At 35.2% G+C, this 72089-nt stretch overlaps 1 protein-coding gene and 1 long non-coding RNA gene across 3 annotated transcripts; both read left to right on the top strand.

Moving 5' to 3' along the window:
• The first annotated feature begins 35768 nt into the window (after nt 1-35768).
• Nucleotides 35769-49376, top strand: LOC116662636. The gene is made up of 3 exons (XR_004318615.1): nt 35769-35779; nt 44987-44991; nt 48995-49376. It is a non-coding gene; the product is annotated as an uncharacterized LOC116662636 (long non-coding RNA).
• A 4515-nt stretch (nt 49377-53891) lies between these two features.
• On the top strand, nt 53892-67678 carry NUDT12 (nudix hydrolase 12). 2 transcript variants are annotated; one of them, XM_006186703.3, is made up of 7 exons: nt 53892-54014; nt 56532-56742; nt 57292-57881; nt 60745-60912; nt 62036-62149; nt 64387-64586; nt 65540-67678. In XM_006186703.3, exons 2-7 carry the CDS (start codon nt 56537-56539, stop codon nt 65648-65650), a joined length of 1389 nt encoding a protein of 462 aa, XP_006186765.1. In that variant the 5' UTR covers nt 53892-54014; nt 56532-56536; the 3' UTR covers nt 65651-67678. The 2 variants fall into 2 exon arrangements, with proteins under 2 accessions (XP_006186765.1, XP_032332350.1); XM_032476459.1 differs by lacking the exon at nt 53892-54014 and adding an exon at nt 54029-54255.
• Nucleotides 67679-72089: the final 4411 nt, after the last annotated feature.

Here is a 72089-nt window from a genome sequence, read left to right as displayed (position 1 = left end):
TCTTACTATAAACATTACTATCGGAAGCTAATCTGTACAAAGCATGAGTGTCAGGGGTGAAAACAGTACTGTTTTCTTTTTATTTCTAGAGAGGTCTATCCAAGTCTCCACTTGAACCATTTGATTGTTTTCCCTAGTGTTAAACAAGGGAAGTTCTGCATCCCTTCCCAGTGTACAGAGTTCTGACCTCCAATGATGTAGAAGTACACAGGAAAGCTCTGGCTTATGCTGCTTGGTGAAACATCTCCAGAATCTCTCATAAATGAAACAGGGCCAGAAGCATCTCTCTACACTAATGTTGGCCAAATTACCCTCATTTGCATGCTGCAGTCCTGTCTTGTATCTTACCTCCATAACACCGAGACTCTTACATACTTAATATTTTAGTTTAAATGGTATCATTATTTTCACTTAATATACATTAAAAAACCTTTCTACCTCTGTTGTAAATAAAAAGTCAACAGCATTTGCCACTAAAAAAATGTCATAAACATCTAGCTATATGCAGCTGCTTGCCAAAGCCTGTTTTCCAGTTATTAAATAGGGAGACCAGCAAGTGTTAGTGAGCTATTTAAGACACATTAATGCCACGTTGAGGTTTTATCTTTTATTCCTTATTCTAATTAGGAAAAATATTGCAAAGAGCGCTTCTCTTTCTATGCGGCTCAGTGTTTTATAATGCTGTGTCCATGTACCTTCTAAAATCATCTCAAGTACCTCTAGGCAGCCAAGTGGCACTCTGAGAACACTGCTGTAAATTACCCAGAATCTCATAGGCCCAAACCTTGCCCCTTCTAATTGATCCATAATTCAGCGTCACTACCATCATTACAATCTAATCTGAGCTCTCCTTCCCCTCTCCCCACACGCACTGCCTCTCCTGAGTTTTCCTCAGAGCATGACTAGCGTGGGTTTTTCGGACACTTTCCCATGGTATTCCACCACCAGTTAGTAGTCACCACTTCCTAGCAACTCTCTGGCTCAATCCTCATATCAAAAATATAAAATGGTGAGACTCATATCTATCTACATATACCACCTCCTGATTTAATTTTTCACTTCAATGTTTTACTTTCAAGGTTTAGCTATTCCTCACAGATAATGAGATGCCTTAAAAGCCTGTCTTCCTTGAATTTCTGCTGCCCTGAACTTTCACTGTCATTGTAACATCAATTATTTTCCTTCATTCTCCATGTTAATACCTCTACATTCCACCTGGAAACAAAAGTCATTTTCTCAGCTCTGGAATAACCAGATGACTCATTCTAATTTTTACAAACTCTAACTTTGGATATGGTATCTATCGTATCTGTAATATTCTTAAACTATAAATTTCCCACATGGTGTACTTTCTACTAGAAAATAGTTAAACTATGCTGGTACAATACACACATTCTTTTTGAAACTAGTAGAGCTGTGTGACCCGGTAAAGAAAAGTTAGCAGACAAATGAAGACGTTGTGTACTATCCTTATTGTAATCCCCTTCTCAATTATCCCAGCTTTCAAAAAATCAAATTTAGCATTGCTGAAAACAAGAAATACTCAGCATCAATACTGAACATGAGTCAGTAGCCAAGACTGTAGTATGTGCACTTGTCATTTTTCACACAACCCAACTTCTGCCAGGGTATTTCCTAAACATTACATGTGATCAACTGGCTTTTCACCCATTTTATGGGCTTTTAAAGGCTCACCATGATTTCACTTATAGCTATTATTTCTAATACAGTTGGGCACTAACCCGATGACCCATCAGATCATCCAGAATATAAAACAAAGGACACATACTGGTCAACTGCTGGGTGGCAAGTCTCTGAGTGACCAGGTCATGAGTGACCTATAAGCCTTCACACAGGGAAAGATTAATGGGAAGAGGAAGAAAATCTTTAGCAAATGCCACAGTAAAAAACTAGCTGTTCTATAGAGACATTAAATATAGAATTCAGCCATACTGGCACAGAACTCTCCACTGGGGCATTAACCAGTTTCAGGTAACTTAAACATTATTTTTCTAATTAACAAATGGTGCTGACATTTGACAGAGCCAACAATTTGAGTTGAAAATGAAATACACACTGTATTGAGATGGCCCAAAGATCAATAATTCATTACAATGATCTCAAACTGAGGTTTTCTTTTTACATAGGATAAAAATTATAAGAAAGAGGCACTTAGATGATAGACACGGTATTCCTGCGGTGAGCCACTGCAGCAGCTCATCATATTTACCTAGGTATCTCTTTAAGGTCTTATTTGTGAAAGGTTGTGATGAAACAGAATAGAACTTTAAATTCATTTGGCTTTTGAGATTATCACTCTATTTAACCTTGAAAGCTTTTTGCATTTTCTTATGCCTTTGTTTGCTTTCAGGAATTTATCTTCATTTTAAACTTTAATCCGTTCTATATCTCCTGCCTCATCTTTGATCCACAAGGTTCAACCTTTTTGTTTTTTTTAATCTGCAATGTCTACAGTGTAGGCGGGAGTAGGGAGGGCTTCCATCTCCTTTGTACAAAGGTATATAACATGGTAATGTTAAAAAGGTTATCCATACATATGAGTGTATGTGTGTGCACCTGTGACATTAATCAAGGATCATTTTATACATTATATTGAAAAACTGACATCCAAGTAATACTTATTCTCTATTAAGTATCAGTTTCACCTGGGATTTACAACACTGATTCTGTCAGTTACACTATCCTTAAGGTAACAGCATTTTGTTTCAAGAAGCCCAAGCATTTCAACATTACTTCTTACAAAAGTGGAAGCAAACACTTATTAACTTTGCCATAAGAACCATGAAATTAGCTTTGTACTGGCTGTCCTAGACTCTGTATAGAATTGCAATGGTTGAGACCAGGTTTGCACAATCGGGGGCATTTTTTTTACATTAGGTATCACAAACACAAAACCTAAGATCTGTGACCTTTCCAAGCAAACCCCCACCCAAATTATATACCACTGGCTCTAAAAATTTTTAAATATATATTTAAATAATGTGCACCCAAAAAATTACTTTCTTTTAAATTAAAATTATCTTAAAATTTTATATCAAAAAGTGAGTTTAATGTGATACATTCAAATAAGTGCATGAGAACTATAATTTGATACGATAAGGAATGGGCCTGCCAAAGTAAGCATGCCTAGGACATACGTTGTGATCACTACAGATTTTCAATTACATGTCAGCAAGGCAGTAATTCAGACTGTGAAACACTGAGAATTTTGTAAAGCAACAAAAAAGCTGTATCAGAACTAGTTGTCAGCAAGAAATTGCTCTCTCAGAGACATTAAGTCAGATAAACTGGGATTTCCCCAAATCTTATCCAGTGAAAAGAAAACCCCAGGAGTCTTGGGACTTATTATAATTGGTCTTATTCTCATCTCATTTCTGAAAACAATATGAATAGAACAGCTATATTCCAAGATAATTTAAAATGGTTTATACTGTCCCAAAGTTATCATGGGTATCAATATATCTATGATAGATTTTTTTCTTTTTTGACCAAAAATTTAAATATGCCAAAGATATACCATAGTAGAGATGCTCAGGAAATGTTCACATATAGTTTGTTTCCTATTTATTTTATTTAACAACTCAGAGTGTCTAACAATGGCCCCTACGTATTTCTTACCTGAGAAAAATCAGAGCAGAGAATTCTCAGTAGAATTTCATGGGCTTTTAAGGATTAGACTTATGAACTACCTTATATCAAATCACCACATCCTATTACAGTTCCACACCTTGTTGAAGGCCCAATATACACTTGGACTTAAAATCAAGCACCCCAGTGTTACAAGCTAGCCTGTTTTTTCACAATAACAATTCCACAGAGAGAAACTTCTCTCACTTTCTAACAGGTCTGAGACTCTGAAATGTGACTGCTTCTATTCAGTAATTTTCCATCATATGTGCAAGATATGTATCGACAGTGAAACATAGTTTCCTATTTACCACTTCAACAAGTGATTGAAAGTTGAAATTATTCAATTGAAAATATTTTCCATACAACAGGCACCCATTTTAGTTGAAAATAAAAACAATTTAAAAAAAAACAGGATTGATCTCTATGGCTTCGTTTCTTTTTCAAATATTTTCTCCTAAAAAATCACTGATTTCTTAGCTCATAGGACGTGATGGGAAAATTTCTTTTTAACATGCTACCTGTACCTGAATATGACATGCTGACCTACCACTGCTACAACATGCTGTTGGAGTTATACCACAGCAGTCACATTTAGTGGCTAGCTTTCTTGATGAACACTGATCTACTTGCTGAGAATACAAGTTGCAATAGCGGACACAATTTAAAGCCATGAACTGAGTGTCTGGATTGGCAAATCTACGCACATGAGGCCTGCTGGAGACTGAAAGTTTTTAATTAAAGTAAAACATTTCCAGTAGTAGAAATGAAAATGAATAATTTTGAAAGTTTAACTCATAGTGACAAGTTATGTCACAAAGTTTCAAAACTGTGGCTACCACCATCCCCACCAGAGGATTTACTCTGTTGCATTACAAATGGGAAGCCCTGCAGCTTATAAATCAATCAGAAGTATTAGGGACAAAGTTCATTCTGAACTGCAAGTCCTTGTACAGGAATTTATCTTTGACAAACAACCACTGGTTCTATTTCCCCCAGCTGCTAACGCCTTGCTTCAGTACAATAGCAGGTTGGATGATAAGTAATAAGAAAGGCATTTAATGTTCAAAGTTTCCACATAATACACTTCAGTTAACTATAAATGACAGTAAACCCTGAAATCTTTCAAAATTTCCCAGGAAAAGAGTCAAAAAGGATATATAAGGTTTATCAAAGTTTACATACATAAAAGAAGAATCTAGATTTTATCATACCCAGGATAAATCTCACTACTTAGAACCAGGGAAAAAAAGAATTACCATCCGAAAGAGTGAAAGATCATAATTATTTTGTTTATATATAAAGAAATGTTAATACTTTCAAACCATAAAGGTACTGGAGGTTAGAGTAGTATGACAGGTTGGCGCTTAGGAATCATGAATCCCAGCTCTCCCATTTGCACCAGGTACTTAAATTCACTGTATTTCAGATTCCTTCTGTATAAAATGCGACAAGATTAAAGGAGACAACAATTATAAAGAATTTTGCACAATGTATCCTGAAATATTGTGAGTGCTCATAAACATTCATTAACTTTACAGCCCACAATAATTATACAAGATTAACAAAATATTTCCAGTAATTACTTGGTAATTCTGCTTCAATAATATAAAACATAATTTTATATAACATAAAGTTGTTTTGCTTTGGGGGGGGGTGTCAGTTTTATGTGACCAAATACTTCCAGAAGTCTAGAAAGTTGCTTGTTGTCTAAGTAGGTTAAATAAAAATTTCCCCTGGTAACTTATTTATACCTGTCATCTAGTAGCAGAAACCACAAATAAAACAAATAAACAAAAGTTTTCATTTTAATCAAAATTTCCAAATTTAGCATGACATTGTAAAAAAGTATGGGCTTTGGAATTAGAAACAGCTTTAAATCCTAGTTTTGCATTATAAACATGTTTAATTTATTTAAGAGGTTTTAAGCTTCAGTTTCCTCATCTGTCAAACTGGAGTAATACTGCTTTGCAAAGTGGAAAGAACTAAGTAAAAATCATTTTGGCGTGTAAAATATAGGTGTGTATGAAATTACATATACTTATTAAATCATATCTGCATATAAGTCTGGCAAGGTGTCTCACAGCTAGTAACTCAAGGTTTTTTTAAATTAAGAATTTGTGATTAATTATGACTGGATTAATAAATATTTCTATATAATACTTCAATTCCTTGTCAGTACCTAACTCATCAGTATAAACCACAAGACCTAGATTTGGACTTTTGTACCTTAAAGGCTTCTCATCTATAAGGCTATGCTCAGAATTTGTGTAGGATAAGTTAAAAATGTTTATGCTCCTCACCTAACTGCCAAATAGTGCAAAGGAGGAAGTGTAAATATAACACCTGCTTGTAGAGATTCCTCAAAACACTAGGAATGGACTTGCCATATGACCCAGGAATCCTACTCCTGGGCTTGTATCCAGAAGGAAATCTACTTCAGGATGACACCTGCACCCCAATGTTCATAGCAGCACTATTTACAATAGCCAAAACATGGAAACAGCCTAAATGTCCATCAACAGGTGACTGGATAAAGAAGAGGTGGTATATTTATACAATGGAATACTACTCAGCCATGAAAACCGACAACATAATGCCATTTGCAGCAACATGGATGCTCCTGGAGAATGTCATTCTAAGTGAAGTAAGCCAGAAAGAGAAAGAAAAATACCATATGAGATCGCTCATATGTGGAATCTAAAAAACAAAAACAAACAAACAAACAAAAACAAAGCGTAAATAAAGGACAGAAATAGACTCACAGACAGAGAATACAGACTTGTGGTTGCCAGGGGGGTGGAGGGTGGGAGGGGATAGACTGGGATTTCAAAATTGTAGAAAAGACTACACTGTACAGCACAGGGAAATATACACAAAATGTTATGATAACTCACAGAGAAAAAAATGAGACAATGAGTGTGTATATGTCCATGAATAACTGAAAAATTGTGCTGAACATTGGAATTTGACACAACATTGTAAAATGATTATAAATCAATAAAAAATGTTAAAAAAAAATATATAACACCTGCTACAGGGATTCTGAATTTTCAGGCTGACTACTAGAAAGTGCCGAGTAAGCAGTGGTCTTTATTCCTTCCTTGGATTATTATGTAGATTAGAGCTTTAAAAGATTTTCTAAGCAGTGCCCTCACTTGCCACTGAAGTTTTTTTTTTTTTCTTCTAGCAAATAAAAAGGGTATAAATGTAAAAACTATATTAATCACTTATCTGGCCTTTTACAGCTGAGAAATTGTTTTCAGAATTAAGGGTCACATTTTAGAGAGACAGCTGTAGGACTGTCAAGAAGACTTGTTTAATGGCTCATGGACTTTGTCAAAGACAGCTTACGGGGACATGTCTACAGAGTCAACATACAGAAATGGCCAACAAGTGTCTTTCCACGCACAGCCTTGCCCCTTCTATCCACCTGCTGATTTGCTGTGTTTGGCTCCATATGTTTGGAACATTCAGACCCCTAGATCTTCACAAGCCATTGTCCTTGCCATTCAGTTCTTAAATGTCCCCTCCTCAGAGAGGCTTTCCCTGACCAAACCACCTTAGTTACCACCTAACTCTGACCACATCACTTTTTATCCCATCACTTTGTTTTGTTTTCTTTTCTTTTGGAAACAATCATCACCTTGTTTATGTACAGATTTACTTGTTAATTTGGAATCCTGGCAGCTTCCTCATCACTGTAATGCAAACATCTAAACTGCTACGTGGCCTATAACAAACACTCACTAATTATTAACTAAAAGGATGGATCCTGATGTCTGTTACATGCAGTGGAAAGGCTGGGCATTTTCAAAAGCATATTGCCTATCTAGACATTCTTCATCAAGCTATGATTCTGCCTTCCTTATAAACTGCACTTGCCTCTAAAGAACACAAGTCTAATATGGTCTCTTTGGCCCAGTCCACCTCAGGCCATAAGTGAAAGTAAAGGGAGCCACTTATCCAGAAAGATAATAACAAAAACAGGTTCCTGTTAGGATCAAAAATACATGTAGCTTCATACAGTCAAAGCCTAAGAGAACAATGCCATACAGTAAATCCACGTTTTAGCAAAGGTGACAGAGATTTCTTCACTAGGGAAAAAAAAACAAAAAACAAAAAAACACCTGCATGACAAGCTTCTGTTAGATGGTAAAAGTCAACAATCTCATCATATAATTCTTAGTGATCCACCATGATCCATAGCTGTACAGTAACTACCCCTCCTGAATTAAATGTTAAAAAGAGAGAGAGAACTTTGACAATGAAGTACAGTTTGCATGCCATGAATTTCTTTCTCTACATAGATAAGCAACTTTGCATTTATTATGTATCCCAATAACCACAGCACCCTACAACATTCTGTAGTTATTTCCAAGTTGTCCATCTGCCACAGCCTCTCTATATGCACCTAGAATATTGCCTGCGAATACTTCCTGGGGGTACACAGAAACCTGGGAAAGACCATGCAGTTCTGACATCCAGAATCAATACCCAGTTTTCTCCACTTTTCTACCATTTTGTTCTTCTAGTTTTTTAACCCCCAAATGGCTACTTAAACTTGCTTCAGGCCTCCCCTTTACTTGCAATCTGCACTTTCTTTGGAAGCCCTTTTAATTTTCCATATTTACGTCTGGTTCTCTCCCACAAAAGACAGACCAAACACACTGGAAGAGAGGGAGAGCACATACTTCTTCAAAAGGCACCAAAAGAACATTGAATGGCGGGCATCAGGTGTATTCTACTTCATTCTTTATTCTTTGGCCTCTTTACGGTGACTAGTATCTTGCAGTTAACTCGAGAATTTCTTTTTGTGATGACACTCTGTTTTGTTTTATCCCACTCCACACACTACCGGCTCTTTAAGGACAAAGACCATGCTTTTACTCACCATGAAAGCTTTTGCTTACTTTGTGTATTTAACACATAATACTTTTAAGAGAGTTGTCAAATTAACTGAATGGAATTAAATTCTGGACAAATGGACATTTTTTATAAAATTTTAATGTCAAGTTTTAATTTCTAAGATTCTTATTTTATAGATGTTTTATTTTGATTAGCCTTATAAGCCATTTAATAATTGTTGCCTACCTGAGAAAACCAAACTTGAACACAAATATAAGCAAAACAGCATATAAAATGTTTCATGTTGATCTTGGTGGCACATGTTAGAATCAGGAAACTCAGAAAAGGAGACAGGGCCAAGTCCTGCTTCCTGAATTAGAATCCCAACCATCTTGGACATATATTCCTATAAAGAACCACTGATAGAAGTATAGGCAATTATAAAAGAGTTCAGGAAATGAAGATATTTTATAGAGACATTGTGAAAGTCAAATGAACTTTGCTTTCAGAAAGGGCATCACAGACTGGAAAGTGCTGTAAAATGTTAATGACCATTCTCATCGGCATTATCACTTCCAGTAGAGATTTTCTGGTAGCTACTTGGGGAGAAAGTTTTTGAGCTCAGCTTTCAGAGTTGCACTGTATCGAAGGAAGACCATATTGAAAAAAAAATCCCATGAATCTTCACTTATTCACTCTGATATATTTTCAGTTGTTTAGCAATTTTTTTAACTCAATCCAACTTTTAAAAATCACCACTCTTGACCTAATTTATAAAATTTTCGCCTTTAAATCTTATTCCAATGTTAAATACATCCAATTGCTTCTAAATTGGTAAAATATTTTTGTTAATCATTAAAAACTCATACGAAAGGACATATCGTTTATTAGAATATCCAAACTGTAGAATAATGTGTAGTGCTGGTGTGATTCAAGCCCTCAAAGTACATTAAATAGTATCACTCACAACTTTATCTGAAAATATGAAAATGTTTATTATGTTTAAAACACTTTGATGACTGGTTGTTTTGTTGCAGTATGAAACGTCACCAGATTCTATCTGGCCTTATGCTATAATTCTTAATTAATACTCTCAGGTTCCACAACATGGTTCAAAAACAATGCTAAATTATTACGTTACAGACAGTGATTTCTGAATTAGTTTCTAAGCACCAGCAGCAAATTCTACTATTATGAGCTGAATTTAGATCATAAATTATTCTGTAGGCCTTGTTGCTGGTGCCAAACAAACATGCTACTAATATGTGTGAAGATGGCAATTTGGCAAAATAATATTTAGAGCACAAAGGGCAAAATTATTACTTCCTCTTGGTCAGGTATTCTTGTAGCTAAAAATGATGATGAAAAACTAGCCAAATAGTCCCTGAAACACATTTGTTGAAAACCTGCTTCATCTTCAGCAATGACCTGAGAAGAAACCAGTTAGCAGCTTGACAGATTCAAGACAGGGACAAGCATCTTCCCTTGGCACTATTTTAAATTGCTACATGGGAGGGTGAATCGGTGAAACTGGGGTCAGGGGGAAAAATGGAATAACTGCTTGTTAGAAAAGAAGAGGAGAGCAGTAGAGAATGCTAAAAGAAAATGTTATACTTCTACAACATACAATAAAAATAAACCTTTAGCAAATTCATGTACTTAAGGAAATAACTTCATTTAGGAAAATAATTAAATCTAGGAAACAAAAAATATATGCCTATAAATCAAAGCAAAGCATGATTTTTATAAGTGATATTAAGCCTTAAGAGTATGTTCAAGAATTAGCTTTACCTACAACTCAAGATAATACAAGGGCTTTAATACAGTCGTAGGAAATAGGAAAATATTTTATGAATATCACCTTGATGTAAAAAAGCCATACCTAAAGTAGATATCGTGACAGCAACTCCACAGTACAGGGGGTCAGCAAACACTTTTTGTAAAGGGCCAGATAGCAAATATTTTAAGATCTGTGGGCCATAAAGTCTGTTATAACTACTCAATTCTACCATTGGTAGTGCAAAAGCAGTAGACTATATTTAAACAACTGGGCATGGTAGTCTTCTAATTAAATTTATTTACAAAAAGCAGCAGCTTATCATAATGGCCAATACTCAGAACACTGACATCACCAAATGCTGGTGAGGATGTGGAGCAACAGGAACTTTTATTCAGTGCTGGTGGGAATGTAAAATGATACGGCCACCATGGAGGACAGCTTGGCAGGATCTTACAAAACTAACCATGCTCCTACCATACAATTCAGCAATCACGCTCCTTAGTATTTACTCAAGGGAGTTGAAAACTTATGTCTACATGGAAACTTGCACATAGATGTTTATAGCAGATTTATTCATAATTGCCATAAGTTGGAAGCAATAAGATGTTCCTCAGTAGTGAATGGGATAAATAAGCTATAGTACATCAAGACAATGGAATATTATTCAGCACTAAACAGAAATGAGCTGTCAAGCCATAAAAAGACACTGAAGCATCTTAAATGCATATTACTAAGTGTAACAAGCCAATCTGAAAAAGCTACATACTATATGATTCCAAATATATGACATTCTAGAAAAGGTCAAAGTATAGAGTCAGTAAAAGGATCAGTGGTTGCCAGGGATTAGGTGCTGGAGGCATGAACAGGCAGAGCACAAAGGATTTTTAGGGCATTGCATAACACTGCAATGGTGAATGTCGGTCATTATGCATGTGACAAAACTCACAGAACGTACAACACCAAGGTTGAACCCTAATGTAAATGATGGACTCTGGATGATAATGATGTGTCAGTGTAGGCACTCAATTGTAACTAATGTACCTCTCTGATGGGGGATGCTGATGAAACTGTGCATGTGTCAGGGGAGGGAGTACAAGGAAAATCTCTGTACCTTATGTTCAATATTGTTATGAACCTAAAACTGATTTAGAAAATAAAGTCTGTTAAAAAAAAAAAAAGGCTTCCCACAAGTTCTGTGAGAATCAAAGGAGTTCCCATCTATAAAGTGTTCAGTAAAGTTTCCAACATATAAAAGAGATTCAATAAATTCTAAGCTATTATTTTTATATTTATACTATTCCATAAACCTTATCTGAGCAAAGGAAACACCCAATCTTTTGCGTGTATGAAAGAAAAAGGAAAAAAATACAAGGAAAGAAATATACCAAAAACTCAAAAGATTATCCTGCCACTGAGTTGCCCCAATATGGCACTGACTGGGATAGAAATTACAATGTGATCTCCTTAAGATTCTTGTTTTGACTCACTGTAACATAAAGTCAAAAACACCTCATCTCTCAGTAACTCATGAAAACACTCACAGGGGCCTCTGGACTGAGAGAGAGGGTAATTTTGAGAAACTCGATAATAAGAAAGTAACACCAGCCACAGCATCTTTAGGGAGCAAGCTGAGAGTCAAAACTTTTCAGGTCACCAACAGGAGAACACAGCTGGATACAACAACGCAAAGGCGAATGAATATGACTCTGACCGTCACTCACTCCAGCAAATAAAGAGCCGTACTGCTGGGCACTGAATCCCACCCAAAGAGGCTATGGGCAATGACTCCCTCTGGAAACAAATGTCTATTCCAATACAAAATTAGCAGGTATATAACTCTGACTTTTCCTATTTGATCAATTGAGAAGCAAATTCCAATTCCCTGACCTAGGAAATCAAGTATATGGGGTTGCATATTAAAACCTTTGTTCTCTGCATTTTGAAGAAACTTACTCATCATGTGGACTTTGAAAATATGGACATTCTGGTCACCTTATGCAAACTCAGTGTTAGTTCTGGGCACAAAAGGATAGTACATACTATGTCTCTCAAAATAACGCTACTTTGACTTTTTAAAATTTGTTTATTTTTAAGTTACTATGAATTACATGGCTTGAATTACAAATAATGTATTTACTTTGTATCCCAAGATATCTTCATGTGTACAGTTCATATCCAAAAACTGGACCACATAAATTTAACAGCAAGTAGACATTATGAAAATAAAATTCATGTTCAGATTATTATCAAGATATGACCAAGTGTATTTAAATAAGATTGTTTAAATGCTTGAATTAATCCTATCTGCCTATTCATTTTTTATTTTATTAACAAAGCATTTCGGGGTTACTTACCGGGTAACAATTGTAAAAATATCTGCTCTTACCCTTCCTAGAATCACTCAAATTTTCAGCATTTATAACACTAAATTTTCAACTATAAGTTCAGTTGCAGGAACCAATTTTGCACCATAAACTCATAGGTGCAAAGCTTATCATCAAGGCAGCCTGCAGACGGCTGTTCACAGTAGCACCGAGACTCTTTTCTCTCTGCCTGAACGTCTACAGTAATTGATTTCTCGAATACCAAATGTAATAACTGACTCTTTAGCTTCAGCTGAGACAACTAAAGAGTTCTGATTTCCTTCCAGGAATCCTTTTCTCCTGTCCCGTCTCCATCACTGAGATTTCTGCTTTGTCTGGAACTCAGCTCCATGCCTGCCACTAAGATCTTACACTTCTTACATTGTTCAAGACTGCAGAGCTTTCTTTTCTCCTGGCCCCACATATCCTATTTGACACATTGCTCCCACCTGAGCCTCAGTTCTTATTACGCTGCAGGACACAGGTTGAAGTTAGCAACAGCCATGGCTGTGAAAATTTCCACAGCCAGGAAAGCCAGGCAGGGGAGGCCTGAGAACTAAAAGGGGGCCAGTAGATTTTTATAAGCTATTATAGGCTGAATGTTTGTGTCCCTTCAAAATTCATATATTGAAACCCTAAGCCCCAATCTGATGATATTTGGAGGTGGGGCCTTTGGGAGGTGATTGGGTTCAGATGAGGTCCTGAAGGCAGAGCCCCCATGATGGAGCCAGTGCCCTTATTAGAAGAAGGAAAGGTATCAGAGCTGCTTCTCTCTGCCGTGAGAGGATACAGCAAGAAGGTAGCAGTCAGCTAGTGAGGGAGAGGGCGCTCATCAAGAACCAAATCTGCCAGCACCTAATCTTGGACTTCTCAGCTTCCAGAGCTGTGAGAAATAAATGGCTGCTGTTTAAAACATTCAGTCTCTGGTATTGTGTTAAAGTAGCCAAATTCCTACACAATACATTGTAAGGCCTTTCGCTTTGTCTCTGAAAAGAGCAGAAGGCTCTTGGTGGGTTTTGAGTTGAAGGATGAAACGATCAGGGCTACATTTTAAGAAGACTATTCAAAATGTTATTTGAATGGGGCAGGGATAGAGCATGAGAGATCAGTTAGGAAACTATCACAACAATCCCAATGAGGGATGTTGGTAGGTCCGACCCAGTTAGTGGTAAAAGAGATTGGGAGCAGTGGCAAAATCCTAGATTTATTTTTAAGGTAGAGTCAATATACATTCTGATAGATTGGCTATAAATTATGCATAAATGAAAAGAGTCAAAGATGACTCAAAGGTTTTTGGGCTGAGCAATTAGGAAGTGGAAGTTGTCATTAACTGATATGGAAGAGGCTATAATTGAAGCAAATTTGGGGAATGAAAAGATTAGGAATCCTTTCTTGGACATATTAATTTTGAAGTGTCTATTCGACATCTAAATGGAACTGTCAAATAGTTAGCTGGATATATGATTCTGGGATCGGTCTGGGCTGAAGATATAAATTTGGCAATTGTCAGCACATGGATGAGATTTAAGCCACTAAGCAGATGAGATCACCAACATAACAAGGAGATAAAGAGAAGAGGTTCAGGGTCTGAGCCCTGAGCCAAAGTAACATTAAAAGGTCAAAAGAAACAAGACACAGCAAAAAGAAGACAGAGAAGACGTGGTAGTAATGTAGAAAGAAATCCGGCAGCATGTGGTATCCTGGGAGCTAAGTGAAGAAAGAGTTTTCAGGAAAAAAGGAATTATCAACTGTGTAAAATGTTGCTAATAGAACAAGTTAGATGAGGACTGAGAACTGAATTTAGCAGCCTGAGAGTCTTTGTTGACCTTGATGAGAGCAATTTTGGAGGGAGGCAGAGTGTCAAAAGCCTGAGAAGTGAGTGTAAGAGAGGTACAAAGAGAGGAATTGGGGACTGGAAGTTCAGGAAACTCTTTTAAGGGCTTTCACTGCAAAGAGAAACAAAGAAAGCAGGCTGGAGAGGAATTTTGTTAAGAGATTTTTATTTTAAGATGAGCTAATGCCATGTTTTTTCCAATGAATATCTACGGTAAAGTGCTTAGAACTCAAATAGAATCACAAAGTCCAATTTACACACATTTCTTTAGATGCTAGTGATAGTGGCACAATTTTCAGTTCTGTTCTTGGTCAAAAATATAATTATTTTGGTTTTCCTTCAATGATTAGCACATAAAAAAGCTTATTTGGCCCTGCTAGCAATTTATTACTTTTAAAACATTTTCTATCAACTAATGCATTCTCCCAGTTCAACTTAATGTTAGCACAATGATCATGCAGGGAAACATATGAATGGCGTATAATTAACCCTTCTTTCCCTTCCTGCCAAAATATGACACACACTAATGCCTTCCTCTTTTTAATGTGAATCATCAGAATGTTTTTTTCTCCTCTAGTCCTTTTACTTAAAAGCAAGAAAAGATGTATCTTCCAAAATTAGAAGAAACACACATGTCTACAGGAGATGAATCTAAATCTAAAATCTAAAATCACCCTTCACACATGACATCACTCTCACCATCAGCAATTCTACCTGCAGAATTAAGGCAACAGAGGATCAGCTGCTTTTTCAGAAGCAAGATGCTCCTCAAAAGAAGCCGGGCTGTTACACAGTCTTCCACCCTAAAAGGGAGTTCTCATGGCAGCACTGCTATGTACTGTTCACAAGTTTCATAAGGATGAAGCACTCAAGAAGTACTATTAGTAGGACTCGGGGAAAGGCTAGAAGTCCACTAACATTTACCTGTTTTCCCACAGTAAACAAAGTTTAAGTTTCTAAGTCATATTTTGGATCTAGTAGACCAAAAACATTTAGACTAGAAATATATATAATGCAAATTTTAAAATATCCCTTTAAATAAACAGTAAACACATAAAATAACTGTTCCAGTAAGAAAAAGCAGGAAGATGCTACTCCATACGATTTTTTAGATTACTTCAGGAAGTGGTTACAAATAAAATTAACTGAAACAGAACAAGAAGTAATTCAGTGCTTTCAATCGATCAAACATTTAATCAGAACCTATAATGTGCCAGGTTCTGTGCTAGGAATAGAAGGATGAAAAAAGACATTTATCTTGCCTTTGAACAGCTCACATTCTAAAAGGAGAGACAAAATATAATGTGGAAAATGCTCTAATAAAATATTAGACATAGGTACAAAAAGGTATCGAAACACAGAATAATTAATTCCACTAGTCTCGTGGGGAAAACTAAAGAGAGGAGTTAATATTTGAAGGATGAAAGTGTCATTCTACAGTCTGGAGAGGGCTGGGGGAGGCAGGAAAGGCAGGTTAAACAATTTAGAGTAAGGGTATCTGTCCATTTAGCGCTGCTGTAATAAAAATGCCACAGGCTGAGTAGCTCAACAACAAACACTTTTCACAGTTCTGGAGGCTGAGAAGCCCACGATGCAGCTGCCACGAGGTTTTGAGTCTGGAGACAGCATGCTCCCTGGTTCACAGATGACCATCTAATCTCTGTGTCCTCATGAGGGAGCAGCCCTCCTGACGTAATCGCCTCTCAGAAGCCTCGTCTCTGAACACCATCACATCGCGTGGGCACAAACATTCAATGTACAACAAGGAGTCACAGCAAGAACAAAGGCAGGTAAGCAGAGCACTGTTTCCAAGACGAACACAGTCATTAGCACTTCAGTAGGCCTGCTTCCCGTAGGCAAGGCAGTCAGAGCAAAACATGGACTTTCCTTTCCTGAGAGTGTCTCTGAAGAAAGCACCTGGAAGGGAGTCCATTACTAAACATGGCAGGGGCAGGCATGGAGGAAGCAAAGGGAGACCATCACCTCATACGGAGACTGCTTAAAGAAAGGAAGTTTATCACCCTGATTCCTCTCTTTCCCTCACTACAACTTTCCTTAGCTTTATGTCAATTATCAGCAAGTCCCACAGTGGCATCTTCAAAATATATCTTAATTCTACCACCTCTCACCGTCTTCTCCAACAGCCCATGAACTCAAGCCACCACCATGTTTCTCCTGGACTACCACCATAGCTAATGTCTCTAAAATCCAGAGTGATCATTTTAAATCTTGAATCAGATTACATTGTTCTCTTTCTTTAAAATTCTCCATCAGAATACAACCACAACTAAAAATAAAAATCAAAGTGTCCTATTATTATATCTGTAAGTCCATATATGATTAGGCTCCTACCTACCTTCCACCATCAGCTCTTATTTATTTCTTTTGCCTGGAATTCTCTTACCTGTGACCTTTACATAGCCAGCTCTCTCACCATTCAGTTTTGCAGCCCAAATGCCACCCATGGAGGCCTTTTGTGATCACACCATCTGAAGCAGTTTCTTCTTTCCACTCTCTATGCATTACCCACGATGTTTTCTACGTAGCACTTATCACTTTTAAATCATCTTATTTATCTTGTTTACTTGTTTATCTCTTCTTTTCCACAATTCTAATAAACTCCAAATAACACTTCTGTTTTGTTTACTACTGTTTCTCAGCACCTAGCATTGTGTCTGGCACTGAATAACCACTCAATAAACAACAGTTAAATGTATGCAAAAGTTTAGGCAGTTGGAGAGATGTATCCAGAGAATTTTTGGAAGTTTCTCCTGTGATACACTTCATAAAATTTCTCTGTATCTCATTCAGAAACCTATTATAGAGACCTATATTCTTCAAAACTTCCAGAGACAAATGGAAGTGTCCTGATGTCTAATACCATGCAGACTTGGGCTTCAAGGCAAGCGAAAATAGGTCCCACTGAATATGGGATACAACTACAAGCCCTACTTGAAGACATAACACCCCCAAATAGCTAATTCCTGTGCAATGGAAATGTTTATATACTCATCTGTCTTTATGAGATAATATAAGTTTAGCTGTAATGTCAAAGGCAATACGAGTTACATGGAAACTAGAAGTCATGAAGGGCTCTGGTGAGGACCTTCCAGACGAACTAGAAAATAAAAGAGATTAAATTTTATTATGAAAAGTTACTCTAAATAACAGAATTGGAGACGTGGAGTTTTCACGGGTAAAGCTGGCTCTATGATGTGTCAAACACATTCCACAGCAAAGACAATTACATTTAAGAGACATGAACAGTTACGAGAGAGAAGTCCTCCACTCTGCAAGAGATTCCTATGGCTTTATTGCGGGCTGAATACAGTTTCTCCTTCCTTTTGTTCTCATTTCATGTTTCCCATGCAATCTTCTGGTTACAATCCAGTTTCCCAGGTACCTTGCGGCCAGGAAAATGGCTGAGCCAGAACGAGCATTCCAGTCACCAGAAAGGGCAGGATTGTCTGCAGTCCTTGTGGAGGCTGCATCACAGCCCACCTTCTCCCTCTGCCCAGTCAGCTTCTTCACTTCTCTTCCCCAGGTGTTTACCCCAATATACTTCACTTCCTATATGCTAATCTCTAGCTCACAGTTTGCATCCCTGGAAACCCAATCTCCAACCTCTATTTTTTAGCACAGTAGGATCCAGGTGTTCAAATGATGTTGTCAGCAGTCTGTCTCTGTTGCTCAGCTCTGCATTAAATTTTTTTTTAGTGAGTTAGTCCTCTGTGGTAGAAAGAGAATTTCACGTCATTTCACCCAAAATCAGTTTCTGTAAAAATAAATTTATCTAATGACAATTGTGTAAACAACTGCTAGAAGTAAAGTAAGCTATTTGCCATCTGAGGAATTGGTACAAGAAAGCCGAAAATGCCTTAAAGTAGAGGGAACGTGACATAAAAAATCATCCAAAAGAAGTAAAAAGGTATTCTGCTTTCTCACAATAAGCAATTAGATATATGAACTTGAAAATAATTTCCTGAGAGAATTCACCTAAAACAATTAAATTATTCCAAGTAATGTTAGGATGACCAGAAGCAATCACTATTATTACTGTAATATACCTTAAAATTACTACATCATATTTGTCATAAGACAAAAGCAGAAAAACTGAAGAATCAAAATAGAAATTGGCTAAAAATCCAAAATATGACATGATTAAAGTATAAAATTAACTAGAAGGCAAGAGGAAAATCACACCAAATATTAATTTTACTACCACTTTTTAGAAATAAGCTAAGGTTTAAATGCCATGTGGAAAATTGCCAGCAATATCTTAACAGTGCTAAAATGCTGTTGATACAAAAAAATTAAACATATTTGGAATAAACTGAAATTGAAAAAATTCACATAAAATGCTATTGACTATTGATGATAAAATACTGCGTTCTAAATATGAAATATATATATTTTGAGAAAAATACATCACCCTATGATCTTTAGAACTGGCCAACTATAACATTCTTTAAAAGGTTCATATAAAGAAAAATAAAAACTAAGAAACTTCAAAAGCTTTTAAAAGCATTAGTAAATATAAATTGCAGTAATCTTTGCAAATAGTTAAAACATGTAAGATTTTGGTACATTGGTAGATTTGTCTTACAGTGAATTTTCATTTGGGAATTTAATTTCAGAAAATCAGTTTTTATAGAACTGATTTTCATTGACTTAGCCTGCCTCTAGCAAAATGGCCACTGGCAGTCACAGTTTTATATACTACCAATCCGATTAACTTCAGCTAAAACTTTGTTCCAAGAGTTCCAACTGGCATTCACATTGACCAAGACAGCTTGGGTCATGAGCTCATCAGCTGTGGCCAAGGATATGGAATACAGTGATCATTCAAGCTTGATCCTTGTGACATCCTCTGAAGAAACACATCTGAACTACATAGACTGCGAGTGGTAGAGGAAAAACTCATGAAAGGAAAACCTGGGTCTGTTACCAGAAAAGAGGAATAGCAGATATATGTTACATCATTCATTCTGAAACTTCAAATAAACTTTTTTCTTGTTTAGCAGTATTTCTCTAACCATTGTTAATGGAACCAAATTTCATCATGGCTTTCTCCTATGCTTTTGCTTTTTCAATCCACTTGAACTCAAAATGAAAAAGAAAAATTTTTTCAATCAAAAATTTATTTGTTCCCCTATAACATGCTGTGAAGACAGAACATTATCTTTTTTATCTATTTTATAATTTATTTAGCCACTCTTGCTTTTTAGCTTGGATTCCAGCATTCAAATTATTATCATACACTTCTGATTGACAAGAGGGAAGAGTGTTCCCAAGTTGAAGTTGTATCCCAAGATACAATCTGATACATGTCTGATAAAGTTGACAGATGTCAGTTATTACATACTTTCACTGACAACAGACTCTTTCTAGTGGACAGAAGCTTTTGTGAAATATATCAGAATTTTTAATTATTTTAATTTTTAACATGAACTATGATGACTTTTTACCACACTTAATCTCTATCAATTAACTCTGCTCTGGATAACCAAGAGTTAGCATGTTTGTAATAAAGCAAAATAAAAATATGTAATAAAGCAAATTAGAATAAGATTCTAAATTGAATCTTCAGATGATACTTAAAATGTTCTCACAGCCTTTCCTTCAACAATCATTTAATAAATATACATTGTGAGCCAAGCACTGTTCCTGGCACTAGGAATATGGCTAAAACAAATGTCTTACCCTCCTGCTTACACTTAGAAGAGGAAACAGAGAGCAAATAAACACATCATATTAGGTATTGATAATTATTATGTAAAAAACAAAACAGGGCAAAGAGAGTGAAAAGGGCAATTTTTGGTAGAATGGTCAGAGTTTGGTGCATTCAATAAACAATATACTCAAGTTCTATTTTAATTGAGAAAAAAGATGAAGAAAGGGCAAATAAAAAGCCAAATGAAATTTTTATTACTGGTAACACTGAATGTGGAAAATGTGTCTGCTATCTGTAGGCAAACGGACTTCCTAACATAAAAATTTACAATTAGATTGACCTGCCAACCCAGTCACTGTTGGTAAACTGCATGCTCCCTCACAGTGTCAGACCTCTCGTATAGCAGCATAGCACAGAGCAGAGGGAATCCATACTTCCTGCATGCAGCCAGATCCCAAGGAGGACAAGGTAAGTTCTTTCAATTTTCTCTTCCAATTACCCAAGTAGATAAAGTCAAATTTCCTCTAGTGCAAAGTGAATGAGAGGATAGACACAAGACAGGTATGTTATTACAGCCTCTACACATGGAAGGAAACAGGAGAAAGGGGGGAATAAAGATCTGCCTGAACATGTGTCAGCCATATTTTGCTGCTCAGGTACAGATGCAAAGTAAGTAGGCAGAGAGTTGGTTGGGTTTAACCAGGGACACAGCCTGATGAATGCTACAGAAAGCAGGGATAGGGAGGAGGAAGGGAGGTGTTGAGCATGTCTGGAAGGGATTAATTGTAGAAAAGGATCATAGAATATAAACTGGATGGGAAAAGTGAGTTCATTAAGAGAGTAATGGGCAATGAATAAGTAGTACACTAAATGGATCAGATCCAAATGTAATCAAATAATGTTTGAGACAGGGAATCAGTAAGTGACTTGGAAATATAAGCTAGTTGATTTGGTAGAGCATAATGGCCCACAAAAGATGTCCACATCCTAATCCCCTGAACCTATGAATATGTTACTTTATATGGCAAAAGGGTCTTTGTAGATGGGATTAAGTTAAAGATCATAAAGTGGGGAGAGTCTCATGGACTATTCAAGTAGGCTCAATATAATCACAAAGGTCCTTATAAGGGGAAGGCAGAAGAATCAGAGACAGAGAAAGGATATGTGATGATAGAAACAGAGGGACAAAATCAGAAAGAGATTTGAAGATGCCATGCTTCTGGCTTTGAAAAAAAAGGAAGGGGTCACAAGCCAAGGAAAGTAGGTAACCTCCAGAAGCTGCAAGAGGCAAGAAAACATACAAAGAAGAACTCATACCAGTCCTTCTTAAATTATTCCTGAAGATTGAAAAGGAGAGAATACTCCCAAACTCATTCTATGAAGCCATCATCATCCTGATACCAAAACCAGGCAAAGACACTACCAAAAAAGAATTATAGGCCAATATCACTGATGAACATAGACGCCAAAATCCTCACCAAAATATCAGCAAATAGAATCCAACAGCACATAAAACAGATTATACATCATGACCAAGTGGGGTTCATCCCAGGGACACAAGGGTGCTTCAACATATGCAAATCAATCAATGTAATACATCACATCAACAAAAGAAAGGACAAAAACCACATGATCATCTCAATAGATGCAGAAAAAGCATTTGATAAAATTCAACACCAATTTATGATAAAAACTCTCACCAAAGTGGGTATAGAGGGAACATATCTCAACATAATAAAAGCTATATATGACAAACCTACAGCCAGCATAGTACTCAATGGTGAAAAACTCAAAAACTTCCCACTAAAATCTGGGACAAGGATGCCCACTAACACCACTCCTATTCAACACAGTCCTGGAAGTCCTAGCCACAGCAGTCAGGCAAGAGAGAGAAATAAAAGGGATCTAAATTGGAAAAGAAGAGGTAAAACTGTCACTATATGCCAACGACATGTTACTATATATAGAAAACCCTAAAAAGTCCACACAAAAACTACTAGAGCTGATCGAAGAATTCAGCAAGGTAGCAGGTTACAAGATTGACGTTCAAAAATTAGTTGCATTTCTTTGCACTAATAATGAATCAACAGAAAAAGAAAGTAAAAAAACAATCCCCTTTAAAATAGCACCCAAAGTAATAAAATATCTAGGAATAAATCTAACCAAGGAGGTGAAAGAATTATACACAGAAAACTATAAGCCATTGATGAAGGAAATTAAAGAAGACTTTAAAAAATGGAAAGATATCCCATGCTCTTGGATTGGAAGAATCAATATTGTTAAAATGCTCACACTGCCCAAGGCAATCTACAGATTTAATGCAAACCTTATCAAATTACTCAGAACATATTTCACAGAACTAGAACAAATCATAATAAAATTTATATGGAACCATCAAAGACCTAGAATTGCCAAAGCATTACTGAAGAGAAAGAAAGAGGCTGGAGGAATTTTCTCTCCCAGACTTCAGACAATATTATAGAGCTACAGTCATCAAGACAGCATGGTATTGGTAAAAAAAACAGACATGTAGACCAATGGAACAGAATAGAGAGCCCAGAAATGAACCCACAAACTTTTGGTCAACCAATCTTCGACAAAGGAGGCAAGAATATACAATGGAATAAAGACAGTCTCTTCAGCAAATGGTGTTGGGAAAACTGGACAGCAGCATGTAAAGCAATGAAGCTAGAACACTCCCTTACATCATACACAAAAATAAACTCAGAATGGATCAAAGACTTAAACATAAGATAACATACAATAAACCTCCTAGAAGAAAATATAGGCAAAACATTATCTGACATACATCTCAAAAATGTTCTCCTAGAACAGTCTACTCAAGCAATAGAAATAAAAGCAAGAATACACAAATGAGACCTAATGAAACTTACAAGCTTCTGCACAGCAAAGGAAACCGTAAGTAAAACAAAAAACCTACGGAATGGGAGAAAATTTTTGCAAATGAAACCGACAAAGGCTTGATCTCCAGAATATATAAGCAGCTCATACAACTTAATAAGAAACAACCAAACAACCCAATCCAAAAATGGGCAAAAGACCTAAACAAGCAATTCTCCAAGGAAGACATACAAATGATCAACAGGCACATGAAAAAATGCTCAATATCACTCATTATCAGAGAAATGCAAATCAAAACTACAATGAGGTATCACCTCACACCAGTCAGAATGGCCATCATTCGAAAATCCACAAATAACAAATGCTGGAGAGGCTGTGGAGAAAAGGAACCCTCCTACACTGCTGGTGGGAATGCAGTTTGGTCCAGCCACTGTGGAAAACAGTATGGAGATTCCTCAAAAGACTAGGAATAGACTTACCGTATGACCCAGGAATCCCACTCCTGGGCATATATCCAGAAGGAACCCTACTTCAAAATGACGCCTGCACCCCAATGTTCATAGTAGCACTGTTTACAATAGCCAAGACATGGAGACAGCCTAAATGTCCATCAACGGATGACTGGATAAAGAAGATGTGGTATATTTATACAATGGAATACTACTCAGCCATAAAAACCGACAACATAACGCCATTTGCAGCAATATGGATGCTCCTGGAGAATGTCATTCTAAGTGAAGTAAGCCAGAAAGAGAAAGAAAAATACCATATGAGGTCGCTCATATGTGGAATCTAAAACAAACAAACAAACAAACAAACAAAGCATAAATACAAAATAGAAATAGATTCATAGACATAGAATACAAACTTGTGGTTGCCAAGGGGGCAGAGGGTGGGAAGGGATAGACTGGGATTTCAAAATTGTAGAATAGATAAACAAGATTATACTGTATAGCACAGGGAAATACATACAAGATCTTATGGTAGCTCATGGAGAAAAAAGTGTGACAATGAATATACATATGTTCATGTATAACTGAAACATTGTGCTCTACACTGGAATTTGATACAACACTGTAAAATGATTATAAATCAATAAAAAATGTTAAAAAAAAAAGAGGAAAGAAAACATTCTCCCCAAGAGCCTCCAAAAGGAATACTATTCTGCTGATACCTTTATTTTAGTGTATAAGACCCATTTCAGACCTCTTACCACAAGAATTATGAGATAAAACAACTGTGCTGTTTAAATCACTAAGATCATTACAGCAGCAATATAAAACTAATACAGCTGTTCAAAGAGTGGAATGCATGAAGTCACTGGTAATGACAAAGACTAGAACAGGACTACAGTGTGGTCAGGGAAAGTGAGGTCAAGGAGCTCAGATGTGTTGAGGGTGATAGCCCATATTGATGTTGAAGTCATCAAGAATGATGACAGTGATCTAGATGCTCGTATCTTCAATGAATGCAGGGGGAGGTTTGCACATTACCAAGACTCCAGGGGGTCTTGTCTTTTGGAGGGAAGAAGGAGACAGAGTGGTCTAGAAGGAATGATGAAACAGAAGGAGGACACCTATCTCATCTCCAAGGTCCATTACATACAGATATGAGCTATAAAAATAGCCACCAGTAGGGAGAACTAAAAGAGAATCTATGTCCTGAAGGATGACCAGGTTTCAGTTAAAGAAAAAGAGTGAAGTGAAGACAATAATGAGGAGAAAGTTCAAGGTACCAAGGATTTTAGATTCTGATGATAAACTGTAAGGGCACAATGAGAGTGTAAATTATGGGGTGGAAGCAAACGATGTGATCAAATTGGGAGACTTTTGAGGTTTATGGAGTTTTTATGAGCCAGGTGACAATCTGTGAACTTGAGATTGGGGGGCTTCTGAAGATGACTTGGAAAAACAGAAGTGTAAAGAATAAGGGGATTTGCCTTGATGCTTCTTTTCAGAAGGGTAAGCTTCCAAATATAGCATGGGGGGGGGGATTATTGTCTAGGGTAGTTGAAGTGATAAGGTGATTCAAAGAGTGACTGTCTGAACAGCAAGGAGCCTGAGCTCCTGGGCTTCCTTCTCTTAAGCCTGTTTGGTGGGTGGGGGTGCGCAAGGGGAGCTGACTCACCAGGAATACATAGAACTTGGAGGTTTTGACAAAATCCAGAAGTCCATGGAGCTCTCAGGCCTCCTTTGCAAATTCCAGAAAGTGGATCATGGCTGTAGGAGGGGCACTGGAGCTGCGGACCTCTCACTAATCTACTGTGGAGCTGGGTGGGGTCACAGCGAAGAGAGGGGCAAGCAAGAGAAACTAGCATTATTACCGAAGGGTTTTCTTCAGTCTGTAGTCCTATTATTTCTATGAATTCGGGTATCGTGCAGCAAATATTTTTCTTTTTAGAAACATAATCTCATATTTGGAGAAAAAATAATTTATAAGAAAAACTGAATAGGTTAAAGGAATTAGAACAGTGAAACTGAAAACGACAAAAAAAAACTGCAACTGAGAAACAACATACATTGAAATAGCTTTCACAGACACAGAATGAGAACGACTTTTTACAATTTACGAGTTAGGCAATCTTAAAACCTCAAATCTCTGGTAGAGAAATCCCAACACATTAGAGAAAAATACATTCAGGGAATTTGTTATAAAAGTGAATTCTGTTTCTTTACAACCATTCCCCCCAGACAGGAGGATGCTGTTAAGTTTTCAGTTTTTGCACATTAATTTTAGTTAACAGTGAAAGAAATTTAGTTAGTCCTTTACTCCACATGGTACAAAGAACTACACAGACCCTGTTCTCTCTTTAGGACTGGGGTCTTTAGCATAGCTTCAGAGTACCAATGAAACCAGGGAAATTTTACATGAAACTATGTGATAGGGTGGATGTCAATGAACATAAATGAGGGTCCTTAGTTTCCTTCAAATCCCCAAAATGATTTCATATTTAAAAAAAGAAAAAAACACCAACTCTCTAGGATTTTATAATAAAAACAACTTAATTTTGATATTAATAGTTTAAATATATAAATTATAAAATAGTGTGTTAAAATATTAGACTTTCATGGTCAGATTTAGCATATAGAGAGGGATGCAAGATCAGTGATTGCCAGAGGGGAGGGAGGAGAGAGGGATAAATCAGCATAGTAGAATTTTTAGGGCAGTGAAACTATCCTGTATGATATGCCAATGGTAGGCACATGTCACTGTATGTTGGTCAAAAACAATGAATTTTTACAAAACAAATGGTGAACCTTAATATGAACTATGGATTTTAGCTAACAATAATATATTAATTATGGCTCTTCAATTAAAACAACTGTAGCACAAAAATGCAAGATATCAGTAAAAGGAGAAACAGTTGGGGTCAGTAAGGTGCATGGGAACTCTCTGTACTTTACACAATTTTTTTATAAACAAAGATGGTTCCACATATGCAAATCAATCAATGTGATACACCACATCAACAAAAAGAAAGGACAAAAATCACATGATCATCTCAACAGATGCAGAAAAAGCATTTGATAAAATCCAACATTTACTCATGATAAAAACTCTTAGCAAAGTGGGTATAGAGGGAACATATCTCAGCATAATACAAGCTGTTTATGATAAACCCACGGCCAACATAGTACTCAATGGTAAAAAACTGAAAGCCTTCTTGCTAAAAATTGGAACAAGCATGCCCACTCTCACAAGGCGCCTTCTATTCAACGCAGTATTGGAAGTCCTAGTCATAGCAATCAGGCAAGAAGAAGAAATAAAAGGAGGACTCCGTTTGGAATAGAAGAGGTACAAATGTCACTAAATGCAGATGACATGATACTGTATATAGAAAATCCTAAAAACTCCACACAAAAATACTAGAGCTGATAAATGAATTTAGCATGGTGGCAGGATACAAGTTTAACACAAAGAAATCTGTTGTATTTCTTTACACTAACAATGAAATATCAGAAAAGAAAAGAAAAAAAAACCCTTTGAAATGGCATCAAAATATAAGTAAAATACTTAGGAGGTAAAAGACTTATAGGCAGAGAACTACAAAACATTGATTAAGGAAATTAAAGATGATTTAAAGAAATGGAAAACATCCCATGCTCTGGGATTGGAAGAAATACTATTGTTAAAATGGCCATACTACCCAAAGCAATCTATTGATTTAATGTGATCCCTATCCAATTACCCAGTACATTTTTCACAGAACTAGAACAAATGATCCTAAAATTTACATGGATTCACAAAAGACCCAGAATTGCCAAAGCAATACTGAAGAAAAAGAATGAAGCTGGAGGAATATTCCCAGACTTCAGACAATACTACAAAGCTACAGTAATAAAAATAACATTATATTGGCACAAAAACAGACACATGGATCAATGTAACAAAACAGAGAACCCAGAAATAAACCTACACACCTATAGTCAATTGATCTTTGACAAAGAAGGCATGAATATACAATGGAGAAAAGACAGTCTCTTCAGCAAGTGGTGCTGGGAAAGCTGGACAGCTGCATGTAAATCAATGAAGTTAGAGCACTCCTTCACACCATATACAAAAATAAACTCAGAATGGCTTAAAGACTTAAGCATAAGACAAGACACCATAAACTTCCTAGAAGAGAACATAGGTAAAACATTTCTGATAAAAATCATATCAATGTTCCCCTAGGGCAGTCTACCAAAGCTATAGAAATAAAAGCAAAAATAAACAAATGGGACCTAACTAAACTTATGAACTTTCACACAGCAAAGCAAACCATAAATAAAACAAAAGCACAACCTACAGAATAGGAGAAAATATATGCAAATGATGCAACTGACAAGGGCTTAATTTCCAGACTATACAAATAGCTCATACAACTCAATAACAAAAAGCCAAACAACCCAATCAAAAAATGGGCAGAAGACCTAAACAAACATTTCTCCAGTGAAGACAGACAAATGGCCAACAAGCATATAAAAAAATTCTCAATATTGCTAATTATTAGAGAAATGCAAATCAAAACTACAATGAGATATCTATCACCTCACACCAGCCAGAATGGCCATCATTAAAAAGTCCACAGATGATAAATACTGGGGATGGTGTGGAGAAAACGGAATCCTCCTACACTGTTGGTAGGAATATAGTTTGCAGCAGCCATTATGGAAAACAGTTTGGAGAGTCCTTAAAAAACTGAAAATAGACTTTCCATATGATCCAGCAATTCTACTCCTAGGCGTATATCCAGGAGAAACTCTAATTTGAAAAGACACATGCACCCCAGTGTTCATAGCAGCATTATTTACAATAGCCAAGACATGGAAGCAACCTAAATGTCCATTGACGGATGATTAGATAAAGAAGTTGTGGTACATAAATACAATGGAACATCACTCAGTCATAAAAAAAGAACAATGTACATTCCATAAAAGAAGGTAATGGAGTAGTATTTTACATCTTAGAATCATTTTGATATTCCCATCCTGTCTTAGTCAATTTAGGCTGCTATAACAAAATACCATAAATTTGGTGGCTTAAATAACAGACATCTATTTCTCAAAGTGATGGAGACTGAGAAGTCAAAAATCGAGTTGCTGGTCAACGTGGTTCCAGGTGAGAGCCCTCCTTCTGGCTTGTAGAAGGCTGCCTTCTCGCTGAGGTCTCACATGGCAAAGAGAGAGAAAAGGCTCTGGTCTCTCTTCCTCTTATAGGACACTAATGCCTCATAAGGACTCCATCCTCATGACCTCATCTAAATCTAATTACTTCCCAAAGGTCCCACCTCCAAATATAATCACATTCAGGGCTGGGGCTTCAACATAACGAATTCCGAGAGGACACGAAGATTCAGTCTAAATTACGCCTCTAGCCCTAAGTCAGAATTGCATTATTTTATAACATGAATTTAACTCCATACAACTTAAGTACAAGATTATAAATGTAAAACAGTATTTGAGATTTAAAAGTAATCAGTTATTTTAAATAATTTAAAGATTAAAAATTTTGAAATAAAACGTCCTCTCTCAAATGTCAAGAGATGCTATTTACAAATCTTTATTTACAGTAAACTCCTTCCCCCACCAACAAAAGATAATTTCCTGAGGAAGGATGCATGCATCTTAAACAAGCTTTACTCTCCAGTTCCCATCAATGTAATCTTAAAACTTTCAGCAAGAATGCCCAAATGCCTAAATGTATAATGTATCACATTTGGGGAGAATAAAGTAAGCAAGATCGAGATAATTTTGGACTTCATAGTCTGTATAGTCCACACCTTGAATTTTATCTGGAACCAGAGCATATCACAGAACACCGATGTAACAGCCAATGGAAACATTATCACAGCTTGATTATGTAGGAATAGGATGCATTTCTCATATTGCTTTCATTAAAACAACATCATATCCACAAAACTTTTGAATAGACCATCTTCGGAGAGAGTAGTCCAAAATTACCATCTTATTAAAATATAACTCCTGCTTTGGTTGCTTTTTCTTGTATTCTTCAAAGTTCCAAACTATGGTGTGTGGCCAGGGGAACACAAATTATCCCTGAGATCTAATAGAACTGGCCTTTAATGTTACAGACAAGGCCAGAAATCTATTTTCCATGTGTCTTCTTTGAAATATAAACTCTTCACCCACTACCCGCCGGTCCTAACCCCAGGGCATCAACTTTCAAGTTAGGGTTGTGATAAACAAACACTTCAGATTTTAGGCCTAGCTCAGCCTCATTCACTTTAAGTCAGATTTTTTTTTTTTAATCTTCTCCTTTCTGTCAGAGTCTCAGAGAGTTCTGCACCTGAATGTCATGACTTGTCATGACCTGAGCTTGTGTTCACTGACAGGAGCTTGCGAGAAAATGAGCTGGGAGAAATAGATGTAACCAGAGCAAAGTCAAACAGAATGTTATGAATTAAAAAAAAAAAAAAGTGGAAGAAGAGGATATTTAGGAGTTTTCCCCACCTCTCACTTTCCCATAATTACACACATCGCCTGACAGCTGTTCTTGATCTCCTTTCACTTAACATTCATAGGATCAAGATGATTTCAGAACACACGGGAAAGTTAAGACTGTGAGAGGTCATTCATCTTCTCCATAAGGAAAGAGAAGAAATGTGCCCCTCCCTCATTCTCAGAGTAATCCACTATAAATGGTGATTTTTATGCCAAACTGGAGTTTTCTTCATTCCTTCTTGTATAGCTGTATGAAGGCTTCTCCACACTAAGATGGGTCACCAAGGTAGCTTAAAGATTTTTCTTCCCTTGAGACCTTTAAAGAATATAAATATCAAAATGTCTTTGAAGGATGGCCTGGGGTCCTTACTACATGTTGAGAAGTGGATTAAAAAAAAAAACAAAAAACCTTTGCTGTACCTAATGCCTTGTGGGTAAGGAATAAAAGCAAAACAAAACATTAACTATACTCATAATATAAAATAATTCCTTTTATACACTCTTTATTTCCAGTGTGGTGATTTTCTTTTTTTATGCATAACTCTCTGCCTTCCTGACATTAAATGTCAAAGCAGCACTCATTCTGTCCAGTTGAGCTACAAAATTAATTGACTACTACGAAGAATACCAGTTTAGCATAATGAGCCACAAAAGACCCATATCAACAATAAATTAGAAGACCTAACTGCCATTTCATAACTCAGTTATACCCAAGCCTGTAGCATCCAGAAATCACTGCAGGGTGATTAGAATGTTTATTAAAAGAACAAGGATATCTGATGTCTTCTGAGTAGACAAAGAATCTAAGGAAAAGATAAATCTTCTTTAGAATTTCAAGTACTAAGAACTCATTGGTCTTAAAATAGCAACAGGTTGACCTTTGCCTGGCATATAGTAACTGAATGTTGAATAAATGGACTAGAGCTAAAATATTTGTTTCTTCTGTCCTTTCAGCCTTTTTGAGATGACTAATTACCACCCCTCACAATATGCTCAGAGCTCTCTCTCCTTCAGGTATGAAATCTGGATTCACTTATCTTTGTGTTCTTTTATATTCAAAGTATAACTGCCTGTATCTAGAATCTTATTGGCTAATTTTATTTATACAACTGAGGTTTACTTTATCTTTTGTTAATTCCTGAGTTTGTATAAATCTTAATAGACCTTCCCAATCGTTATTGAAACATATTTTTAGAGTTCAGGAAGAGTACTCATTTTCTTCTCTAAATTACCACCTTCCCCCATCTCAATTAGAAACTGGAAGGCTGGATCAGCCCCAGAATCTCAATGATAATTTCTAACACTTGTCCATGATATTCAATAATTGTTACTTTTTCACCTCAAGAATTCTTTATAACAATTTGCCTGTAATCAAAATTTGCAGAGGTATGAACAGAGATATCGCTACTATGAGAGATATAGGGCTATAATCTATAACTAACCAGATAAGAAAGTTTCAAGAATCTGATTCCTACGTATGCAGCGATGTAAAGAACCATATTACTAGATCTTCCCTTAATTCAGCTCTTGTGGAAGACGGTCACTGAAAAGACAGGAAAATGGCAATTTTTAAGGGCTTCCCTTGGCTCCAAGATTCTGATGGTGAAAAAATGAGGAATGCTGTGAGCTCTGGGGCATATCTTCTTAGTAGATGATATCCTACAACAAAAAATGTTTCCACTGACTCAACATCTCCTGTGAGATTTCACTTCAAAAGTTGATTTTATTTTGAAAAGCTAGCATGAAATCACCAAAGAGATTATTTCTAAAGCAGATCTTTCATACATAGCCTTAAAAGTAAATGACCAACAATCATTTATTTTTATGTCCTCTCACAATTAATAGGGAATACAGTTCTCAATTTCATCTTAAGTTGTCACAAAACAAAGATTTCATTTTGAAAAAAATTTGATCTCATCTAAATGCGCAACTAAGACTATGTAATGAAACTTTATGGAAAAAACTGCTCTGTAAGAGGCACCTTGCTTGTTCCTTCTGTCAATTAATCTATTAATATTTAAAGTTACTTTCAGGTTAGTTGTTTTGTTTAGTTGGGTTTGCTTCTTAAAATTTGAAAAGGACCAAATAATCCATTACAGTCTGCCTACATACATGTTTCATAAAATCATACCATCTAAAACAGAACATAATTCTAAGACCCCAATTAACAAATAAATAGAAACTTTGTGTTCTGTATTTAGAAGACATTTAATGGCATTTTTGTCTTTCTTCCTCAAATTTTTCCAAAGCGTCTTATTCTAAGAATTAATTTCCTTTCCCTAATCTAAAGGCCATCCTTACAGGTAAGTGTAAACCTTAGGAGTTAGATTTCTCTAAAATGATAATCTATGACTTAAAACACCCTAGATTTAGTTGTTTCAACAGTAGCAATTGTAATTATACCCTAATCCTAACGCTGCTTTACTGATTAAAGCTTTTCAAGAACCAACACAGTGACAATTTGTTCACTGAAAAGAAGTCAAGAAAAGTAAGATTACACTCAAATGAGCATAGACTCATGTTCATCGAAATGCTCTGGAAGCTGTGAATGTTTTCTGAAAAGCTAAATATTTCACAAAGACACACTTCTCTCAGTGGCTTCTCATTCTAGGAACTGGGTGTGCACATTTCCACAATGCCTTTGCACCCTCTTATGGTCATTTCAGGATTTGCTTTATTGGGAGCAACTTATTCAAGGCTATTCAAAGGTTTCTTCATCCTGTAAATTTGAATTTTTATTAGAATAATGACATTTACACACTTTACACATTTAAACCTATAATTTCATAATCCCAAATATTAATTGAAGCTCGTACTTTTGAGAAAACAGAAGTATATAGAGTTGAGGTTACTAGGATAATAATTAGGAAACACTTCATACTTTCCAATTATGTCTGACATATTAACAAGCTAATAAGAATTTAAGATTCTGCCTCCTAGGCACAAAGCAATTCAATGGTAAGGCCATCATTAGATATCACAGTTCTTATATTCTGATACTGACATGATGAAATCAACTAAGAATCTGCTTAGACCTGTTTATACAAAGCATGGATAGGACTTCTAACTTACTTCAGTATCCTAAAAGAGAGCAGCATAAATGTGACTGTCTTTCATTAAGAAGTAGCAATAACAAGATTAAACATACTTTATAGCTCAATTTACTTGTATTGTCTTGAAAACATTAAATTCCTTTAACCTACCAATCTTTGAAAAAAAAATAAAGATCGATTGGTACCTTTCTATTATATTTAACTTGATAACCATAATAAAAATAAAGACTGCTTGTTCCTTTCCTGACTTAAAATCTCCTTCTTTCTATAGGTTACAGTTTCATGTCTAGAAAATATTCAGAAAAAATGTGAAAAGTTTTAATGGCAAGCTTTATTTCTGAGTTCATGCCGCTGCCAGTGATAAGAATACTTGCCTTGTGGTTAAAACAAAACAAAACAAAACAAAAATACCAACCTTAAAACTATACAAATGGCAGAGGAACTACTTCTCAAGTGTTGAGAAGAATTGCTGCATTGCCATATATTTTTTCTCTCCAGGGTGACGGGCTATACATTTTAAGATATTTTCAACTTGAAGAGAAGTATAATCTGAGCACTCTGGATTTTAAATTCCTGACTTATATTACATTCATACTTTCGTCAGAAAAGTATGTCAGAACCTATACAAATATCTATAAATCAGTAACTTAGGTTTCCAAATACAACTACTGTTATTAAGGACACAAAAGAGTACTAACCAAAAGTGCAAGAAATTCCATATCTGAATAACATTTGAGGAGACAGAAAATACAATTTCACCAAGATGAAGTCAGATAGCATATAGGACAATGCTCCAAATATTTAAAGCTTCTATCAGATAATTCCCAAGTTACAAATGAAATTTAAAAATAAAACTTGGGGTGGTCTATCTGAAAAAACTGTAATTATCTCTCACAGTAAATAACAGCACTTAAAAGATCACCAATGCTGGCAAGGTATCAATCCATGGTTTTCCTATGTGTAATTCAGTGTATCAGATGTGCTGACAGCAAATATATACTTCAGAACATCAAGGTTATTGCCAGTTGTAAAAATTTCTTTATCTACCATCTACTTTCCAAGAATCTAAAAACCCACAAGTCATCTCTCTTAAAATGCACCCATGTATGTTGTCTAAAACACATTGTTAATATGTCATAAACATTGAAAACTATGATATGATATTGCCAAGCAAACACTACACATACCTCCTCTTGAATGCACTCTTTCACAATAACCATCACTGACAATTGGAATCTACTTTATTTCTATCTTTCTAAAAAACTCAATATGCTTTGTTAATGGGCATTGCAAATACTTACGTTCAAATGCATCCTATCCTACAAAAGTCTGATAATTTAATTGTATATTTAAAGACATAAAACAATTAAATTCACCAGTATAAGCAACCAGGAACTGACTTGATTCATCTTTACATCCCTGAGTATCTGAAAACTAGTAGGTGCTGAAGCAACAGGATGCTTTTGGAATCCAAAACATCATTATGGAAACCTGTGTTTCAATCCTAGGCTCAATATCTTAATTTTGTTGTTTCCTTACGTGTAAATGTAAATTACATGTAGAACACCTTGCAGATTGTTGGGAAACTGAAAGGTACCTACAGGGTGACAAACCCAGAAAGATACCTATAAAGACTAACCCAGTGCTTGGCACGTAGAAGGCACTGTTACGTGCTCAATATACGTTAGTTAAATTGATCATTCACTACAGCTCTTTCCTCTTATACGTTTACTCAAAATATTTCCAGATTTCCCAAATTTAATCCACTACCTTGATCCTTTTCACTCTTTCTTATAAACCATAATTTAAACATAACCATAGCTATAAAAATAAAGAATTTTACTGTGTATTCAGGCAATTTAGGCATTTAAGAGCAGTAAGTTCAAAGTTTTTTTCAGAAATAAAATATTCTAAGAAATAGGAACTAAAGTGCAGAGCATTCAGTTTTATTGTCTCTTCTATTTCTCACCAAAAGAGAAAAAAATGCTTCAATATTTATAAGACCAAGAATAATGAATGTGCATAATTTTGCCTTAACATACATTTCTGTCTTTTTAGACCAGTGTAAACTTAATGAAAGGCCTAGAATATAGACTTAATTACGCAGAAAAAAAAAAAAAGATCCTTTAACTGCATTGCACATTCAATAGACAAAAATCCAAAGAAAGCAGTCCTGCCTGAAACGTTTACAAATCGATTCATTATATTGATTTGGAATGAGTTGTGCTGTAATTTAAAACATAGATTATCACAGGCCAAACTTGATAAAGTTCTATTTTTAAGGCATTTTCAGTTGGCTGTGCACTTGACCTGAGAATTTTCATGAAACCACAATTTGCCTAACCTTAAAAAAAAGCTATCATATGTAAATACTAGCTTTTAAAGGGGTAGTGATTAAGAATTTAATCATAACAAAATTTCTAGAGTACAAAAATTGTATGTTTGAATTAACTAATAACTTCAATAAATTACTAGTATTTTATTGAGAATAGGTAATGTGCTTCCATTTCAAAATGATTTAGCCCACATATCATGTATAGAATGTTTCCACCTCATTTCCTAATTCTAAGGTAGTGCTGGAAGGAAATTTTAAGTTTGATTCTATTTTGTTTTTTTCATGGAAAAAGCTGCTCCTGGGGAAATCAGTGATTATGCCCAAGAACCCTTCTGTCCTGCTCAGATCTCCTGATGACTTACTGTTTATCTTAACGAAAGTTAAATATTTTGTTATTTTTTCCCCTTATCAGTCTTAAAATACAGTCTTAAAGTATCAGTCTTAAAATATACACAGGGTATAGCTCAAAAAGCACTGAAACTTAAGGTTTAGAAAGACCCGTCTAATTTTAATTACCCATCAAGCAAATGGGAGCATGAAGTCAACTATTCAGTTAATTAAGTGGCTAAAATAAGTGCTTCTTGGAGGGGATAGAACATTTGTTAAAATCATCTGTTTCAAAATAAAACACAGGACCTAGTAAATTTCTCTCTCTCTCTCTCTCTCTCTCTCTCTCTCTCTCTCTCTCTCTCTCTCACACACACACACACACACACACACACACACACACATACCTGCCCCTGTTTAAAAAAAAAATGCTGGAGTCTAAGAGAACGTAAGTAAATAAAACAATAATTTGCAACTGAGTCATTCCTGAAGCAAGAACCAATGTAACAAGGTCTTTGCATACCATTAAATCTGTTTCAATGAAACTTTTCTTGGGCCTCAGTTTCTTCACCTGAGCAATGACCCCATTCAACAACATGATTTCTCAATGCTATTCTAATTTTAAGTACTTTAAGTTCTTAATAAATTAAATTAGATTAATAACAGAAATCAACTAAACTGCTGTTAGCTAATGTCTAAGAGACACATGGGCATTTAAACATATGAATGTTTAAATAAGCAATATGTAAGTTATTCAAACACATAGATCTATTAAAATCCAAGATATATCATCCTCAAAAGCCTTTATTGTTTCTAGCAAAATGACACAAAACCTGTGAAGAAACCAAACAGAATACTTCAATGAAAGCAAGTTATTTTATTTTCCAGGTTCCTTTTCTTTAAAATGAAAGAAGAAAAATACAACACAATTATGGTCTATGAAACAAACCATAACTAAAGAGGATATTTTAAATTATTTCCACAAATGCCCAGAGCAATTTGAGCTTTCTATAATTTGTTACCCTGTTGAACCAGAGTACTTTAGCTGTATAAAAGCTTTCTTGAAGTTTGCCACAAATTTTCAAAAATTATCTTTTCCTCAACAGAAATAAGCAACGTTTCTGTGACAGTTTTCCTGAAAATTTTAACAGGATTCAAACTACCTAAACTTCCCATTCTAAGTATTCTGTTTTTTGGTTTTTGTTTTTTTTCTTGTTTCTATAAACGAAATTCAAGGAAAAAAAGAAGCTGGCTTTTCTTACTGATTCGGTCCCACAATTAAAACAAAATTCAGCCTCTAAACAATTATTTTCAAACATATTCATCTTACAATTTTTAACTGATTTCTAAAGTAATTCTCGAAATAAAAGTGGCTATAAATGTAGGTCTCTAAAGATTTCTTACTAATTGTATTACTCATGCAGATTTGAAAGATACATTCCTTTCTGAGCTGATCATCTACCAAAAGTCACAACCTTTGCTAGTGCTGCCACCTGCTGTTGACTCTAAATCATTTTCCAGCATATCTAAATTGAAATGAAAATAAATAGGATAGGACAAATTGGTCTGGAAAAAAAGCATCAAAACAGATTTTAAAGACAATCTGTGTGAACATCACTAATGAAGTTTTTTTTTTTCTGACAACTAAGTTACATTTACACTGTAAAAAGTCTCTTACAATAAAAGAGGAGCATAAGACATGACTGAAAAGGACCTTGAGCCTTTTTGGTTAGTCACATTTGATTAAAGTATATTTATTTTTAAAATTTTTTATTGAAGTATAGTTGAAATACATTAATCAACTACATTATAGCTGAAATACATTAACTACATTAAGTTAGTTTCAGGTGTACAGCATAGTGATTTCAACATTTATATGCATTACAAACTGATCACTGTGGTAAGTCTAGTACACATCTATCATATTGAAGTATATTTTTTACAAGAGCATTAATTATGCGACAAAAGAGAGGAAATGCAGTACAAAAAAAATGAAAGCAATAAGAATAATTAAGTGATTTCCTTTTGAGAAAAATATGTCTAATAAATAAAGGAAGAAATAAGCATACATGTACAAAGATAAAAGCAAATGTGGCAAAAATTGGTGAATCCAGTTGAAGGATATATAAAATATCATTTTTCTACTTTTCTTAGATTTACAAAGAAACCAAAATTTCTAATAAATGGACATTCTAAATTTTGCTTTTCTGAATAAAAAGTTGGAGAAGAAAATACAATACATTGATATTTTTAATCTGTTTTACCAGTGCAGTTAAACTTCAATGAATGTAACAGAACACTCAACTTATAGTAGACAAACTTAATATGGATTTTAAAGTCTGAGAAAAGCAGAAATACTTTTTAAAAATAATACTGAGGCTTTCTGGGTTTTTTTCCCTCATTCTAGAGTAACATGATGTACAGCAACCTTGGTCCTGTGGGAGACAGCAAGTCGTGCAGCTACAGCAGCGACCTAACACTGCCTCTTGGGTAAAACAGGAACAAAGCATGTAAAAGAACATGAGTACATCCGATACTTTTTTCTTTTACAGTTTAACAGCTTCAAAACTGTCCTGTTAGTTGATTTTAAAGCTTTATCACTGTGCTTCCATTTTCCTTTTCTATCAAAAATTTAAAAACCAAAATGAGAATTTCTTTAAAACATAGGCGTGACGATTTTATTATTAAAAATAAAGAAAATTCATTTTAAAGCTGCTTATTTTTTTTACTAAGAAATCTAACATTTGAATAATAGACAGCTTTGGGGTTGCCTGTTGGAATCTCTCTCTGCGGATTCCCCCATCCACTTCCCTCAACCACAGAGATTTAAAATCCTTAGCCCTAGACAGGCATAGCCCACAGGACAATGTTTCTTTCTTCTGGAAGTTAAGAACTGAGATTCAGAAAGATAGTTCAGTCTGTGATGTTCTCTGAAGTGGCAACATGTAAATTTAACAGCTATGGGGCTGCCATTGAGCACAAAATGATTCTGTTTCTTGAAGCCAAAAGCCTTGAGTTCAACAAGTTGTTGGCACAGAAAATTCACAGACATTTTTGTTTGTTTGTTTGAAAGTTGCTTTAACAGTAGATCTTATCAAAGACATTTTTGTTATAACAACTACAACAAAAAAATTAGAACCCAGCCAAAAATTCTAAAAACTGAAAGATGTAGATAATTGCCCACGAAATACAAATTTAAAGATAAGCACCCACTACAGAAAACTGCAATATTTATCTTGAGCAAAGCCCATACTGAGGAACTACAATGGTTCCTATTGTATTATTTATTCAAAATATTCACTCTTCTTTGTAAGTTCCCTCTCTAGTGACTCTACCTATGTAAGAAATGTTAATTCCTGCCATCACAATTTCAAGCTTGGCCATGTGACTTGCTTTGGCCAATCCAAAGTAAGCCCAAGGAACCTGTGCCATTGCTAAGCAGAAACTTTAATGCCATCTTGCAGTTCCACCAAGCTTTTTTTCCCTCTCTAATCACAGAGGAAAAAACAATGTGAGGCTGTATTACAATAATGTAAGGATGTGTTACATGTCAACCTGCAACAGACATATAACATGAAGAAGAAATAAACCTATTTTAAGTCACTGAAATTTAGGAGTTGATTGGTACCACAGTATAACCCGGAAAAGCTGATGGTGTACGTCTCAAACAGATTTTCATTATAAATAAAGGCAATGAGTAAGAAAGTAAATGTTTAATTCTGAAGTTCATTTAAATATTGCTAAAAGCTTGTATTTGAAATAAGTCCTTTTAGATTTTAAGTTTTCACAGTGTTGATGATTTTAAGGCCCTTTATGCAAAATACCTATCAAAGAAAATATTTACTTCATTCATGTTTTTAAAAATTGTCAACAGATTTATCAAAAAGATACATATCTTCTTAAAATATATTTCAGAAATATTCTAATTTTAGTGTACATACTTATTAACTAAAAACTAAATATCATAAGACTTTCAAAACAGTAATATCACTTGAGAAAAAGTCCTTAACAAATTTTATATTCTTCTTCTATAATTATGAAAACTTGATTCCAAGGATTCTGATTCTTCCAAACAGTACAAACCAAAAACAATTATTAACACCACTCTCACTTTCTTCATCATTTTATAACACCAATGGCCTTGAGTCTTATATGATCCGAATATTAATTCTGCTTTAAGTATATTTTTCTGAAAAAATGCACCTTATTTAATAAAGTTGTGATAACTGGAAATAGTTAATAAGTATAACACTGTAAATGAAGCTAATTCTATACATTCCGTCACTAAGATGAGCTGTGTGACCTTAGGGAAGTCAGTCAACCTCTGTAAGCCAGTAGAAAGGCTTAGAAAAATGAGGAGCGCAATCTCTGCCAACTGCATAGAGTAGGAACCAAATTATTCTATAACTCCTTGATTAACCTAAAGGAAAGGCCACATGATCACAATAAAAGAAGCAGAATAGATAGTTACATACAGTGTCCATAAACCTTAGCATGAAGATTAAGTTGTTGAAGAATCAAGCAGTGTTGGAGACTCCTTCTACTTCTCCACTAACTCCACCATTTAATAATAAACTGTATTAATGAGAGAATTTTCTCGTACAATTCACATTTTAATTCTAGGTGGTCATTTGATAAACACTCTCCATTTCAAGAACAGAAATACTTTAATGTCCTTAACAAAAAAAAAAAAAAAAGAGATAAAGAAATAACCCCAATGTGTTTTAAATTACATATGCCAGTATTTCTTAAGCTTTTCACTTTAATGAGGAAGTTACTATTAATCAATCCATTATTCAGCTATGATAACGGAGACACAGATTAAATAGCCCAAAGTCACAGCTAATAAGCAACAGAGTCAGATTTTGAACCCAAGCAGGCAGTATTATCTTCCACTTCAACCAAATACTATCTTACCTATACAAGTGAAGCAAAAAGATTTTAGGAAAGAAATGAAATGTAGTAGTGGCAAGAAAATAATAAACTATTATTTCATTAGTACACATCAAGAATGTCTTTTAAATAATCCCATTCACTTGAATTATTGAAGTTTCATACTGGCAGAAATCATGTGATCCAACAATTAATATAACTGTTGTTCACCTAAATCCATTACTTCCACTGCTACAATTTCTTTCTTTCATTGTTATTGATGAACCAACTTTGAAAAAACCATTTTTATTTCATTAATGGGGCTGAGAAATTTTAATTTGTGAACTAGACTGTCTCTAGCAATGAAAAGGTAAAGATGGAAAAGCTAAGACCAAGACCAAAATGTATAGTAGCTATAATACTAAAAATAACATCAATTACATCTAGAACAGATCTTTGATACAGCACAGTCTTCCACAAGAATACACCCCAAATTGTATATATAGCAATACATATTGCATCTTTTTAAGAATGAATATGTAAAGATGACAAAAGTAAAAGGTCCCATGGAATGACCTGTGTAAATGTGTAACAACTCTGCAAACACCAGTGAAAGCAACACACCTTACACTGAGATTTGAATGCTAACGACAATTTCTTGCAAGCTATTACTTGTATACAGAAGAAATACAATTTAAACAGAAAAATTTGAACTTGTGATTTGAGAAATCACTCACTAGCTGGAAAAAAATTTTTTTTCCAAATTTAAATTATATTCAAAACCTTCAAGAAAGAGTCACAAGATTCAGTTTAACCTAAATGACTTATATTTGACATATTCAAATAACTCAGAGCTTTTAAATGTAAAGTAATAAAAAAGAAAATACCCTATCCCCAGTATCAGAGAAAGGTGACAAAAATCCATTACTTTCAGGAGAAAAGAGTCAACCATTTCCAAGGAGACTATTTGACTCTTTAGAAGAACTAATTTGCCTAAAATGAGCCAGGATTTTTATGACTGGTCCTTTATGAAAAAGTAGATCTTATGCATTTTACTCTAATTTTTCAAATGAGAAAATTCAGACAGATTAAATATAAAAGAAAAGCCCATATATTTTTACATCTAAATTTTCTCAAAGACAATTTATCAACAGAAAAGGAATCTGGTTTTATCAATGTGTCAGAAAAATGATTACTCAAAATAACTTTCTTTAGTACTGTAAACTTCATGAAACAAACAACGACTGGGAAATTACTACATTTTAGCTTTTAAGAAGGCTGGTCAGGGCCATAAACCTTTTTTTTCCCAGAATACATCTGTTGCTTTTCTAACAGTATCAATGAGCCCAAGAGGGCATCTACATACATTTCCAAGTTTCAATAATAGTCAAAGTATTAAATAACTAATCCAGTATAATGCACTGGTCCAAAATAGAGTCTTTGGCCAATATACCTCTTCAAAGAGATACTGTAATTGCTTCACTCTATTTCAATGAACCATCTATAATGAAAGTTGCTTTTTGGGCTTAACCTAGAGCTGTGCCCTGTGGGAAATGATGGGTCTTTGTAAAATGTGTTACAGTTTACTAATAAGGATTCAGAAGAAGCACAACTGATGAACCAGCAAATCTGCTCTGACTTATTTAGTCTTTGCTGAATGAATTTGAATATCATCAAAATACATTATCTTTATCCATAACCTGCTTTCTATGATTCTCTCTATCCCCGTACCATTTCAAAAGGAACTTTAAGCACTTCAGTATCTTACATACCTGTGCTAGTTCCATGGCATTACATAAAACAGAATATTTTTTTTTTGAAAAGGACAAAAACAAAGATTTCAATAGAAAAAAGTTACCAGGTGACTATTTAGGACCTGAAGAAAAACAGAGAGCATTTACATAGCAATATTTATATTTGATACTGATATATAATAAACAGAATTTCTCTCCCAAAATAATGCAAAATACCTTCCCTAAATATTTACCAACTAACCATCAAGAAACAATAGAAGTAGATTAAAATTCTCCTTTTACCAGTAACAGACTGTTTTATCTTGAACACATCCATTAATTCATCCCTCCCTCCCTCTCTCCTGCTCTCTCTCTCTTTTTTCCTTTCTTCTTTCCTGGTTCATTCATGAGTTCATGTAACTTCTACTGAGGGCATAACACATGCCAGGCATTATGGTTGCCTCTAATGATGCACTATGAAGTAGCTGCTCCCCAAAGGAGCTCCTAATATTTTGAATGTTAGAAAAAAAGAAATATCTGTACTGTAAAATACAATGAAAAAGATGTATTTAGAGTGCTCTGGAAGCAGACAAGGGGATATAATGTGCTTGCCATGAGATGGTGACAAATGAACTTAGTTTTGAAAATACAGTTAAGAATTACTCAAGAAAAGGCTGTGTGATCAAGGAGGTAAAGTGAGGCAGGTATTTCTAACAGAAGAAATAGAAGGATCTGACATGCCACAGTCTCTGTAATTATTTACTTATGGGTCTAGGGTAGGTAGAAAATAGGGGAGTAGGGGAATTCTCCAAAGTTGGGAACAAAAGACAAATATAAGAATACAGGAAGAAAAAATGAGAACTTCTTTTACAATTATTCGTACCACCTCCATTTTTCAAAATTCTGTTTTTCTACATGTTATATACTGTATACAATATTTTAGAATTGTAAACCTTGCACATGTGCATAATTTGTAAATAAATATATACTAGATATAAGTCCTTGAAAAAATGTAATTAATGATACCACAATTAAATAAAAAGAAAGAACCTCATATTCTATATTGTCCTAAAGGTGATGCACAGTAATGAACTACTTTAAGCAAATAAAGAACAACCAGACTTTAAAAGACCACTCCTTCAGCTGTATTCTAGGAGGTAAATTAGAAGAAGAGATCTGAGACAACAAAAGCAGTTGTGAAGCCTCTGTAGCAATCCCAGTGAGATCTTAAACAATGATGGCAGCACAGTGGGAATGCCAAGGAGGAGGCAGAGGCTGCTTATAAGAAAAAAAAGTATAAACTATAAGTTGGATTGACTTACATCAACCATTACATTTTGGTGCTACACAATTCTACAAAGATGATTTATACATTCTTCCAAAAGCAGGCTTACAAATCAAGTTATAATGTACTATTATCCTATTTGAGGTCATCAAAACTCAGAGATGAAATTTTATTCTGCTTTCACAACTAGGACCAACATCTGAAAAGCAACATAGTCACTGTCCTAGCTATACCACTCCAGTTTTTTTCACGTAAGCTAAATTAAATCCTTGATGACAAAAGATGGGAGAGAGGGAAGGAAGGAGGGGGAAGGCAAAGGTGAGGGTGAAAGATAACAGCGGACATAAAGCTAAGATGCTAAGATCAGTATCTGATTATCCCACGCTATCCTATTGGTGATGGAACAAAGCTAGCATTGTGTTTCTGTTTTCTCTCTCAGCTTTACCAGATTTCATAGGCCAGGGGCTTTTAAATAAATCTGTATCCAAATATATCACAGATTTCATTTGCTAAGAAAACCAGAAGCCAAACAAAAGAAAATGAATGATAAGATATAACTCAGGTAAATTAAGCTTTATCCTCTGGAGTTTGAAGATGGATTTAACAAAGTTAGCTACATTTTGTGTAACTGATCTTCATTAAGTACTATTCTTCATCAACATTTTAACAACTCCTTATCTACTTTTGAATGAATGAATTAATGGTCAAATTTTATTTTACATCAAAGTGCCTGGTCCTACCTAAGAAGTATCACGCGATGGTTCTGTTGCCAGTAAAGTTCCCAATGATTTAAACTGGAAATGTTTTTACCCATGCCAGATAATTTTTTAACTGGGACAAAACGGAATATTACGAGATATCCCTAGTGGCATTTTGTAATAGTTCTGGATCCTGGCTTTCTAAGTATTTCACATAGCCTTCAGTGACATAGCTTCTCTCTTAAATTACTCTAGCTTTCCCACAATTCTATCAGTCATATTTGTATAGGAACTGGCTAGACAGTATAGTGGCAATAAGTGAATTCGCAAGTATTTTTCACAAGAACTTTATATATATAAAGTATTTTTAACATTAATCATTAATGTTAAAAATCACCAATATAATGTTGAAAATCAGCTTTCTATCCTAAATTTGTATAAAAAACCTTTTTGAAATAAAAAGTCTGGAAATTTACTGGATTAAGATTGACAGTTCAGTTCAGAGAATAAGAACAAAATGACATCCCACAGAGTCAAAAAGTGTTTATTAATCATTTTAAATTTCATTCCTCCTCTTAATATATTCTGAGAATATTGAAGCAATCAGCACTATATTATTGTTGTAATGATAGCTTAGGAGGCAATAGAAATCCTCCTTGGGAGATTGAAATCAGACAAGCTGGGGACAGATGACAGAGCACTGCTGGGGCACTTTGTTTAGAAATAACAGGTAAGGTGCCCTCTAATCATAAAGTCATCCCAGTTTTTCATTCCAGAATTCCAGATTTACTTCTGAACTAACTCTGTATGGGGCTAAAAACAGAATATATTCACCTCCAGCAGTGAATTAACTGACATGTGAGCACATAACATGTGGCTTTAAATATAGCACTAAATTACCCATCTTCCATAGAGATAGAATGGACTCTGATTCATAGAGCAGGTAACAAACCTAAGGCTCTCAATCACGGCTGAAGGGATTTACGTGCACTGCAGACATTCACTCTCTTTAGAAGGTCATCACTTCACAGTCTGGGAAATAATCCCTGCCAGCCGATCTGCAAAGTGCCTGAGGCATCGCTCCTGAGAGGCATAACTCCTCTTCTTTCAAGGCTAGAGGTCAGAGCCATGATCACAGCTCAGTCAAATCTAAAGGAAAAAGTATCTGGGGTCAAAAATACCCTAAGGAAAAATAGAAGACTAAAACTAAAAAAATAGACAGAGAGAGAGAAAGAGAGAGAGCGCAAGCTCCTCTGGGCTTTAGTATGGTGATGGAAAAACCCTGTTGAAGAATATTAAATTTAGATTTTTTTTCATTTGATAGCTTCAAAATAACTAAAAGTGAGTACGGAACCTGACGAATGTCATGCTGCAATCAGTTTTGAAGACATTTTTAAATGCTACAAATCCATTTAAAATCTCATCAGCTTAGACATTCTAAAAAAGCAAAATAAAATCAAGCTTAAGTGACTTAAGCATGAAATGTGAGCAGCAGCTCAATGATTAAACTACTGCATCAATTAACTTGAGTATACAGAAAGAAGGCTGCTCTTTCAAGCAATGTTAATTCTGCCTCTGATCAGGCGAAACTCCTCCTCACATCGTGGTTGTTGCTTCATAAAACACAACTCACATAGCAAAAAGGGAGAGAGACTTTGTAAATAAGAACAAACTGCTGTTTGAGAATTTTTTATAAAATACATAAACTAAATTGATGTTTTTCTGAAAAATACCGTCATTTCTGTATACTTTTAAGAGTGAAAAACTCTGCAAATTGTTTTTGAAAATCGTAAGACGGATGAAATTACCATTAAGCTCAACAAGAGTGACTTGGGTCCCATAAAAACCATAAATGAGTGCATTTAAAGATTAAAGGCATTTCTGGATGTACACACTGCAAAGGGTAAAGTGCTTTGTTTTGGTCATCTCTGCCAACTGCTATTACATGCTGTCATTTTCAGTAAGAAGAAACGTATTTGCAAAAGCAGAGTGAGTACAACAGGCCTTAAATCAGACGACTGGGGACTGCTGACAGAGTGCTGTCTGCGCTCTGCCTGCCGAGACCTTTGAGTATCGGGATTTTACGGTGTGTTTTTCTGACATGTCTGACACTTAGTGGACTCTAATACCTCTTTAAAATCTGGACTACTAACATACGGTTATCTGTAAGTTTGCAACTGCTCGTCTAAGGGTCCAGGTTCTACCCAGGCAAGGAGGAAAGGAAGAATCCCTGACAAACGGATTGTGCATTTTCATTGTCCCCAGCCCTTCAAAACAGTTCACAGCTCACCTCCTGTTTTCTGTATTACTCAGAATAGACTTGTTATGGTAAGGTAGCAACTTAACTCTGAAATCTCAGGGGCTCACACCACAAAGATTTATTTCTTGCTTATACCAAGTCCACAGCAAGTCTGGCAGCTAGCTCTCCATGGGGCCCTCTCCCTAGGGTGAATACCAGTGCTACAGCCCTGTGACTTGATCATCTTAATGTGCCATACCCAGACTGCCATAACAGGGTAATAAAGATCAGGAGGGCAATGTACTGTCTTGTAACGGGCACCACTTCTATCCACAGTGCATTGGCTAGAACTAATCACAAGGCCATGTCTAGCTGTAAGGAGCCTGGGCCATATCCTCTTCCCAGACTGTCTGGAAGGAGAGAAGAATAAGACTTGGGTAAGGTCTTATTTCAGTCTCCATTGTAGCTTTTCTAACCCAGACATGTACATGTATACTGGGTGCCCATAATGTGCTCTCCAATTTGTCTTCACCCTATCATAGAACACATGATAGTTTATCATGTGTTTTACTTCATTAGGCAATGAGCTCCTTGAAGGGAACAATCAGATATTATTTTCCTGACTAAATTCCATAAACACACAAATGAACCACAGAAACTCAGATGTATGCCAGTTTAATATTATTTGAGAAGTTCTAATTACCAAGGTATGGTAGCAACATCAAAAATATATTTGACTTAACGTGAAAGCAACCATTTATACAACATCAAGAAGCATTAACTGAAAGTTTCTTACTGCCAATCAAAATTCCAGGTCTTAGGAAAACAGTAGTAAATGAGATAAATGAGGACCTTCTCATGTAGTAGTTTACATTCTAACAGACACAAACAATAAATACACAAGAGAAACCAAGAATATCAAAAACAAGAATACCAGAAAAAATAAGAAAATAAAGGTAGGAGAGCTACTGTAAACTGAGTGATCAGGGCAGCCCTCTACCAAGGTTACATCTGAGCAACCCATGAATGGCAAGAAGGAGCCTACAATTAGAAAATCTAAGAAAGGAGTATTTTAAAAAGAGGAAACAGCTAGCCTAAAGTCCAGAGCAAATTTGGTATATTCAAGGATATAGAATTTCTGTATAATGTATGTAAATTAGATTCCTGTCTGTAGTTATACGTGATATTATTTTATATCAAGGACCTTATGGAGAGCTCAAGATGCCCTCACTTTTACTGGATTCACCTCTAAATTGTGCACAGTTAAAAGACAGTTCCCAGCGTATCTCATCATTTTCAACCACCGACTTTTATTAAGTGCCTTACATGTGAAAGAAAAGCAGTTATTACTGCAGAAAATTTTTTTAAAAAATCAGACTCTCTTCACTTAAAAAATTATAATTTATTAGAGAAACTAGGCAAAAATATATAAAGTATTAATACAAAAGTTTAAACGCAATGTGTGGCAAGAGTAAGACAGATCTCCAGGCAATATAAGATTAATCACCGAGTAAAATTGTGAATGTAGAAGTTTATTTATATGTTGTCCATAAAATAAACTTTATATCTAGTTGAAAAGAAAATGACTGGACAGATTTTCACTAAATTTGCAGGATACAGTTGGCATATTCCTGTCTTAAGAAATAGTCTAGGTCTTCAAATATTTTCAAATGTTTGTAGTGATAATAGCTGAAAAGTTCCCTAATGTGAGACAGGAAACAGTCACCCAAGTGTAGGAAGCACAGAGAGCCTCATCCAGGATGAAACCTAAGAGGAACACAGCAAGACACACTGTAATTAAAATGACAAAAATTAAAGATAAGAGATAAAATTAAGAGCAACACGGGAAAAGCAGCAAATAACATACAAAGGGACTTCCATAAGAATATCAGCTGGTTGCTCAGCAGAAACTCTACAGGCCAGAAAGCAGTGGCACGATATATTTAAAGTGATGAAAGGGAACATACTACAACCAAGAATACTCCACACACTAAGGCGCTTTTTCAGATTTGATGGATTAATCAAAAGCTTTACAGATAAGCAAAAGCTAAAAGAATTCAACACCACCAAACCAGCTTTAAAACAAATGATAAGGGAACTTCTCTAGGCAGAGAGGAAAAGGCCACAACTACAAACAAGAAAATTACAAAGTGGAAAAGCTTACTGGTAAAGGCAAACACATAGTAAAAGTAGGAAATTATTCACACACAAACTAGTAGAAAGGTTAAAAGACAAAGGTAGTAAAGTCATCTGTATTCACAATAAGCAGTTAAGGGCTACCCAAAACAATTAAACATAAAATATGATATAAAAAACAGTAATCACAGGGGGAGTAACCTACAAATGCAGGGTATTTGAAATTAAGAGATCAGCAACTTAAAGCAATCATGTAGATACAAAAAGAAGAAAATCACGAGACGAGAACAAGAGAGAAAAAGAAAAAAAAAAAAAAAAGACCTACAAAACCAAATCCAAAACAATTAACAAAACAGCAAGGAGAACATACATATCAATCATTACCTTAAATGTAAATGGATTAAATGCTCCAACCAAAGGACACAGACTGGCTGAATGGATACAAAAACAGAACCCTAATGTACGCTGCCTACAAAAGACTCACTTCAGATCTGGAGACACATACAGATGGAAAGAGAGGGGATGTAAAGAAGTATTCCATGCAAATGGAAATCAAAAGGAAGCTCGAGTAGCAATACTTCCATCAGATAAAATGACTTTAAAATAAAGACTGCTAAAAGAGACCAAACAGGACACTACGTAATGAACAAGGGATCAATCCAAGGAAAAGATATAACAATTTTAAGTATATGTGCACTCAACATAATTAAACTTATAAGATTTGCACAGCAAAGGAAACCATAAACAGAACAAAAAGACAACCTATGGAATGGGAGACAATATTTGCAAAAGATGAGACTGTCAAGGCTTAATTTCCAGAACATATAAACAGATCATACAACTTAATCAGATGAAAAAAAAAAACAAAACACCTAATCCAAAAGCAGGCAGAAGACCTAAACAGGCAATTCTCCAATGAAGACATATAAATGGGCAATAGGCACATGAAAAAAATGCTCAATATCTCTAAATATCAGAGAAATGCAAATCAAAAGTACAATGAGGTGTCACCTCACACCAGTCAAAATGGCCATCATTCAAAAGTCCACAAATGATAAATGCTGGAGAGGGTGTGGAGAAAAGGGAACCCTCCTACCCTCTTGGTGGGAATGTAGTTTGGTGTAGCCATTATTGAAAACAGTATGCAGATTCCTCAAAAGACTAAAAATAGACTTATCATATGATCCAGCAATCCCACTCCTAGGCATATATCTGGGGAAAAACCCTAAATCAAAAAGATACATGCACCCCAATGTTCATAGCAGCACTGTTTACAATAGCCAAGACATGGAAGCATTCACAGATGAATGGATAAAGAAAATGTGGCATGTGTGTATGTGTGTGTGTGTATATTATCATTATGTATATATATATATATGTATATATATATATTATTTTAAGTGAAGTCAGACAAAGACAGATATCATGATATCACTTATATGTGGAATCTAAAAATAATGAAAGAAATGAACTTATTTACAAACTGTAAATAGACTCACAGACATAGAAAACAAACTATGGTTACCAAAGGGCAAAGGGGTGGAGGGGAGGGGTAAATTAGGAGTTTGGGGTTAAGATATATACTATATCTTAGTATTAAGATATATACTATATACTATTAAGCTATACATAAAGCAGATAAACAACAAGGACCTACCGTATAGCACAGGGAACCATATTCAACAGCCTGTTTAAAAAAACTATCTATGTATCCAAAAAAAGGTAGAGAGTAATTCTCCAGACCAACTAAAACTGAAAAGCATTCATGAGGTCTTAGAGGTCTGCTAATAGTAAGGAATAAACCATTTTCTTAAGTGATGCTATGGATAACCAGAGAAAAAGCAGTGGTTTCAAATTACAACTCCAAATTATTTGACTCAAAAGCAATCAATCCAAATTCCATGCACTGATTTTCATTAACACTGATTCTAATATACATGAGAAAAAGTAGTATGACCCATAATGAGTGGTGATAGTGATTTATTTATTTAGTGATGGTTAAAGATTCTCTCAAGTTATGCAGAGGAAACTAACTACTATATAACAGAGGTTATAAATTGAAAGGAGGAAAAATCTTTGTCTTAGTTTTGCCCAGAAGCAAATACTGAGACAAGGATTCACATGCAATTGGTTATCTGAGAAGAAACAATGGTAGGGGAAGAAGGAAGTGAGAAAGGGAAAGGAAGGCAGGCAGGCAATAAAGGGTTGGTCATTAATCAAGTGTCCACTGTAGATAAAAAGAACCTAATCCCACTGGGGGAATCTGGCAGCCAGTCTAGAACAGAGTGGTCAGTGCAGTGAAAGAGTGAGAAAGGCTGAAGTATTTATATACTTGCTCATCTCAGTCATTACCTGAGGGCTGCTCCCAGGCAGTATTAATTATCTGGCACTGCTGATCTGCTGAGCAGCAGGACAAAGTGGGCTCTGATGACAAGGAAAAGCCCTCAGGCAAAGAAACACAGTTGTTAGCAAGGGCCAGCATACACTGAAGTGTCAAAAGCAAGGTGATGCTGGTGGTAAACTGATAATCATATGCACAGGAACGATCTAGAAGAACCAAGAGAAGATGGATTTGAGCTAGGCTTTGAGAAATGGATTGGATTTGGTTAAGGAAAAACATTTAAGCTAAGAAAAGTGCTATGAGCAAAAGTACTGAGGTAATAAAGAAGGCCAGTTATAAGCCAGTTTGGCAGGATCAGAGAGACAGTTTGTATAGAATATTGTTGGGAAATTATGGCTAAAAATATACGCTGGGTCCATAATAAGGAAGGTATCAAATGCTAGGCTAAAAAATTTTAATTTTTTCTCCTAGGTACTGAGTAACCTTTACATTTCTAAATGGGAAATTACTAAAATGAAAACATTATGGCATTAATATCTAATTTGGTACCATTATTGTCCTAGGAACATAAACTCCTATTAGATACGATCTGGATCTGTTCAACTTCCCTTAAAGAGGATTACATGCAGAGAAATATTCAGTAACCTGTTAGCAATGAGCACTCCACCAAGTACAAAGGCTGTGATATCTAAATACCATTTCTTACTAAAAGGAACCAATGCTCCTTGGAAAAAGGGCTGACTACAGATCTGTGCAAAATATTTACAAGATGAGTCTAAAACATTTTGTTATGCCCAAAAGGAAGTAAACTATCAAACACTACAGTAGCCTGGTCAAAAGAACTCAGGAGCCTACCTGAGGGAGCTCCCACTGGCCAAAGAAGAAACAACTTGAGCATTAAAATAATAAATATTATAGAAATATATTAAACATTTTAACACCCATGAGTTGGAAAATATACTTAAAAACTGGAAGGACACAAGGGAACTAACTCATTCTGAAAAGTAGAAAATAAAGGAGAAAATCATACTTTTATCCTACTCTTCCCATAAAAACTGTACAAATACTAATGAGGTAAAGTTCTTTAATATAAAAGAATTTCTGTTAGTAAACCTAGAGTGAATGATCAAACAAGAATTCTGCAACTCCTAGTAAAATAACAGACATAGAGAGTAATCATCTCTATGCTAGAACTATTAGTGGAAAAGGTAGCAGGAAAATTTATGTTGTTTATCATAAACTTTATCAGGTTGACAACATCTAAACCCAATAACCAAATAAAACATGACAGAAAGATAACCAGACAGTGTATGCCTCTCGGTGTAATGCAATAAGAAGTAAATAATAGCACCTATGAAGTCTTTTCGGGGGGACCCCCTCAATATGAATAATTCTGTAGATTTAACTACCAGTTTACACACACACACACACACACACACATATACAAACCAGGGGAAAGGACATCACAGGTGTCCATGCAATTTGCAGAATTCTACAGAGCAGGTGATCATTCTTTAACAAATAAACTGTAATAAAAAGTTAAAGGGCAACTACAACCTATAGATTGAAAATTTTTAAATGTAATGTGGAGACTGTTTAGGTCTTAATTTGAGAATATTGACTGTAAAACACAGGATGAAATTTTCTGCAATTAGATATTCACTGTCTCTTTTATGACATTACAATATTGTTAAAAGTTTAGGTGTACAAATCATACTGCAGTTCAGTTCTTTTTAAAAGCCATTTATATTTTAGAGATATACCCATACTTCCAAAATGCTTATTCTTAGATACCTATCAACAAAATAATATGGTGCCTGGAATTTACTTTAAAAGAATCCAAAGGACTAAGAGAAAGATTATATATTAATAATTGGTTACACTGTTTATTAATAAAGGTGCGTTCCTTAACTAATGTACTTATTTTAAGATATGTTTGAATACAAAGATTGGGTATTCCAGGTGAGTTAACTAAATTTAGTATTTCTGATCTTCTGTCTCGTTGTTGAAATTATTAAAGACTGAAGACAACTACTCACAGAAAGATACACAGAACAAAATTAGAAAAAGTAGTTACAAAAGTGCAGTATCAGTGAGTTTGTAATAATTTCACTGAGAAAATAAGGAACTTCCAATGCCTAAAATCCGGGCAGGAAGCAATGGATGGTCAACCTTGAGATTCCTTAACTGTTACTTAACGCCAAGGAGGCAACTGAGTAAAGAAAAAAATTCCTGCTCTGGGAGTTAGAAAATTACCAAGGCTGAGCTTTGTAATTTCGTACTCACATAACTTCTGTAGGTTTTGGAGCGTGAAAGTGCGGGAAATTAAATCAACAACAACAACAATAATTGCATTGTATGTACAAGATGTAAACTTCGCACTGTACAGAGGGCTTTTCATACATTCCCCTATTTACACGTCACAACAATCCAAGGTGGTGTTGTGGCGGATTGACTCATACTTTTCAAAGGACTACTGAACGAGGCAGGCATCATTACATGGTACCATTTCTCATACGAGGAGACTGAGGTTCAGAAGCCAACAACTTGTTTAAGGTCATATACTGGAATGACTTAGTCCAGCCAATATTCCAGGTTTATTTAATATGAAAGGATGCTTTGAACACTCCAACGCATTGGACTATATCCTAAAGATGCTCGTGGAGATTGGGTGTGAAATTCTGGAAAACTTAAAAGACCGTTTCCGCAGACCTAGAGTTTTTCTTCGCTCTACACATCTCGGTCCCACACGGAAAAAAAAAAAGACAAAAATAATAAAACAACTCTTCACTCACCGCCAGGAAGCCGATACTCGCAGCTACGACCTTCTGCCCTGGCTCCCCAACGCCTCCACCCGCAAGCCCTCAGCCTTCTCGAATCTCACACTGCGACGTTTAAACTACATCTCCCATAAAGCCGTGCGAGGACACCGAGCCCTCGCCGGAAGACCGAAAGGCTCCATCCCGCACCCAGAAGAGTGACTGCGGGGTTTTCCCGGTCCTTCGACTACATCCTGGTTTCCTCTGCTCTGGTCGTCTTTGGGTTAGTAGCAGCAGCGGCGAGTAGGTCGGCCCCAGTGCGCTTTCTGGGGCTGGTAACGAGTTCTCCGCGCTCTCGGCTCTCCGCGCCGTCTCGGCTGGCCCTGCCGGGCGGTGCGGCGCAGCCTCGCTCCGGGGTGCAGGTGCAGGAGCGGGAGCCTTGGCCTTGCAGTCCGGGCTCCCGGGATGGGACAGGGGCCGCAGCCGGGCCTGCCCATGGTGGTGTTTCCAGCCCAGTCTTTGAGGTGGGGAAGAAGTGCTGCTTCGGATCTGGTTTCACGTTTAAAAAGAGAACTCTCACAGTAGTGGCAAGAAAATAAACTCTCAAGGCATTTGTTCGGAGAGGTTGGAGAGACCATGAATGGGTGGCGCTTGAATCGGCTATGTGGCCCTCTTGAATGCGCAAGGAAGTGGAGTTCGTTGAATAATGGTCGTTAAATAGTAATGACTTAAGTGACAGAGCTGTATTTGAGGTCTGCCCCGTCTCTTGAGCCATGTGACCTTTGGCCAGTCGTAGGCCCCAGGTTACCCATCGGTAAAAGTGGATATTGGTTTGGTTAAAATCTGAGACCTTTTAAACCTAAAATTCCTTAAAAAGACCTCTCAGGATAGTTCATGGCCTTCTTGCAAAGCGAGGGCAACACTGAGCTCACTGAAGCACCTCATCCTGCCTTCACATCCTTATCCTTACCTTGAGGAGAACCTGACAATGAGAAATGAAAAAGTAAACCAAGCTGTAGAACTGGACTTTAGACTTTGTGTGCTCTTCTGGAATGAGTAATGGTTCTGTTTTGAGATGGCTTTTCTGCCGAGAAAGCTAAGGCAGAAAATGCACATTTTTCCACTTCTTTTCTCCTGAGAATACTGTATGCATAAGCATTGAATTGGGGGTGGTGAATGTTACTATACTTTTGGAGGCCAGTTTTGCAGTCAACCCAGAGTGAGTGACCTGTGGAGAAAGTGAAGAAGTGGCCATGACTTAAATATTACTTAAAGTAAACCTAGGTGAAGAACCTGTATGATATGATTTTAATTTTATAAATGTAAGGAAAAGGCAACTTCGAAGGGAGACTGTAAATGGGTCAGTGTACAGCATTGCAAAATAAAATCCTGAAAAGTTGTAGCTTTTGTTATTCATAATGTGTTTAAAGCATTCAGATATCTTAATATAAAGAGAATGGTGAGGTAAGTTATAGAATAAATCAAAAGTAATAAAAACTTGTTATCTAATTGAGAAGTCATTCCTCCTAATTAAAGTTGAATACAGATTTTCGGCATTTTGTTTCCATTCCTGTGCGTAGTTTTGACCTATTTACAGGCAGCAGAAAGATATAAACAGGAAAGGTGAACAGACACAAAAAAAGAAAGTTAACCTCTAACCCATTTTTTCCCTTAGATTTGGTTATGCTACTCCTACTACAAGTTGATCATCCAAATTGCAGTGTTAGAACCCTAGAGACAACTGCTGTCAGAAATTACGGATTCTAACCTTTCTTTTTAGCCTCAATATCTTATGCTTAGAATGGTAGAAGCCTAGTTAGAATCCCAAATCTTTTCTTAGTATCATTTCATAGAAAAAAATCATACCTTAAAAAAAAGTACTTTGAGAAGTTTATAGACAACTGAAATATGAACCATTTCCACAAAAAAGTAACCCAGTTTGTGCCCTATCACATTCAATCCATGATTAGGCAACATTTATTAAAGGTATAGAACAATTATTTTCTACATCTTTTTTCTTACTGAAACAACAGAATGCCAAAGCAGGCAAAGTTAATTGTTTAAAAAGCTTCTGTGATTCAAGGATCAACAGAACAGTGTCCAGTAACAGATCCAAAATACACGGTTATCTGATTTATGACAAGGATAATACTGCAATGCAGGGGGACAAAGATGGTAATTTTAAGAATAATGCTGAGTCAAATGGATTATCCACTGGATAAAAATGTATCTTGACCCCTACCTCACACCATGAGCAAAAGTCAGTCCCTGTTGGATTGCAGAATTAACAGTGCAAGTTAAAGCAATAAATTGTTTTCTTATAAAACTTAGCTTTTGAATAATTAACTATAGGATCATAATTTCCCTGAGAGGACAGACCTGTTTCTGGTACCACAGAATCTGAGAGAATTCTACTTGTCATCTGCTAAAAACACCTGCCTTTATTTCTGTCTGCTTTAACTCCCCTCATGCCCTAATCCAAGTTGTCCCTCTGGTCTATTTTTCCTCTTTGTAATATCTATCACTTGACATCCCCTACTAATGATGTCACCCTGTTCAACTATATTGCCAAAGTTCTGTATATGTTATTTTATACATCCCCTCATGTTGAATTTTATTTAAAATTCTCAACTGATAACAGTTTTGAAATGTATGCTATGATAACAGTTAACTACTAATTTTTTAGAGTATATTGTTTTAGAAACCATAACTAATATTATATCAGCACTCTGATAATGTTTAATCATTGATACAAAAAAGCAATTGCAAATAGTTTTTTTTCTTATTTTCCTTTTTTAAGATAAAATGTCTTCTGTACAAAGAAGTCCAAAGCAAGAAATAATTTCCCAATTTCACTATTCAGCTGCAGAAGGAGATATTGCCAGGTTAACAGTGATACTCAGTCATTCTCCATCTCTTCTCAATGAAACTTCTGAAAATGGCTGGACTGCTTTAATGTATGCTGCAAGAAATGGGCACCCAGATGTTGTCCAATTTCTACTTGAGAAAGGGTAAATGTTTTATGCTATACCACGTGAAGGGATGTCTGGTTTAATTTGGGGGTTACATTTTTTTCTTTTAAATTTTTCTTACAGCCATATTTACATCATTGGGCTTGTAAATTACTCATTGAACAGTCTTGTTATTGCATAATATCTAATTAAAAACTTAATTGTTATTGAGGAATTAACTCTTCATACTTAATACAAAGAAACTTATGAGTCAGTCTAATTTTTTCTTTCAAATGCAAAACACAAATCTACACACTATGACTACTAAAAACTCGTTGTAAAAATGTAGTCTCTCCTTACAGCATGTGAACCTTACTCTTTTTTATTTTATAAATAATCTTCCAGGAATTTTAAATATCTACTATGTCTAACTTTTAATCATTTATGATTATTTCTTTTAACTTTCCATTAGTCTGTTATGTGCTAAAAGGAAAAAAAAATATGTAATTATTAAACAGAGAGGCTATCATGTACACCTGGGAATATTTTATTGTAATAAGTACTGAAGAAAATTCTATTTCCTATTTCATTTTTTGCTTCTATCTGTAGGTGCGACAGATCCATTGTCAATAAATCAAGGCAGACTGCACTGGATATTGCTAAGTTTTGGGGTTATAAGCATATAGCTAACTTACTAGCTAATGCTAAAGGTGGGAAGAAGCCTTGGTTCCTAACCACTGAAGTGGAAGAATGTGAAAATTATTTTAGCAGGACACTACTGGACCGGAAAAGTGAAAAAAGAAATAATTTTGACTGGCTATTAGCAAAAGAAAGCCATCCAGCCACAGTTTATATCCTTTTCTCAGATTTAAATCCCTTGGTTACTCTAGGTGGCAATAAAGAAAGTTTCCAGCAGCCAGAAGTCAGGCTCTGTCAGCTGAACTACACAGATGTAAAGGATTATTTGGCTCAGCCTGAGAAGATCACCTTGATTTTCCTTGGAGTAGAACTTGAAATGAAAAAAGAGTTATTTAATTATGCTGGGGGAGTCTCAAGAGAAGAAGATGATGGATTGGTTGCCTGGTTTGCTTTAGGTATAGACCCTGTTGCCGCCGAAGACTTTAAGCAAAGACATGAAAACTGTTACTTTCTTCATCCTCCAATGCCAGCTCTTCTGCAATTGAAAGAAAAAGAAGCTGGTAAGAAGTGAACAGTGTTTACTTGTATTGGTAACAATCTGGTTTTTGGAAATGGATTAGAATTGTATGAATCTACAGTTTGTAAGAGGCACATTTTCCCAGTAAGCAATGAAATTAGGCTGTCTTCGTTAGAAACGTCCTAAAGTTCTCACCCCAGGGGACTGCTCTCCTAGGAGGGTGTGGCAGTTTTCATCAGCCAAGATTAGTTTCCCCAGAATTAACCCTAATGCATGCTGGTTTCATTTAGTTTTTCAATGAATGAGTATTGAGCACCTGGTATACACTGAGCATGACGGCCAAGACCTTGACTCTTTTGCTTTGTTTTCTGTTGCTGGTTATGCTGGTTCATGTCGGGTCTTATATACCATGGTAAGGAATGAGGAGTTTTATTCTAAATTCCATTTAAATGTTGTGACCTGGCCTATGTTTAAAAAACAAAATGACAGGAAAAAAAAAAACCCTCACTCTGCCTGCTTTGTAGATGATAATTTATAGGCAACTAAGTATGGAAGTTAGTTTTGTTAAGAGGGGACTGGAGATTACAGTAGGCAAGGTAAGAGACTGCAGTGGCTTGGATTAGTGGAGTAGAGAAAAAGGGAGAGTTTGAGATGTTCTGGAGACCGAACTGATAGGGCTTGATCAGTAGGTTGAGATTGTTATTAATGAGAGGGAGATGATAGTTCCCTGGACCACGGCCTGAGTTGTTAGGGGGGTAATAGTGGAGGAAAAGGGGTACATTCAAGATATATTCTGGAGGGAAAATCAGCAGTACTGGCTAATGGACTGGGTGTGGAGAGCATAATAATGAAGGAAAAGATCAAGAATGACTGCAAGGTTTGAGGCTTTAGTAATTTAGTAGATAGTGATACTGTTCCTTGTTAGTGCGATGGGTAGAGCAAGGGATGCAGGACAGACTTGAAGTAAATAAAGTTTAGTTTTGGGAATGTTAAGTTTCAGGGAAGGAAAATAGAATCTGGAACAAAGATGAGAGGAACTGGAAAGTTACCCTATGGGAGTCATCAACACAAATGAGGTTTTTAAATCTCAGGAAACTACTGAGATTATTTAGAGAGTTGAGAGCAAGCATGAAAGAGAACCTCAGAATCATTTACCTGAATCCCCCAAAATACAGAGGTCAGATGGAATGAGAGGATCCATCAAGGATGATGTTGATGAAGTGGCAGTAAGGTAAGAAAAAACAGGAGAATGTGCTCATGGAAACCAAAAGAGCCAAGTATTTCTTCGAGGTAGACATCAAATATATTGAATGCTAATGAGAATCTGAATAAGATGAAGGCAAAGGGTTTTTTTTTAAAGGATCTTTGGTTTCATAATGTAAAGCTGTTGATGAATTTGACAAGAGGAGTGTCAGTGGAGTAGAAGGAATGGAAGGCATACTATGGTAGTTGAAGAGTTAATTGGAGGTGAGGAAGGGACCACTTGTCAGCGTCCACCTTCCCTTAGGTGATGCTGTAAGCTCTTCAGAGACTGCTTAGACACCCTTCCGCAAATCACAAGTGCTATGTTTTATTCTCCAAATCTGTAGAAAAACCACTGCACTTTTTAAAAGAAAATGTATCTTTTCTTTGAAACTGTATATATAATTTTAAGATCAAAAGGATATTTTAAAAAAAAAACTAGTAAGGTAACTAAGGCACTTTTATTCAACTGCTGTGTAACCTTACACTGATACTTAACCTGTGTCTGCCTCAGTTTCCTCTTCCCAAAAATGAGGATAGTAATAGTATCTACATTATAGTGTTGCTCTAAACATTAAATAAGATTATGTATGTAAAGATCTTTGCGTGGTGCTTGGCACACAGTAAATACTCAGTAAATGTTAGCTTTTCTTAATGTAATGATACTGAAATAATGGCAATAACTTAAGGTAAATTATATATTACAAACTAATATAGCAGGCAAATACTTAATGTTGCCTATGGTTCACTGAATTTCAGTGTTACCTTTTTTTTGTATTCTTTTTTTTACATTTGGTTTTATTTATGGTTTATTACTTTCATTTTTCCAAGCTTAGAACATTGTTATTGCTGTTTATGGTTATTTTATCTATTTCAAAATCCTTAGACCAAGTAATGTATTTTAGGGGAGAGCATGTTTGTTAGGCATTTGAAATGCAGCATTTCTACTCTTACTGCCCCAAATATGGTATTTTTGGTCAGGTCATACTAAATCTTTTTTGAAGTAACAGGGTAAAGGCTATAGATAAAGTATATTAGGCATTTTTTTCATAAACAAAGTTAATCAGTAAAGTTGTAAACACAATCTTTTTTAAAATATTTTGTATAGTTTCTAGTTGTAAAAGGGTGTGTTCTACAGTGACACACTGGTATTGTCTTAGTCACCAAGGAAAGCAGAGATGAGTTCCTATAGTTTTCTAGTATTATTTCCTTTATAGTCTGAGTCTCAGTTAGGAACTGTCTTTGTAATGAATTTTTATAAAAGTCACTATTGTAAAGTCACTACTTGTAAAGTCACTATACACTAGAATCATGTGGATCCAAAATTTTTAAATCACCTATAATAAAAGCCTAAGCTAATACAGTGTATACTACTATACAGTGCATACTAATGTTAACACATCTATCTTACGTGAGAGTTATATTTTATTAGTCCGAATTAATGGTAAGTCTAATTTTCATTTGTCATCTGTCGAATTAAATCGGATACTTTAAAAGAAAGATACACATCATAAAAGTAGGAATACTAAAACCCTTGATTGCACAGCTGTTCAGAAAGTACAGTGTAATGATGGCTTTATTATGACTTAGGAACGTTTTACTTATATATTAATTTCTTTACAATTTGTCACAGGATTCAAACTTTTTCTGCTTCTCTTATATAGGTGTTGTAGCTCAAGCAAGATCTATTCTTGCCTGGCACAGTCGATATAAGTTCTGCCCAACCTGTGGAAGTGCAACTAAAATTGAAGAAGGTGGCTATAAAAGAGTATGCTTAAAAGAAGGCTGTCCTAGCCTTCACGGTGTGCACAATACATCATACCCAAGAGTTGGTAAGTCTTTTACAGTGAAATCTCAGCCATCTGGAAATCTTAGGGAGTAAGACATTCTGGAAAGATACGATTTTGAGTTGCTGAGGGGTTTACTTTTTATTAAAAGCATGTTTACTTTAACCATTAAGACTATAAATATTAAAATATTACATACTTTGATGACTTTTAGGTAAAGGACATTCTACATAACTAGCCATTTCTAAACTCTGGGCTAATCAGTATGATTTTCATGTGTTGAGATATATGATTTCCAAAGCCTACCATCTGGGTCCACTTAATGGAGAAAAAGAAGGAGGAAAAAAAAAAAAAAAAAAAAAGCCCCAACAACCCAGTGCCTGTTTGTGGCATCACCAAAGCCAGGACAGCCTAGAGCTGGCTCCTCATTACTGCTGGTGTCTGCCTGTACCTTCTCTCCCCCTAATTGCTGCTTTGAGTTGGCTGTGGGTTTGGAAGTCTGATAACCCAGCCCTTTAAAACTGTGAAAAAAAAGATACTCAGCAACACCTGAGGAAGTCTCCTAGGGATAAAGTGCATGGCTTAGTGACCTATGTGTTTGCTGCTCAGGATCCTTTCACATTTGATTACTGGTTCTCAGTCATGATCCAGTGAGGCGGATTCACTGAATTAGCAACTTCTGGAGAGATGAACTATTATTTAAATTAGTTTTTATTTTTTAATGGCTTAAACTTAATCATAGAGCCACATTAGCTTTTAAAAGCATTTTGTTAAGGATTGGAATGGAAGGAGGAAGGTAATTCACTACATTTACTCTGCTAAAATTTGAATTTTCTCCTTGCCATGTATTACCTACTCGAACTCTTTTCTAATTAAAAAATAAGAATAAGTCTAGCATACCAGAAACACACCAGAAATGTTGCTATTGAGATGAGAAGGGAGACAAAAACGGTCTTTCTGTAGCTTACCGACAGTATTCTATGCAATTTCCCTCAAAGACTCTGTCTTCAGGCAAAAAGAAACAATCTCTTGTAACTAGACAAAACTGTTTCTTACAGGAGATGTTTTTTATTATCCTACTAGACAATGGCTTTACACAATGAGTCTAAATTATTTTTTCCTGTCATTTATACACCTGATTTGTTTTATTTTGCTTTGTTTTTAACAGATCCAGTAGTAATCATGCAAGTTATTCATCCAGATGGGACCAAATGTCTTTTAGGCAGGCAGAAAAGATTTCCCCCAGGCATGTTTACTTGCCTTGCTGGATTTATTGAACCTGGTAAATCTTTTCTTAGTATTTTTTACAGTAATTTTCATTTAATTTATAATTTCCAAATAAAAATTTTAGACAACATTTGAAAAATAATCTCTGATAAATTATCATGTTATAAAACTAGGCTATCTAAAAATATTTTCTGTATATTTTAAATAATTTTTTTTTGTTTTTACTAGTGGAGTAATTCTGTCTGTGTTAAAAATTCAGTATTTGCTCTTTCACACACCTCTCATGCATTGCTCTTACCCAAGGTGTCTGTATCTGTGTGCTTTACACCTCACTTCCTTCTGCGCTAGACTCAACTGTCACCTCTTCAAAGAGGCCTTCCATGGTAGCTGAAAGTACGTTGCTTAGCCTCGTGCCTTGCATTCACAGTCCCTGTTCTTCAGCTTGATTTCACCCTGCTCATCGCCACTGAACCTGTTATATTTATCTATTTATTTACTTACTATTTCCTAGTACCAGAAAGTAAGTTCCATAAAGGCAAGGACTTTGTTTTATTCATTGCTGTATCCCAAACCCTTAGAGCATATGTCTCACATGTAGTAGGAGTTCAGTTAAGTATTTGTGGAATAAATGAACAAATATGTCTAACTAACACATTTAATCTCAACTTCCAATATTAATCCATATTAATAGGTAGTAATAGTACTAAACATCTGTAGTGCCACACTCTGTTCTGAATGCTTTCTGTATATTAAATTATATGGTCCTCATACAACCTTATAAAGTACATATAACCTTATAAAGTACTATTTCAGCAGCTTTACAGATGGGGCACTAAAGTACAGGGGCTGGATAACTTGCCCGAGATCAAAGAGCCAGTAGGTGATAGGGCAGGGACTCAAACCTGGGCAGTTTGGCTCTGAGTCCAGACTCTTAATTAGCATGCTGCCTCTAGTAGCTCTAGGTCATTTTTTTTCAACTGCTGTGTAGCATTCCGTTTATGAATATTCTGCAATTCATTTATCCATTCTGCTATTGGACATTTAGTTTATTTCAAAGCTCTTGCTATTACAAACAACACTGCAGTGAACATTCTTAAAGAATTTCTTGTACACACTTGCAGGGAGTAGCAAAAGCCTCCATAGGGTATATATCTGAGAGATGAATTGCTATCTCATAGAATATGAGCATCTTAACCTTTTCCACATGTTGCCAAGTTAGTCTCTGAAATGTTCCTGCCAATTTACACTCCCTGTGGAAGTACATGAAATATACTGTATCTGAAATGTTCTGTATCTTCACCAAGTTAGGAATTTCAGAATTTTTATTTGCCATTTTGAGGAGAATGAAATGGTATATCATTGTATTTTTAATTTAGATTTCTCTCCTGATGGAGCATCTTTTTCAAATGTCTATTAGGCATTCAATTTCTTTTTCTCTGGATTTTACATGTTTATATTCTTTGCCTATTTTTGTTTTATTTTTATCCTTTTTTCTTACTGATTTTAGGGTTTTTAAAATATGTATTATATGCTAGTCTTTAGTTATAGTCTTGTAAATATCTTATGCTACTCCATGAGTTATTTTTCACTATATTTTTATGAACATAAGTTAATTTTAATACAGGAAATTTACCAATCTATTTGAAATAAAAAACTCTATTTAATAGCAAAATATTTCTAAACATCCAGAAACACTTAACTTAGAAACTATTCCCTCTATTCTAATTCTCAGTTTCAACAAATCAGAAATACAAAGTACATTTAGAGGCATTACATTATCATAGCTGTATCTACAACTACCAAGAAGAAAATAATAATTTAGAAAGAAAAAATATTGAGTTTCATCTTATGCTGTTTTTAAACTTTTAGTCATTTTTTTTAACTCTTTAGAAAAGACTTATCTGCAATAACTCTTTGAAACATAAGAAAAAAAGTTTCAAGATTTTACTGAGGAAAAGGCTAGATACATTAAACAAGATAATATTTAATGTGTTTGCATAGTATTTAGCCAATAGTTGGTGCTGGATAGTTGTAGATGTTAATAATTTTTTAAATGTAACAAATTTAGACCTTTAAAGAATGAAAAGTTTCTTGGGATTTTGATTCTGTATGTGGTCATATGCTTTACGAAATAATGTTTTCTTGAATTCCAGTCTAGTTTTAAGGTTTCTGCTTTCTGATTCTTTGAACTGAGTTTCTGTCCAAAGTGATTTCCAAATGTTTGAACCATTCAGAGCACAAATGTCCAGGGCATGTTCATCAGCTCCTTGTTCTTTTGCCCCATTTGATTAGGGGAAACAATAGAAGATGCTGTTCGGAGAGAAGTAGAAGAGGAAAGTGGAGTCAAAGTTGGCCATGTTCAGTATGTCTCTTGTCAGCCATGGCCAATGCCCTCCTCATTAATGATTGGTTGCTTAGCTGTGGCAGTGTCAACAGAAATTAAAGTTGACAAGAATGAAATAGAGGATGCCCGCTGGTTCACTAGAGAACAGGTAAAGTTCAATTTAATTTCCTTCTTCTATTGATTGTTCTCTGACTGTATTGGTTTGGGCGTGCAGCAAGGATACATGTTATCAACAAGTTGAATGAATAGCTATGGCCTTCTCATCATTCATGGGTTACAATGTAATTGATGTGTCCTATGCTAACATCCTGTAAAATTCTTCTAGTAATGATGATTCTGTGCCATTTTCTCATTTCAAATGCCATTCCTTGAGATTAATGATGCCTTTCAATGGCCTTAAAGTGGGTAAACATTATTTCAGAGATGAGAAGCAGGAATATTATTATTACACATTTAACATTTTAGTTTATAGCATTGAAACAAGTTAACTCAAAAAATACCAGTAAAAGTGCTTTGAAAAGTTCTTATTCGTTTTAAATGTACTTGACAAGACTGACGAAACTGTGTAACAAAGATACATCCACAGAACTTTTTAAAACTCATACTTAAGTAATATAATGAAAAATAAATTACTTGTCTGTGTTTTGCATGACCCAAAGTCTTTGTGCAGAAAACAGATTGATACACTACAGTAGTGAAGACCTGAAATCCTTTGTGACTTTGTGTACATAAAATTAATTTTATTTTATGCTCAATCTCAAGAAGTAGAAATTAGGCTTTTCTCAAATTTTATAGAAGGGAATCTGTTCTAAAAGCTAACTCCACTTTGAAAATAAGTTTGTAGCATATACTTTGCTTTTTCATGACATTATTTTCGTAAGGGAAAATGTCTTTCTGGAATATTTAAAAAATTGAGTCACTAACTCATTGAAGCAACTAAAAATACTAAACTAAATTTTGCAGGTTGAATATGGATGTTGTTACTTTCTACTGTTGTTATTCACTGTAAAAGTCATTACATTTTAGTTGAATTACATAAGCATAGAAATTTAAGTATGACAGTTTTGAAATCCTAATACATTTTATTATGGTGTATTTTAGGTTGTGGATGTTCTGACCAAGGGGAAGCAGCAGGCATTCTTTGTGCCACCAAGCCGAGCTATTGCACATCAATTAATCAAACACTGGATTGGAATGAACCCCAATCTCTAAATCAAATAACTGGACTTTGACTATGTCTAATTGATTTCTAATCCCATTTATTCCTCAAGTGAGATTAGAAATGTTCAGTGCTTTTTAGAATGTCACAGTTCACAATATCATACTGGGTTTTTGAAGTATTTTCAAAGGGTACCTTCCATGTTAACCACAAAATTCACATTTTTATAAATTACAACACTGCCTCAGCTTTTGTTAAATCTTAGTAACCTTTGAAATTTTTTTCACAATTTTATCTCACAAAAACATATTTCTATTAAGAGAAATCATGTTGTAAAGAAGTATATTCTAAAAATGTAAATAAACCTAAATTCCATTGCCTCTTGTAAGCATTAAACCATTCACTAAAGGTCTTTTCTGAGAAATGAGACAGAATTATTTTATGAATTTTGAGCTTGATTTTTAATGTTTTCATTGTCATAAAGGTCCTTTTGGTGGTCAGTAGCTGATTTTTGCTCTTCTTCCCATTTTAATCCACTTTTTCTCCTGGTTCCATTGTTCTAGCAGTGGCACTCTTACCGTGTTGCTACTTGTCTTGTTTTGATCAGTGTTAAATAATTTTTTATTTTAACAACTCTACTAGTGATCAGTATACCATGGCCTTAGGGAAGGAGAACTTAAGTGAAAATGTATCACTATGTCTGGGACCCCCTTCTTAAACGTAAAATTAATTAACGTATCTATTTGTTAGCTATACTCAAAAGTTGTTCTTCGGGCGAATCAAGATCCTCTGCTTTTTCACTCAACTTAAACATATTTGAAAGGAATTCTCCTCAAAGGTCAGATATTATATAAAATCCCAGATAGATATACGTATGTGATAAAAACATTGGTTTATGTCATTTTGTGATAAGGGATGTATCTTCATTAGCAAAAATTATATAACCATTATTAATAATATTTCTTAAATACGTCCTGGCTTTTTACCTTATTTCAACACATTCTAAAAAGCATTTATACAGTAAGTATGTCTTAGAACTGAATCAATAACACTCTAGAGAAAGTAAGTTGTAGTAGTTCACAATTTCACAACAGAGAACTGTCATATTTTATAAGGCTGTTTTGAAATTGTTTTAAAAAGTACTGTATAAATGTATATAGTTTGGCTCTTTACTACTGTATGTTAGAACTAGAAGAGACCTTAAAGACAATATATGTAGTCCACTGCCCTTTTTTTTTTTTAATAGATAAAAGGAAATCCTGAAAGGTGAATTTAATTAACTTACCCATTAAAGGTGAATCAATTAATTAATTAATTGGAGAAAGTTACACAATTACAACTACTTACAATTGTTAATACAATTAATCATAATTAAGTAACTTAATTACAACAGTCTAATACTGTATAACCTAGTGCAGGATTCTCCCTCTAACAGAAAGTAGAAACTATTACTAAAAGTATTTAGTGAATAAATTAAAATAGAGGATGATAAGAATAAATTTAATTTACTAAATACTGTTAATTAAACTTTTAGATACTAAAATTCATTTAAATTACTTTCTTAGACAAAACTTTACCAATGAACAATGATTTTCTTAGTAATCGATGAAGGCTTATTGGTATCAGGACTTTAGACAAAATTAAGACTTACATAGGACATTTAGATACATAATAAAATTTGAACTACCTAAGTATATAGAAAAGAATGTGCCGTGATTATTATAAAGCATAATGACTCTATGTTCAGTATTACCCCAAATGTACTTTTAATACTTACAGATTCTAAGATTACATCATAAAATTCCAAGTTTCCATAATGTTAGGATAGCCAGTATTTTAGGATAAAATATAAAGTATCAACAAAATGTAGTTATAGATTTAACTTTGGATATTTAATCCAGTACTCAGGGAAAATCAGTATCTAAGTAAATTATTGTTTTAATAATCATTCTTAAATTGCTAACCTCTGAGAGGTGGATAGCTACATGTATGCAGAAGGAATAACCAAGAAATGGTAGAGGTTCAAGTGCCATGATTGTATCTAATAAAACTGAAGGTAACATTAAAATATTTATCGTATATTTTCTGTTGTGTGTGTTATGTGTGGTTTTTTAATATATTTTGATAAATGTCTTCCGAAAAATGGAAAAAGCCAAATTTCAGTCATCTTCTCCTGTTTAGAATTAATAATATTGTAAACAAAAAATACAAAAGCCTTTTTAAAAGTTGTCACATTTGGAAGACTTAAGTTTTTTTATTTAAATCTTTTTAATCTTTCTAATCTTGTAGCTTTGGGTCATACATATGTGTATACATACATAACACATGGACATATATATACTATATATACATATACACACACATATATAGGGCAGTAATTTTTCATCTTCAGATTTAAAGTTATATATTAGTCTAATGACTTTTTTATTTGTCTAATACTACCAATCCTTGCATTTTTAATTTTTCACTACTTTACTATTTACTATATTTCATCTAGCTGGAAAAATGATTTGAGTAACTCTTTCAAAGATAAGGTTAGGGACATAGATGCAGACAGAATAGAACGGAACAACAGAGTGAGACTATGAGATGGAAGGAGAAAGTGTAAGCTTGTTAATAGGTCAAATAAACTCAATTAAGTCTCATATAACAACAGTAGACAGCTGCTCTTAGAATTGTGTTGCTATTGTGTATATAACAAAATACTAGATGAAACTGTTCTATAAAACAAATCAATTAATTATTTAGAATAAAATTTCCACAATGTGAATTTAATTAGGGATGAGAACAAGTTGTCTGGTTCTCAATGTGTGTGCGCAGGCTGCGACTAGTGGATGATGGGTGAAATTTACATGCTGTGCTTAAAAGAGACAGTTTTCTCTAGCAGAAAAAAAATATCTAGGAATCCAAAGTAAAGTAATCCAAAGTGTAAAACTAGGAGTGTCTGTCTACAAATGTAAAAGATCTAGAGATCTAAAGAAATTTAACTCCTCTTAGCCAACTGGAGATACGCACTTCATAGGGTTGTTTAAGGATAAAATGAAATAATAATTGTCAATACTCTATATACCAAGTCCTGTATAAGCATTATTAGTATTATGAGAAAAGCTAACCAAAGAGTTGTTTTCTTAGGAGTTTATAAATAGGGATCCATAAATAATTCTTAGAAATATATTGGAAATAATAGGCAAAAAATAACTTTTACAAAGTTCTGAAATTTGAATTTTAATTAAATTTATCATTTATTAGTACTAATGTTACATGTACTAAATAAGGAGAATTATGTGCCCTTCTCATGTATAAAACAAAACAAAGCATTTATGTGATTAAATATATCATAAGAGAATGAAAACTATGCTTATTATTCATGAAGATTAATGAAAAGGCTGGGAAATAAAGAGGTCAGTATGACAAACCTAGTAATTTGTATAAAATAAGAGTATTTTTCAAAAAATAGTCATTATTATATACCTCTACAGTCATGAAAAGTTTGAGGTTCACACAGATATAGCCGTATTTTCTCCTGTCATCCTTCACAGTGCCTCCCAGAACACACAGAGTTCCTACTGGCTTCCCCTTCATGGCTAGATTCCCCCGAAGACCTCACTATGACAACGCAGAGCAGATAATAGTCAAGGCCAACATGGCTCCTGAGATTTGAATTTGCACACATTGCTGGGGCATCTTTTCTTTGGAGTTCCAAATCCCCCAAACTATTTGGCACTAGAGCACTCAAACTTGTTTCATAAACACAAGTAAACTCAGCAAAAAACGCAAAGTAACTCTTAGCAGCAAAGCTTGAATAAATGGCATTTTAAATCGTTTTTACCCCACTGATGGAGATGACTTGCACTCACTGCTATCTGAAAGCAGTAATAAATATTTATAAGTTACTCCTCTGAGATGTTCAAAACATCACACTGCTCCAAATACGAGTGCAATTTCAGGCTAGAGTAAAATGAGCAGGATAAAAAGTAAACAAAAATAAACTTCAGACTAGATCACTTGTCCACTAACTCTGTTCTAAAATAGATACGAGTACCACTTTCAATTTCTACTGCTGGGTGGAACTTCCACATTACTAAAAATGAAACTACCTCACAAGTTAAGTGATTAAAAGAAAGCTCCTAATCCATTAGGGGTGAGACAAGGGGCTGGTCTGGTACAGTTCGCATGAGCCTAGGAATGGAAAGCCAGGCATGTTTTCATTCTTTATGCTGTAGTTTGTCTCTTATCAGACTTCTAGTTAGAAAGAAAAATGTATCCATTACGAAAAAGGCTTAAAAAAAGAAAAAAAAAAAAAGATCTGTTTTAAAATTCCACAGCCACCCCCCCCCCCCCCGCCTTCTGTAGAGCATCATTACAATGGGATTTGTGAAAGGAGAAATATCTGTTGTCCAATGGATAGCAATGTCTGCTTAGCAATAAAAGAAATGTAGTATTCTTGAAGGAATAAAGCTAAGTTAAAAGTGCTACTTCCACCAGTGAGTACCATGTATGTGGATATCCTTCAGTGAAGATAGAATTTGCCTCTTAGCCCCATCAACATGACTAAATGTTCATTTAATAGTTGAAAAAATTTTCCCAAATAAAAGAAGAATTCAGGCTGATTACCCATTTTCCCCATGCCATCTAATTACTCAAGTAACTTTCCTTTTGCTCATTTCTCCTTTGGGCAAATAAATTATTTGAAAATTTATGGGATATAATAATAAAATGCACACCTTTTTTCAGAAGCTGTTTTGAATTCTACTTGAGTGTCCTGGGAAGGAGAAGGACAGGATACAGTGTAGGGGAAAAATCATTTTCAGTACTAAGTGTATGTTCACAAACAACTCCTTGCTAGATCTCTTCTGACTGATGAGACTCTTTTTGAAGATTCAAGCTCTTGGCAACATTAGTATTCCTGTCTCCTCAAAATACGCTGTGTCTCTGTGCCTCTCTTCAGCCCCTGTGGTGTCAAAGCTCCGAAGCTTTTGGCCCCCTTATCGAGCACCCCTCATTTGCACTAAAGTCTTCTGCCCTCCTTTTCTAACCCCTTTGCAGCTGCTTCTGGTTTGCCTCGAGCCAAAGCTTGAGTCCAAGTATTTCACCCCAAATCCTTTTATTTGTCCACTTACTAGAGCTATCTTACAGAACTTTCCTAATAATGCTGCATTGTCAAAAGCACATCCAGTCCTGTTTTTTTTCTTTCAATTTTTTAAGTTCTGGTCATTTTTCAGATGGGCCTTCTACTCTTGTTACTCTGCACATTTCTGCAGGACCTTCACTACTTACCTGGTTCCCAAATTTCTATCTTCAGCTGTCTATCAGACATACCTACGTGGATATCTCAGAGCCTCCCAAATATATGTATAAAATTAAATTATCTTTTTTCCCAAGCATGTTCCTGCTTCTGTATACCTATTTCAATAGTCTTGCAATTACCCAACATGGAACTTTGGATATTGTTATCCTTAATGTGTCTACTTTATCCCTCACCCTACCCTACCCCTCAGTCTCCAAACTCTGTCCCTTTTATTTCCCTTCCTATTTCAGATTTTATTCCCAATCCATTCTTTACATTATAGCCAAGGAGATTTTGCTAAGAGGCAATCTTTTCTAGTCCTTCCCTTATTTAAAATTCCTGTAAAAGACTCCCCTTTGGACAAAGGATAAAGTCCTATTTTCTTAGCATAGTAATTTACCTCTGCAGTTTCAACTCTCATCACTTCCCTTTCTTCCAGCCCTTTATATACACCATAATTTATGTTCTTGCAAAAAACCACAAGACAAACCTTCTAAATTTTTATCAGGTATTAATATTTATTAAGGATCACCTGAAGAATTATGATCACTATCATACGCTACTAGTTTAAATAGAAATGTTTCATTTATTTAAAGATTCTAAACTATGTTTTCATTGATACATTTCATAGAATTTCAAAAATTCTAAGTCAGGGCCTGTATTATTTCCCCAGTTTTACAAATGAGCACACTGTGTCTAAGAGAAGTCAGATGACTTCCCCAAGGTCTACACAGGATATGAAAATGGGATTCAAATTTAAATCTTAATCAAAGTCTACAGCCTCCCCCATACCATGTACCAAACTGCTTCTGCCCCTGTACCTACCACACAAAGATAAATGAATTACTTGATAATTAATCCCACCCATGTAACAAGCCCAACTAGCGCATTTAAGTTTTCATTTTTGTTTGGGTTTCTTCCATTTCATCTGCACCATGAGAACATCATAGCTGTGTTTCATAATGCTCCTATCCAGGCTCCTAAGCCACAAAAGCACACAGTGCAGCATTGTTCACTAAAAATATATTTGAAAATAAACAGACTGTTAGGAATGGTTAAGACAGATAATAATAGACTAGATTAAAGGATAGCAGATCACTCCTGACACTGCATAAGATTAAGTATGCTAATCAGATTTTAGATTTAGACAACCCAGATATATCCCAAGTAGAGCAAGACAAGGTACTCAGATCTTTACTTCATTT

The sequence above is a fragment of the Camelus ferus genome, chromosome 3 (genome assembly GCF_009834535.1).
Source record: "Camelus ferus isolate YT-003-E chromosome 3, BCGSAC_Cfer_1.0, whole genome shotgun sequence".
Lineage (NCBI taxonomy): Eukaryota > Metazoa > Chordata > Mammalia > Artiodactyla > Camelidae > Camelus > Camelus ferus.
The sequence above is the reverse complement of the archived record's forward strand: the minus strand, read 5'-3'. Positions and strand labels throughout refer to the sequence as shown.

Excerpts from the sequence above, each read along its gene's own strand:
- NUDT12 (XM_006186703.3), top strand. The coding sequence starts at position 56,537 with ATGTCTTCTGTACAAAGAAGTCCAAAGCAAGAAATAATTTCCCAATTT. Across the intron at positions 56,743-57,291 it reads CAATTTCTACTTGAGAAAGG|GTGCGACAGATCCATTGTCA; the intron begins GTAAATGTTTTA and ends TTCTATCTGTAG. Across the intron at positions 64,587-65,539 it reads GCTGGTTCACTAGAGAACAG|GTTGTGGATGTTCTGACCAA; the intron begins GTAAAGTTCAAT and ends GGTGTATTTTAG.